Source organism: Apodemus sylvaticus, chromosome 7 (genome assembly GCF_947179515.1).
Source record: "Apodemus sylvaticus chromosome 7, mApoSyl1.1, whole genome shotgun sequence".
Taxonomy (NCBI): Eukaryota; Metazoa; Chordata; class Mammalia; order Rodentia; family Muridae; genus Apodemus; species Apodemus sylvaticus.
Genome location: NC_067478.1, coordinates 94,845,194 through 94,908,060, shown reverse-complemented (window position 1 = coordinate 94,908,060; position 62,867 = coordinate 94,845,194). Strand labels below are relative to the sequence as shown.

Sequence of the window (62,867 nt, the reverse complement as noted above, 5' to 3'; positions counted from 1 at the left end):
ATTCTGGACACCGTAGAATGTCTAAAGCAACATGAAATGAAGTCTGAATCTCTGGCTTCTGTATAAAGATCACAGTACCATAACCTGTCTCACCAAGGCTGATTTGGAGGTTAGGTTCACAGCAATGGTGCCAAGTGGAGTGGGCAAAAGCCCTCTGTGATGACCCCGTGCTTTTCCATTTGGGGCTGTTTTGTTTCCTCTACCACTTGGGGGGTGGTGGTGTTGGCTGATGGGGTCTTTGTCTAAAGCAACATGAAATGAAGTCTGAATCTCTGGCTTCTGTATAAAGATCACAGTACCATAACCTGTCTCACCAAGGCTGATTTGGAGGTTAGGTTCACAGCAATGGTGCCAAGTGGAGTGGGCAAAAGCCCTCTGTGATGACCCCGTGCTTTTCCATTTGGGGCTGTTTTGTTTCCTCTACCACTTGGGGGGTGGTGGTGTTGGCTGATGGGGTCTTTGGCCTCTTTCCCTCCCAGTCCCATTAGTCTCCAGGTCGTCCTTTCGGCCTGTGCCCGTCAAAATACAGTTTGCATCACAATCACTTGGAGGTCTGAACACCCACAGTTTCTGATTCTTTTCATCTGGGAAAGGGTCAGGCGATTTGCATTTCTAAGAGCTGCCCAGTTGTTGACTACTATGGTAATTCTGTTGAAATAGCACCCTCCATGTAAGAGCTTAGTCTAGCTGGAAAGGAAGAATCTGGGCTGCTGAAATGGGTGGAAGCGGAAGTACTCAGTCCTGAGGAGCTGGGGCATCTTCACTCTCAGGGAGAGGTCTACAATCGAATGCCTGGAAGATCTGCAGGGTGCCCACGCGCATCTGTCTGTCTGTCTGTCTGTCTTCCTGTCTGTGTTTGGAGATTTAGCACACTTCTTTTTTTGTTTGTTTTTATTTTTGTTTTGTTTTGTTTTGTTTTTCAAGACAAGGTTTCTCTGTGTAGCCCTGGCTGTCCTGGAACTCACTCTGTAGACCAGGCTGGCCTCGAACTCAGAAATCCGCCTGCCTCTGCCTCCCAAGTGCTTTCTTAATGGACTCATAATTCCCTCTTGTCCATAGCCTTTCAAAGCAGGCCGTGGTGGTGCATGCCTTTAACATTCAGGAGGCAGCCACAGGAGGATCTCTGTAAATTTGAGGGTCAGCTTGGTCCAGGACAGCAGGATATCCTGTGTCTCAAAGCATAAACAAAAAACATATCCCAAAATAACAAACAATAAAACCCCACAGTCTTTCAAAGGGACGAAGGGAGCAAGAGCGCCCTGATTTATTTTTCTGACTTGTCCATCAGTCACCGAAGCAATGCGGGTGTGCTGTACACATTTTTTTGCCTGTAAAGTAACTCACATAGGTCACAGCACATAAGAGCAGCTCAGTGTTTGTGTCTGAATGTCCCCCACCTGCTGCTTCTGACTATTTCGAAACACTCTTAAGGTGAGATTGAGTTTCAGCCATCTGCTGACAATTATTCCCTAAAGTGTCAAATTATTATCATCGGTAAGGGGTCTTTGGTTTATCACAAGGAATGCTGGAACTAACAAAAAGTAAATAAAAAGTACATTAAAAAATTATTTGAAAGAAGTATTAGATGAGAAAGGAAGTGGCTTTTGATTTCTTGCCACCAGATGGCAGACCTTGCCTCATTAATGAGAATCCTCCGCAGAGCTAAAGCCTTGGGAAGATTCTCCAGGCAGAGCCAGGGCAAAAGGGACTGATTCTGTACTTAGGAGGGAGAGTGGGTAACTGAACATGCCGCTGTATCTGCTACCAGCATACCTAAGGCATCCCGTGATTCCTCATCTGTGAGAGTGGGGCGGCTCATACATGCTACGTTTTCCTTCTGGAAAGGGACATAGTCTCTTGTAAATGCCAGAAAATGGGCTTCTAGAGGTTTCTGAAGCCATAAAACCATGGCATCTCTGCACAACCCAGCAAGCACGCAGCTGGGTTTCTCTTGCTTCCAGCCCATGTCTGTGGGTCACTCTCTTATATCCTGCGTGTTCTGAGGCGGGCTTTAGGAAAGGATAGCTGGGGCTGGAGAGATGGTGATTGAGAGAGAGCATTGGTTGTTCTTCCGGAGGACCCAGATTTCTATTCCCAACATCCGCATGGTAGGTAACACCTGTCTGTATCTCCTGTCTCAGGGGATTGGACACCTTCACATAGACATACATGTAGGCAAAACACTGATACACATAAAATAACAATTACTATAAAAAGATAGTAGAATATACCTAAGGCAAAGGTGGGTGTATATATATACCTGTATGTATGTATACATATATACCTGTGTGTGTATATATATATACACACACATATATACCTGTGTATATATGTGTGTGTATATATATATATATATGTGGCTGTGTATGTATGTATACATATATATGTGTATATATATGTATACATACAGGTATATAATATGTATGTATATATATATATACATACATACATACACACACACACACATACACGCACACCAGGGCCAGCTCTATTACTGCTGTCCAGGTGTAGTGCAAGGCCTGCTCTCCTGAGTGCTGCAGCCAGTAAGAGGGACAGGGCCAGCTAACTACCAAGGTCCAACTATCTAAGTATTGAAGTCCAGCAATCAAAACCCCCCTTTGGGTCACCTAATTAACATGCCCAATTAAAATTAAACACCTCATCCCAACACAGAGTTTCCCCTTGTACCTTCTTTATAAACTACCACTTTCCTATGTGCCATGTCTGTCTCCTCTCTATCCAGAGGTAGTCCTTTGTCCCTCCAGGATAAATATCCCTCCTCCTTCTCTCTTGTTCCCTTACCCTTCTCCCTTGTCCTCTATCTCCTGTCTTTGTCTCTTATTCCCTGTCCTCTGTGCCTCTGGGGCAAATAAATCTTCTTTGTGCTCAGAAACCGGCTATGGTGATCTGGAGCCAATATTTAACAATCTTGACTCTCAAATGATACTAAGTGTATAACAAAACCTAAATAACTGTAGGGAAATTGACATATAGCAAGAATATGGAGGATTTTATTGTGAGCTGGGTTCATCACTTAGTGGGAAAATTATATGCCTTGCATGTGAGAAATCCTGGGCCTTATCCCTAGTATTATGTATACATATGCATACACAAATAGTATTTTTCTCTTGTAGGACTATTTTGCTTGCCTACCTCATCTTAGCTGTCTTTATAATAAATCCTAATAATATAGCAGCATCCATCACAAAGTCAAGATGAATACCAGTCTATACCTTGCACAGAAATTAAGATTGTCAAACCAGGGATGTAGCTCAATGGAAAAATATTTGCCTAGCCTGCAGGGGCCTAGTGCTCAATCCCAATACCAGATGAATAATATAAAAATATAATATCTATTGTGATCATAAAAAAGAGAAATCAGTGTAAGACTATGTTCTATGGCAGTGTGGGGGAAGGGGGTGCCTCAGCGGGTCCATGAGAAGGAATCCCTTCCCCCTGAGGGACCAGGCACAAGACCTTAGAGTGTAGAATAGAGTTTATTTAGGACATGGGGAGGGGAGTTAAGGGGGTAGTAGAGGCAGAAAAAGGCAGAGAGAAGGAGAGCATAGAGAAGTAGAGAAGAAGGAGAGCATAGCCATGACCATGTGGAGAGAGGAGAGAAGGGAATGGGGAGAGAGGGGGAGCAAGAGGGTAAGAGGCAAGAGAGAACGACAAGAGAGTAAGAGAGAGAGGAGGGGGCAAGCATCCCCTTTTATAGTAGGCCAGGTCTACCTGCTAACTGTGGGGTGGAGTTTAGACAGAATCCTAACAATATCAAGTAAGTAAATAAAATTGTTTATATCAGCACAAGTGAGGCATTGTCCTTTTAGCCCAAATGGCTATTCTTTTTCTGGGGATTTATTCCCCTATTTAGAGTAAGCTGATCTCAATACATACTAACCCCTCCTTTGTTATTGATTTATTTATTTGGCTTCTCTGCAGTACTAATGAACCTTGGTGTCCTGTGTGCTAGACAAGTGATCTAGCATTGAGTTATATTTGCAGACCTCTTTCGTCGTCGTCGTTGCTGTTACATTTTCTTTTAAGGCAGGCTCTCACGGAGCTGCTCTGGCTGGTTTTGAACTTGCTCCATAGCTCTCTTTCTCTATAAAGCAGCATGTGGCTCTCGGCCCAAAAGTGATCTCCAGTCCAACCTGTTTCTGTGCTCCCGATAGTTCACATGCATTGTAGCGGCTCCCCTGTGAATCATACGTGTCTAAAGACGTGCTCACACAGAAGAAACACTATTAGAAGGTTGAAGTTGCACATATTTGGGTCTTTTTCTGTGTGGGCTGTTGAGAGAGTCAGTCTAAATATATTTATGGAATGCCTGCAGGCTACATAACTTAGCACTTCACCCTTCATTGAAAATCCATTAAAACAATTGCCAGGTCATGCTTGGAAACTTTTTTTTTTTTTTACAAAGGAATTTTGTTAGCTGCTAGATTGGCAGGAACTAATTTGAGATACAAAACTAACAGTCCCATTTGAACTAAGCAGCCCTTATGTAAACTATCGCACTCTGCCGATAATATATGCGAATTTGTTCCTGTGTCTAGACATGTGAGCTTAAAGGCTGAAGCCCCGATGGCCCTAACATGTACATATAAGGGAACAAGGGTTTGAAACTAGTGAATCATCATATGCTAATGCTCCAAAGTTAAATGTTTACCTAGAAGGTTAGAGGCTATTAATGACCCCAGTAAATAAAACTGTTCACATCTATAACAGTCATGGAATGTCATACTCTCTTGCCTTTGTGCCAGAAAACAAGGCTTGAAGAAAGACTGCTTTTCTTGACCAATGTAAGAACAGACTCATTCAGTCCAACGTATGACCTTTAAATTTGATTTATAAATGTAAGGAGTTGTCATAAGTTTATTTTTTATTTATTTAATTTATTTTTCAACTTTTATTAGCATATGCACGTATTCAGTTAGTTGCATCTTCTTTCATTTATTCCTTTAATTTTTTTTTGTCTGTGATTGTTATGTCTGTGTGTCACATGCATGCCTGGTGCCAGAGGAGGTCAGAAGGATCCCCTGGCAATGGATCCCCTGGAACTGAAGTTATGGACAGCTGTGAGCCACCATGTGGCTGCTGGGAATTTGAAGTCTGGTCCTCAGCAAGAGCGAGTGTTTTCGACTGCTGAGCCATCTGTCTAGACCTGTTATTCCAATTAGTTAATGAGACATTTATGTTGACTACTTTGGGCTCTGGAATAGACAGTTTCCCCATTTCTTACATAGCATTTATGTTATGAGGTCTGACTAAGAGTTTTCATGTGTAGTGGAATGTACCATTTCTATCTCTGTCCCGTGCTCCTACTCCAGAATTTTTTATGACAATCCAAACCCTCTCTTACGTTTTCTTAGGGCAGCAAGAGAAAGATCACAGTTGGACAAGAGAATCTTTCCTTTCTTTTACTTCCCTTTCCATTCTCTCCACCCCCCCCCCCCTATGCGTTTCCTTTTTTTGCTCCAGTTGTGTCCTGGAACTCTCTATGTAGACCAGTCTGGCCTCAAACTCACAGAGCTCCACCTGTCTCTGCCTCCTGAGAGTTGGGATTAAAGGTATGTGCCACTAGGCCAGGTAACAAATGCCATTTTGAAAGAACACAGTATGGGGTTGGGGAGATGGCTCATCCATTAAGAGCACATGTCGCTCTTTTAAAGGATTTGAGATCAAATTCCAGCACCCATGTCAGGAGCTCATAACTGTCTACAACTACAGCTTTGGGAGATCCAATGCCCTTTTCTGGCCCTTGCTAACAGCAGCAGAAAATACACACACACACACACACACACACACACACACACACACACACACACACACAGAGAGAGAGAGAGAGAGAGAGAGAGAGAGAGAGAGAGATACAAGTAACATTTTGTTTTTGTTTTGATGTTTTAAGGATAGTATAATGGTTGAACATGGTGATATGCACTTGGCTGAGTCCTGGGGCTATAAGAAAACAGGCTGAGCAAGACAGCAGGTAACATTCCCCCATGGACTCTGATTCAGTTTCTGCCTTGAGTTCCTGCCCTGACTTTTCTGGCTGATGGACTATAAGATATAAGATGAAATAAACCCTTTCCTCCCCAAGTTGCTTTTGGTCATGGTGTTTTATCACAGCAGTAGAAACCCTTAGACAACATCAATTCAACAAACAAACAAGCAAATATACTTCCTTCTGTTATCAGTAGGGAAACTGTGGTGACTAACTTTAGGATAACTAAATGTAGAACAGAAACTGGGATCAGGTAATTCTGAGACCAGAGCTCAGCTCAAGCACTTTCAGTAGTATAGCGTCTTAGTTAGGATTTCCACTGCTGTGAACAGACACCATGACCAAGACAACTCTTTTAAAGAACAACATTTACTTGGGGTGGTTTAAAGATTCTGAGGTTCAGTCCATTATCATTATGGTGGGAAGCATGACAGCATCCGGGCACACATGGCGCTGGAGGAGCTGAGAGTTCTACATCTTGTTCCGAAGGCAAATGGAAGACTGTTTTCAGGCAGCTAAGAGGAGTGTCTCAAAGCCCAACCAATCCTACAAATGACACGCCTCCTCCAACAAGGCACACCTCCTAATAGTGCCAGTCCCTGAGCTAAGCATATTGGAACAGCCACATATGGTATCATGAGTGTAGTATTTAAGATCCCAGACAAGTACGGTTGTATCTTTCCAGCAACTTACTGGGTAGTCCCAGTGTCCAGGATAGTCAACCAAGGCACACATTACTAACACTTCAAATGATACATTGTGAATCACATATTACATCTCTTTCTCTCTCTTTCATCTCATCCCCTACCTCTGTATTACAGCAACTGCTAAGGGCTAAAACGACCTTTAGAGTTCAAAGAGCTACAAAGAGGCCTCAGAGGCAGAGACTGGGAAGCCAATACTTAGAGTCTCTGTGGTAGAAGTCAGTGAATCGGTTGGTCCAAGAGCTGCTTCTGCTTCGGAGTCAGACCACAGGCTCAGAACTAAGCTGAAGAAGTAGGAGAGTTTGCAGAGATGGAGGGCAAGACAGGGTCCCAGTGAACAAAAGGAGGGATGGGCGGATGGCAGATCCAGAGGGATGAACAAACAGGCAGACTGACGGACAGCACGTCCAATAGGACCAGTCATCAGCAGGAAACACGCTGAGCTAAAGCCCCTGGCGCTGCCCAGGGTTCTCTGCCTGTCAGGTCCCTGGTCACACTGTTATCACAGGACAAGTTGACATCAGTGTTCCTCTTCACGGAGCCAGGAGAGGAGTTGCTCCCTTTCCTCAGCCTCGTGTGTCTGGTAAGTTCTCGGCTCTCCAAATGATTTTAATGTCTCCCTGTGCTCCTGTAGTCCCGCTTTACTTTGAAAAAAATGTATAAAGTGGCACCTTGGTTTTTTTGTTTTTTGGTTTTTTTTACTTTTAAGAATAAGTTATTTATCACTCTGTGCCTGTGGGTGGTGCTGAACAGCTGGTGTTGTTTACTGGTCTGCCAAGGTGCAGAGTCATTTCGTCTCTGTGTTTGCACTCAGAATGGAGTAAAAAGCTGTTTGTAAAATGGAGTCTCTCTGGGCAAGGCACAGCCTGTAGAAGCATCATTTTTGTGTAAAATAGAGTAACATAGGCCATGGCATAGCCTGATCCCAGCATATGGTAGTACCTGCTCTTGTAAAGTAAGTGAAATTACAGTGCTTATGGAACGCTTGCTGTGATACAAAGCATTAGTGAGTGGAGGCTCTTGAGTCCACCAAACCCACACTTTCTGTGTGAACAGAAGCTGACCTGCACTCTGTGAATTCCAACTGCCTTACCTCTGTTGTTGTGAATCATCATCATCATCATCATCATCATCATCATCATCATCATCATCCTCTTTTGATAAAAAGCTCCTAATATCCTAATGCCAGATCTCTGGGAATGATACAAATCCTTATCATGTTAATGAAGTGTCTTGGGCATCATCCTGAAGCTGTCTACCAAAGATAAAGTTTGGGAGTTTCAGCCCAAGGAAGATGAGAGGAATCTATGGGTGTCTGAGCAGATTCCTAGAGACCAATGATGTAATCAATTATGCCTACTCAGTGCAGGGTCTAGAGTCCACTTTGGCACAGCTGAACAGGTGAGGTTTCCAGACTGGTTCTCTGCAGTCTAGATGATCCTTCCGTGGTGACCCGTGAGGTTACGTGGCAGTTTTCCCCACAGCTCTGGCAGGACCCAGCTTTTTCCCCACTCCCCACCTCTCCCCGCATGCCACGCGTGCTAGTAGAGTTGCTGCCCGCCCTTTCCCTGCATCCCCGTGCCCTACAACCCGGGGCAGCACCCTACCATCTTAATATTAAATCAGTAGATGGCAAGTAAAAGGTTTCCCTAAGTTCTGTTAGCCATTCTGGTGAGCTAAATCCAGGAAGGTGTTTATGAGAATTTCCAATTTACAGCAGGTCATTCAGAGGTTTCTAGGTGACACACTATGTGTAGACTGCATCTGGAGTGAAGGGCACTGTTATCCGGCTGAGCCTCAGCCTGTGTACCAGGCAGCCCAAGGTCAGAGACAGCTCCAGGCACCTTCCAACAAACCAAATGGAGATGAGAGGGGATGATTAAAGAGGTTTGTTATTGTTGTTGTTTTTTTTTTCCAAGACAGGGTTTCTCTTAGTAGCCCTGGCTGTCCTGGAACTTGCTCTGTAGACCAGGCTGGCCTCAAACTCAAGAGATCCACCTGCCTCTGCCTCCCAAGTGCTGGAATTAAAGGCATACACACTGCCGCCACCTCTTGACTAAGGAGACTTTCAATGAAACCAGATAGCTCTGTGAAAACCTTTCACTTTGTGACCAGTTTAGGACCCCAAGCTGTTCTTTTGCTCATTTTAAACTAGAAAATGGCAAACATTTTGAGGACTGTTTGCTGACAATGTTAACCGTTGAAAGTTTTAAAGGGGCTACTCTGAGGATCTTTTTCCTCCCAATTAATTCCCTAAACTTTTGCTTTTAGTCTTAGTTGCTTCTTCTGTAATAAAATACTCCGACAAAAGCTACTTAGACACGTTTATTTCAGCTCACAGTTTGAGGGTATGAGTCATCCTGGGATGGTGGCAGAGTTCCAGAGGTGGGCCACCCTGCTTTCTCACAGGAACACCAGTGCTCATGTGAGCTCTTTCTGATTCGGTCCAGGATTTCAGCATATGGAATGTTGCTGTGCATATTTAAGGTAGGTCCTCTTACCTCAATTAACCCAATCCACCCAATGCCTCACAAACATACCCAGGGCCAACCTAATACCGATGACTCCCACAGGCATGCCCAGAGACTTGTCTCCTTCGTGAGTCTAGAACCTAAAGTTTGACGATCAATATCTACCATAATTCATCTTCGCAAATGACTCTGACTTGCGTTTAAGTTAAAAAAAAAAATCAGCCTGCACAAACAGTGTCTGTACTGCTAAGCTATCTCTCCAGACCCATTTTTTTTCCTACCACCTTTAGAAGCATCCATTAGAACAGGCAAATAGAACAAAAATCACACTGAACTCCCAGTCACAAATCCCTTGCTTCAAAGGGATTTCTATGTTCCCGGAGAAGGCTCTGTTTTGAGAAGTTTTCAAAGATGAACAAAGTATCTTATCTTCTAATTTCTGGTGGGTCAGGTCTTTCGGAGGTAACACTGAGACAAAGTTTTGAGCACAGAAGTTTATGGGGGAAATGAGCTGGCAGTGAGGAAACAGATGTACGAGAAAAGGGGAGGGAGCCAGTCGAGGCAACGAGGCACCGAGCTGGAGCTTAATCTTTTGAGAGGGTGTAAAGCTCTTCTCAGACTTACTCTGCCAGAGGAGCAAAGTTGGGACATCCAGCTACAAACTCCCCATCTGCCGCATCTCCATCTCTCTTAACTGAGAGCGAGGTGTGGAATGGCCTCACAGAACCCTAGATAGTATAACGCCATAACTTTTTAAAGTGCATTATGAGTGCTCTGCCTGCATGTGTAAGTGTGCCAGGAAATGCAGTGCTTGAGGAAGCCCAAAGAGGACAGTGGATTCTTTTAACTAGAGTTACAGATACTTGCGAGCCTCACTGTGGCTGCTGGGAGCTCAACTCAGGTTCTCTTTCAGAGCAGCAAGTGCCCTCAAGGACTGACCTGGCTCTTTAGCTCTTTATGACAATTTTCATAATGGAGTTTGTGAGAGCCTCCATGTGGTGTGGTCACCTATGTGAAGTTCCTGTAGTAACATGGAGTTACTGTCACGTGGTCCAAGCAGCGAGGTCACTCTAACTGTGGCTGGTCACTGCCACAGAGCCTTTTCTTGCTCTGAGTTCCCTTCAAACATTCCGAGCCATCTTATATATGGATGGGAAGGGTTGTGTTGTTTTTGTTTGTTTGCTTGTTTGTTGGTTATTTTGGTTGAGTCTTTTGTTTGGTTTGCTTGATTTATTTTCAGTGCTAGAAACGGAACCCGTGGTGCTGAGAAAATGTTAACCACCGGGAAAAGGAATGAGCCGCCTATGGCAAGGGTCCATGCTGCTCTGAAGAATGACACCCTGGATGGAATCAAATAATACGTAAATGCAAAGACTGTTTTATTCTGCAGAAGTCCAGCGCTCTGGGGTCTCTAAGACAGAGAGACCCCAGAGTGAGCTTGCACCTTAGTGGCTTTGTCTTAAGCTATCTCTAAGGACATTCCATTACCTGGGCATGGGGCTGGCTAGAAAATGCTGATCCATTGTCCTTGCTTCAGGCCAGGTGGTGGGGCAGTTTCTGATTAGCTGCCTGAAGCCTGGTCTTTTAGGCCTGATCTCCTGAACTGACATTTTGAAGTCTGTCATGGAATCAACCTTGCCTTCCAAACCTTGATCGATCGAACCCTTGGGGGAAAAATGTCTCCCAGTCTCCAGATGATGGTGCTACCTACCTGTAATCACAGTAATCTGGAGGCAGAGGCAGGTGGATCCCTGAATTTGAGACCAACCTGGCCTAAAGAACTACTTCCAGGATGGACAGAAGAACACAGAGAAACCCGGTCTCAAAAAAAGAAAAAAAGAAAAATTCTGCCTGTAAAAGGAATAATTTCTTCTTTTGCTCATCTGTTAGAGTGATGTTTTTGTATACTGTGTGAAGATGTGTCTCTGTTCTTTCTTGCCTGCCTAAGGCACTTTCTGATTGGCTAAAATAAAAAAAACCTATGGCCTATAACAAGAGGCAGGATAGGAAGGTGGGACGTTCCGCAGAGATTAGGAACTCTGGGAAGGAGTCAGGCATAGGAAATTCACCACCAAGATGCTGGAAAGTAGGATGTATGAAACGAGGAGAGGTAAACAGCCACGTGGCAGAACACAGAGGGCTGATAGAAGTTAAGATCTATTTGGGGCAAGCCTGGACTAGGACTGAAAGCACTGTAAATATGGAGTTAGGAGATCCCAAATGCAAGTTTCACATTCTACCCTGCCATCTCCTTACTTAAAATCCTGAAACAGCTGATGAGAGAGCTCTGAAGTCAAATAGCCCTCTTACCTGAATATGTATGCTCTGGTATCTCTCTCTGTCTCTGTCTCTGTCTCTGTCTGTCTGTCTGTCTGTCTCTCTCTCTCTCTCTCACACACACATATCCATATACCCACAACCACATAGCACACACACAAACCTACACACACATATACACACATACACACATATACACTACACATACCCTACAACCACATAGCACACACACACACACATACACACACATACACATACCCAACAATCACATAGCATAATACACACACACATATACACACACATATCCACATACCCCACAACCACATAGCATACACACATACACACATACCCACATATCCCACAACCCCAAAGCACATACACATACCATACATACCCATACCTACACATATACATCCCACACTCATACCCACACACACACACACACACACATTCTACATCCACATACCATCCACCCCACACGTGCACACACATCCCCATACTACACACACATACAGTAAACAAGTCTAAATGCTACTTGAAACATTATTAAATCTCTCTCTCTCTCTCTCTCTCTCTCTCTCTCTCTCTCTCTCTCTCTCTGTCTCTCTCACATTGCCAAAGGCCAGCCACATGAGGACTACATAACACAAGTTGCCGTTTCTCCAGCCGTAGCAAGTGCTTTCTCGCTTCTTTCCCAGCACTAGCAGCTGTTGCTCCACCATCCTTCCAGCCTTCCCTCACAGCCTCCTTGGTGGTTTTCCAGTTCTTAGGGCCTGTTGGTCCAAAGGCAGGACTTCAACACGGCAGCAGAAGACACAAACCTGCAGAGGTTAGGCTCCAGCACAACATGACGACATGGTTGCTTCCACATTTTATGGATACAGCGAAATCGCAGAGCTATCTCAGATCCAGGGTGTAGGGAAAGTGACTCAAATGTTAATGGAGGAGTTATTAAGTCTTGGGACAGTGTTTTCCAAATTGTAGCAAATAGGTCTTTGCCAACATGTGAACCCACCTGTGGTAAGTTCCTAAAGGTGAACTTGACGATACAAACATATTAGCAGTTTTCTGAGACATTCCTTCGTTGTCCTTCACAGAAGTTTCACTCATTCTGAATCCCACCTGTGATGTGTGAGGCTGGCTACCAGACCAGGTTTCCCTAGGCCTCACAATGTGGTATAATAGTTAACAATTCTCCTTTGCCAATCTGATGGTTTAAAACAGTATCTTCCTGTAGTTTTGGCTCACATATCTTATACTTGGAGAAGGATTTGATATATTTCACTTCGTTTTTTATTATTTTTTTAAAATTGGTCACTCATAGCCGGGCGGTGTTGGCACACGCCTGTAATTCCAGCACTCTGGGAGGGGGAGGCAGGCGGATTTCTGAGTTCAAGGCCAGCCTGGTCTACAGAGTGAGTTCCAGGACAACCAGGGCTACACAGAGAAACCAAATCCAAAAAAACAAAAAAACAAAAACAAAACAACAAAAAAAAAATTGGTCACTCATCAATGTCCTCTTGTCCCTTTGGTTTGTTGGCTTGTTACCTTAGGGTCTACAAAAGAACTTGCACATGTTAGTGTAGATGTGCCTGATATCAATTCTGGGACCGTTTACAGTCTTTGCTCTGAACTAGAAGTTTCCTTAGATGCCCCAGTTTTGCTCCTAGTGAGGTCTGCAAAGTCTCCCCTCCCCTGAGAAAGTCTGATAGTGTGAGAGATCACAATGCCCCTTAAATTAGTAGATGTGTCAAATGAATTCATTATGTGCAGATTCATTCGTGTTTAACGAGCCAGTTATAAATCAGGGATCCCCGTGATTACTTGAAAGTCGACAGATGGAGCTCAACGCCAATGAAATGAGCGAGTGAAGCACCAGCCAGTGCATTAGGTACAGGGGCTACATGTCTGCCCCGGCACTGGGAATGCTGAAGTGGGTTGTGAGTTCAAGGTTAGCCTGGGCTACACAGCCAAACCCAGTCTCAAGAAACCAAAGCAAACAACCAGCCAAAAGTAGAAACACCTTCAACAGAGGTCCCAAGTTTTATGTCCGGGGGAGGGGGGTCTGTATCATCCTCCCAACTTTGATGTGTGGTGATGACGACTGTAGTTCTACAGTATTGAACTCAGGTTGTATTCATTTGGAGAAGTGTGCTTGACTCGAGTGTCAGCCTCACGGGTGAACTCGGTTTCCAGTCACATTCCCGCTATTGTCAGGCAGGTTTCACTCCTGCCACCTTTCAGGGAATTTCAAAAGGTCAAGCTCTGAGGAATGTGTACAGAAGTCAGACCTTTCCTCAGGTAAAGGCAAATCTCCACAGCACATGTTTCTATGTTGTTCTTCTTTGAGGCCTTTTTGTTTTTTGTTTTTTTTTAATCTTTTAATTTTTTCATGGTGCTCTACTTTGATATTGAAACAGGGTTTTACTTTTTAGCCTAAGCTGGCCTAAGACTAACTTACTGTGAATGCTGGCTTCAAACTCATGGATATTCTCCTGTCTCAGCTATACAAATTGTCAGTGTTGCTTCATGTATTTTTCTCTCCAAATTCTCAAAGTATTTTTAATTACACAGCAGCAGAATAATTAAAACCGACACTTATACTTCATGGTTTGTGTGGCCAGTGTCCCAGGATTCTGATGTATTTTAATCAACTTCTTGGAATATCATTTCTTGTGAAGGTATTTGTGGCATTTGGTTTCTGTGTTCTCTTCATTCTCAGCTTAAAAAACAAAACAGTAGCAAAACAACTGCACTATTATTACTTATAGGTGTGTGTGTGTGTGAGAGAGAGTGTATGGATGTGTGGGGTTAGAGGGCAAGTTTTCAGAGCTGGTTCTTGGCTCCCACTGTGGATCTCTTCAGGCCTGCTTGGACAGGCACTTTTATCTGTTGAACCATAACATCAGCCTCACCTCTTACATTTTTTTTTTGGAAGGAACTCACTATGTAGCTCTGGCTGGCCCAGAACTGACTATGTAGACCACCAGGCTAGCCTAAAACTCACATTAGTTGCTTCTGCCTCTTTCTGCTTCTGCTGTGTGCCACCACACCCAGCTCACCAGCCTGCCTGCCCCACCCCCAACCCCTCGGAGACAAGGTTTCTCTATTGAGTATCTCTAACTGCCCTCCTCTTTATATAGACCAAGCTGGCCTCAAATTCACAGATAGATCCACCCTGCCTCTGCTACTGAGTGCTGGGATTAAAGTCCTGCACCACCACACTCAGGTCAAACAACTCTTTTCTAAAAACTATTTTAATGTTATGTGTGTATGCATAGTACACGTGTGAGTGTGGAGCATGTGCCAGTGGGGATCAGAGGATAACTTTTAGGAGTTGGCTCTCTCCTTCCACTGTGGGTTCTGGAGCTCAGACCCAGATAATCAGGCTTGCATGTAAATACCTATACCCCTGATTCATCTCAGTGGCTCTCCTTTCATCCTCCTAGTAATGTGGCAACACAGTGCTTTGGGACAGACAGAATGTGAATTTCATGTCTCTCACTCCCTTCTTTCAGATGATCTCTCTCTCTCTCTCTCTCTCTCTCTCTCTCTCTCTCTCTCTCTCACGTCTTTCTATGTGTTAAATAACAAAAACTTTTCCTTGGGAGACCCAACACACACATCTATTCACCCCAGGTAGGGACCCCATGACAGAACAAAATATAACTTGGTGAGCCAATGGATTTTGTTGGGGTTACTTACAGGAATATGGGTGAGGGGTTACTTGCAGGAGCAAAAATGATTCAAAGACAGCTGCAGCACCAAAGCCCACCCCAGCCTGAGTAGCAGCACACAAAAGTTGGGCACGTGCACACAGGCTGTCGGCAGCTCAGTCACTTTTCTGGTCCCTGGTCGCTCTAAACCCCTTGTAGGCAGCTCCACTGGTTTCTGCTTCTTCCAGGCAGCAGGTTTGCTGTCAGAGGCTTCTTAGCCAGTTTTGTTGGCTTCTGCCTCCCCGATTCTGGGATTAAAGGCATGTGCCACTATGCCTGGACAGATATCTATCTATCTATCTATCTATCTATCTATCTATCTATCTATCTATCGGGATTTTCTGTGTAGCCCAGCTGTCCAGAAATTTGCTCTGTAGACCAGCTGTGTAGCCTTGAATTTAGAGATTCACCTGCCTCTGCTTCCAGAGTGTTGGGATAAAAGGTGTGTGCTACCACAGCTCAGCAGATTAATTTTTTTTAAGGAAATGTTTAGCTAGGCATGGTGGCGCTTGCCTTTAATCTCAGGACTCCTGATGCAGAGACCAGAGCATCTCTGTGAGTTCAAATCTAGCCACTTCTACTTAGAGGCTGGAGAGATGGCTAAGAGCCTATACTGCTCTTCCAGAGGACTCAGGCTCTGTTATTAGCACCCATGTCAGACAGCTCATAGCTACCTGTAACTCCAGCTCCAGGGAGTCCCTGGGATCTACATAGTGGAAAGAGAGAACAAGTTGCCCTCTGACCTCTACACAGCACTGTAAGCTCGTGCTCAAAAATGTACTTACATACACATATATGCATATATATATATATATATATATATATATATATATATATCCTATGTGTTGATGGAATGTCTAGTGAAATAGTATGTTGGTATAACTGCTCAATAATTTGATTTATTAGTGTCATGCTGTGCTTTAGTATTTATCACCTACCCATTGGGTTCGTGTCATTTAAGTGGCACAAAGATAATATTTTCTCTGACAAAATGTTTATCTTCGTTAGCAATTGAGGAAATACAAATGAAATAATGAAATACTATTTTTAACCTTTCAATTTGCAAATAATTTAAAATGATAGCATAAGTGTGAATTCTCTTTATATTCAGCAAATAAAAGGAAGAGATTTCAATTTCTAAAGCATTTCATAATACCGACTTGACAATGCTACTCAGAAATAAAAGGAAATGAACTCCCTGGAGGTGGTGCCAAGAGACTGACAAGGGGTTGTGGGATAGGTGTATTACCCCACAATGTAAACTGGAAGAAATTTTCTGTAGAAAAATTTTGACAAATATCAAAATCTTCGAAAACATAAGAACCTGACATTCCTTTTCTAAAGATGTACATCAGGAAAAGATCACACCGGAAGATTTAGTTATGATATGTCTAATCCTACATGAACAAGGTTTCATTCTGCATAATTATTACCATATCACATTCTGGAAAAGGCAAACGATGATGAGAGTAAAGGCTGGTGAGGTTGTAAAGGTGCTGCCAGACCTGAGGACCTCAGTTCCATCCCGGGTACCTCTGTGGATGTTTGAGGACAACTTCAGTTGAGGCAAAGACAGTTCTCTCTTTGCACTGTATGGATCCCCAGGATTGAACTCAAATCATTAGGCTAGGCAGCGAGTGCTTTAACTCCCCGGACCAACTTGCTGGCCCCAGAACGACTTTTTTTTCTTTCTTTCTCTCTCTCTTTCTTTCTCTCTCTCTTTCTTTCTTTCTTTCTTTCTTTCTTTCTTTCTTTCTTTCTTTCTTTCTTTCTTTCTTTCTTTCTTTCTTTCATTATTTTTTTTTTTTTTTGGATTTGGTTTTTTCGAGACAGGGTTTCTCTGTATAGCCCTGGCTGTCCTGGAACTCACTCTGTAGACCAGGCTGACCTCAAACTCAGAAATCCGCCTGCCTCTGCCTCCCAGAGTGCTGGGATTACAGGCGTGCACCACCACTGCCCGGCTCCCAGAATGACTTAAAAACAGTAGTTCTATTGAGATAGAACTAACATACAAGGAGCTGAAGCTATTTAAAGTTTGTAATTTAATCTTTTCTTTAAATGTGTGTCCATGAGTACAGTTGTGCTCACCCCTCTGTGTGTGCCCCACAAGTGCTACCATGCTTGTCTTTTGAGTGGGTTAAAGATTTCCAGCAGCCTGTAAAGCTTGTTCTAGCACAAGGAAAGCTAGTCATCAGGGAGAGCGTCCAGCCTAGTTCCAGCTCGAATTCCCAATATCCTGAAAATGAAACCCGTGTTGTCGCAAGCAGTAGGGTCTTAATGTCCAGTTCTGGCAGACAACCAGAAGCAGTGGCAATGGTCTGAACTATTTTGAAGGTTTCTGGGACCTCCTGCCCAACAACTTATAGGGAAGTAGACCAATCTTGGCACTGAGATTTCATTCAGTAACCTAAGGCTTCTGTTGGGGTGAGGGGTGGAAAGGTGGGGTAGGGGTAAATGGATAGGGCATAGGGGATAGGGGATGGGCTGGGACAATGTGACACTGGATGGACAGACACTTTGTTAACCCAGACAGGTTGAAAACGCATTATGTAACTAAGGCTGACCTTACATTGAGCTCTTGATCCTCCTGCCTCCGCCTCCTACATGCTGGGCTTAAAGGCATTTCCTACCATATCACACAGCACATTACTGAGAGACCAAATCTTTTAAGTTCAAACTCTGTTTTAGAGATTCCTGACTTAAGTTTGAACTCAGGCAAACTAATAGGCTGGTACCTAGCATTAGTTTCCAAGTTACTCCACAACAAAACCAGAGCATAGGTCCAGTCTCTAGCCTAACCCCCCAGCAAGACCTTTGTCTCCAGGTTACACCCCCAACAAGACCAGAGTCTCCAGGTTATTCTCCCAACAAATTTGCACCCTATGTTACAAGCCTTCCCCTTGCCTAACAACCACCAATGCAGAGGGAAGGAGAGGTTAAGTTTATGATATGACTCATAGCACCAGCCAGTTATGTTAAAGGCCATGATAGCTCTCCATGCTAGATGTTTAGACACATACCCCCACCCCTGCTTGTAGCTTTCTATAAAGCTTTGCCTCGGTAGATATTTGGGGCTCCCATCACCAAAACTGTCCTGCATGATGGCAGTACGCTGAGAGGCCCAAGCTAGCTTGAATAAAATAAAAGAGGCCCTATTGCGATTGTATCAGATTGGCTCCTGTCTGTTTTTTGAGGATCACTAATATTTCCCTGGCACAACACCATCACATTGTATATGAAAGACCTGAGTGTACTGTGGAGGTCCTAGATTCAATGCCCCATGGATATTCAGGAAGATTGTTATAAGAAGAGGTAGGTTGTATGAGTGGGTATTAGATGAAGGACTTCTGTGCGACTTTTGCTTCAGGAAAGTCTTTGTTGTTTATTTTACATTTAAGAAAAATGTGTGCATATGCTCCTGTATGAACAACCTGGTGTCTCGGTGTCTATGTGGAGGTCAGAGAACAACCCGGCGGAGTTGATTATCTCCTCCTACTTGTTGGTCTGGGAGATCAGCCTCATGTGGTCAGCCGAGGCAGCAGGTTTCTCCCCAACCTGAGGAAGTCTTTAGGAAAGACCGGAAAAGGCTGGAGAGACCATGAAACAGCTAAGAGCATTTGCTGCTCTTGCAGAAGACCTGAGATCAGTTGCCAACACACATATGGAAACTTTCAACCTCTAGAATTCCAGTTCAAGAGTTCAAGGCTCTCTTCTGGGCTCCTTGGGCACCAGGCACATGCAGGGCACACATCCATGAAATATTTTTCACTTTAATTTATTGGATATTTATACCAATAAAGACGTGGGAGGTGGGAACTGAGATAAAAGCCTGCTCATAATAAAGTGAGGTAACTTTATTTTCCTAACTATATACAAATTATCTATTAACAATCCTGATTCTACTAAACCACCAGCTCTTTAGAAATCTCTATCAGTGTCTTTGTACTGAGCTAGTCCACACTTCTCTTGAGCTCCTCCCAAGCCAAGAGGGTTCCTCAGCTCTCTTTCCTAGAATATGCGTCTACTTGTGTCCTGCCAGATGCCTCTCTGTTGTTACTGCGAGTCCAAAGAGGAAAATCCCTATCTCTTACACGGGGCTCCTTCCATAAAGCTCTTCCAAACCAAAAGACAGCTCTCAAAGGTCCAATTGCCATAAAAGAAGTCTCTTGCCCTTCACAGCTAGTCAGGCTGAACTGTATCACTGTGAGGGTGGGGGACTCCAAGCTAAGTCAGTAGGGGCAGAACCATTTCACCTTTAAGGTGGGGCAGCTCAAGGCTATCCAGCTGGCTTTGCCTCAGGTCATAGGGCAAAGACCCCCAAGACCTGCCCTAAACAATTTGCCTTAAAATAGGCAGGAACTTTACATTCTTTAGCTTTAACTAAGGAAGATTTTAGTGTGCATCTTTCTAAACTTGTCTATTTTGCTATTAGGTTTCCTATGTACAACCATCATACATATATGCAGGCACTCATACAAATACACAAAATAAAAGCAAATTAATATTTAAATCCAGGAAAACAACTCACACAAATTCTGAAGGAAGTGACTGAAAGAATAAAGGGGTAATCTAAGTTAAAGAAAGAAGTCAGATAGTGTATATTGTTTTATACTCTTTTTATTCCATATTCTGCCTTACAAGTAGATGTTAATTTACTTACAACTATCATTTGGATTCACGGTTTTACTTTTTAGGATGCAACTGGATTTTTTTTTTTTTAATCTTGCTATAGCCTTTTCTTATTTGGTAGACTTAAAGGTATGGGAAGAAGAGGAATAAAACAAAAATAAATAGTAACTGAAGTCTGTGAGAGGGAGCCCTCTCTGACAGCTTTACCTAGAAAGGCTTCCTAAGTGAGACTTGATTTGAGAATCATCTAGAATTAGGTAATAGGAGAAGAGAGGACTGCTGGCAGGCTTACACTGAGAGAGAGATAAATCAGTAATTTAAAAGCTCTTTGGAATTTATCATTTTGTACACAATTTAAGAATTATTTTCCCTTTCATGTAAGCTCAGTACTTTATATTAAAAACAAAAACCTGGGCTTCATGCAATGTTTAGTGTAAACTATCCACTATTTTCAGGTTTTTCCTATATTTACCCATTTAATTCTTAAATAATGCTGTGAATCTTTCTCACTTCTTAGATGGAGAAATTGTTGCAGGTCAAAGAAGTCCAACTTGAAGCCAGGCATTCAGACTTCAGAATTCTTAGCCTTATCCAAGATGTCTTGCTTTTAGATAAAAGGGAACCAACCACTAGTACATGAAAGATGGAGCCAGGCAGATCAGGAGTTCAAGGTCATCTTTGGCTATAGTAGACCTTGTCCAAATAAATACATTCTGTAAAGCTTCATGGATCTCTTTATACAGTAAGCTCTGGCCTGGAATTCATGTTAAGACCAGGCAGGCTTTGAACTCACAGAACTCCATCTGCCCCCTGAGTACGGGGACTAAAGCCTGCTATTGAGGGACCCGAAGGGCTTTTTCCAGTTCCATACTCTCCTTACAGCTTCCCCCTCCCACCTGGGATCAAGGCCAGTCCAAGTTCCTTTCTCCACCCACAGGAACATTCTTGAGTAAAATAATCTCAGAATGTACTGATAGTCACCTGACCTTCTAGAAAGCCCCAGGTAGAGTTCAAATGTGTGCCATGCTAGCCAATAAATTTAAAGATCAATATGCTTAGCCAATGAATTTGAACTGTAACCTTGCTGATGTAACCAGTGCCCTTAAAAAGTATAAAAACTGCTTGTAATAGTCTTTCAGGGTCACCTTCTCTTCTCATCCCTTGCCACCAGGGGCTGACTGAAAGTTGACCCAACATGCTGGAAAATAAGCCTCTTGCATTTGCATCGATCTGTGTCTTGGTGTCTCACTTGGGGGCATCTTAAAGTAAGTACCACTGAGGGTCGGGTGGGGTGGGGTGGGGAAATTTACATTTGGGGGCTTGTCCGGGATTTGAGGACACCTCCCCCCCCCCCCAAGCAACCACAGACTGATCGAAGGGAAAAAGACTGAGTTCAGCAAGGTACCTACTTGTAAGTGTTTGCTTGTGTTTGTGTTTCTCTCTCTGGCGTTTGCTTTCCCTTTTGGCTCATGAGCACAGTGGCAGCTGGAAAGCCTCTGGTCTGATGCGGACAACTGTGGCAGGCAGACGTGCCTTAACACCGTGACTAGTCTGGAGGATTCTTCAGGTCCCTGGAGGGAGTTGGGAGGACTCTGTTCCTTTTGGAAATTGCAAAACACTGTATCGGCAGGAGCCAAACGAGTCTTGCAATAACCTGGTTTCTGTACTCATGGCAGGGGCAAACTGTGTGTTGACTGTCTTTCACTGTGTTCTTGGACTTGGACTGTTGTTATTTTTGGCTATAGAACAGACTGAATCTACCCCATTAAACATCCTCATTAACCACTAGTGGGAAGTTAGGGGAAGAAGAGAAAACTTGTCAGTAGTAGTGAAGAAGGGCAAGTTAGTTACTCTCTACTTGTTCGCTTCTCCGAATGGCCCACCTTCAGAGTACGGTGGTCACCCATAGGGATCTTTGACTTGCAGGTGATCAAAGCAATAGAGGAAAGATTCTTTAGCTTAGGATCCCTCAGACACCCAGACAACCCCCATGTCAGGGATAAAAGCCTTTCTTTCCCTAAGACCCATTTCACAGGTCCTGGAAGTCAGGATAAAGGAAACACGGCAGGAAGGATCTGGACCTGAGAAGGAGTCTATCCTCCGAGACCCTTCAACAGTGGACCTGTTGCTCCAAGACCCTCCTCCTCCATATCCCCCTACCCTTGTCCCTGTGGCCCAGCCAGCACCAGCCCCAGCCCCCGGATCTTCAGCCCATATGGGGTTGAAGCTTTTCTGGTCCCTTTACCAGAGGAAGGAGCAGGAGGAGACCCCCAACTTTCCAGTCTCACCATGGGGACCCAAAGTATGAGATCCACCTCCCCTGATACTACAGTAGCTCTCCAGCTGAGGGCATATGGGCCTGTAGATGAGGGCAATCAGGCTATGCAATATTGGTCCTTCTCTTCATCTGACTTGTAAAACTGGAAGGCCCAACACGCCCCCCCCTTTTAAATAATCTCAGGGGGCTGATTAATCTCTTTGAGACTGTTTTATTTACTCATCAGCCCACCTGGGATGATATCCAACAACTCATGAGGGTGTTCTTCACTGAACTGAAGAGTGAGAGAGGATAATGCAGCAAGCCAGAAAGAATGTCCTCTCTGGCGCGGGGGCACCATTGATTGACCAGGCTGTTGTCGACAGCAGATTTTCCCTGATCCATCCTTATTGGGATTTTTTTCAGCCAAAGGTAAGGAGCACCTTAAGGTCTACCACCAGGTTCTGCTGGCAGGTCTCAAGGCAGCCCACAAATGTGACCAAGGTACATGAGGTTAATCAGGGACCAGACGTGTCACCTGTAGCCTTTCTAGAGTGACTCATGGAGGCATTCAGTCAGTATACACCCTATGATCCCAGCACCAAGGATCACAAAGAAAGCTACTGTGACTATGGCTTTTAGAGACCAGGCTAGTAGAGAAATCAGGAAGAAGCTTCAGAGGCTAGAGGGACTACCAGAGAAGTCGTTGAAAGATTTAGTATAGGTTGCTGAGAAAGCCTACCATAACAGGGAGACAGAGGAGAAGGAGCAGAGAGAGGAAAAGAAAGGAAGAAGATGAAAGGGAGATGAAAAAAGAAAAGCGACAAGAAAGGAATTTACAAAGAATCTTGGCTACAGTAGTTAGGGGAAGCAGAGAAGAGAGACTCCAACCAAAGAGATACAGAAAACCCCTTGAAAAGAACCAGTGTGCATATTTCAAGGAGAGAGGGGGGCCAGAGAGTGCCCCAACCAATAGAAGCCTAGGGCAGGAAATCCCAGGTCTTGGGAAAAGTACCTCCAAACAGGGAAGGTGTTAGCCCTGGGTGAAGACAGTGATTAGGGTAGACAGGGTTCGGACCCCCTCCCCAATCCCAGGGTAACTCAGAGTGAAGGGGAAACCCACTCAATTCTTGGTGGACACAGGCTCAACACTTGGTCCTCTTCTAAGCCAGTGGCCCCATTTCCAAGAAAAAAAATATTGGGTCTAAGGAGACACTGGCACTAAAATGTATTCATGGTCTACCCAAAGAACAGTGGACCTAGGGATAGGTCGGGTAGTCCATTCCTTTATAGTCATCCCAGACTATCCCTGCCCTCCATTGGGGTGAGACTTACTCTCCAAGATGGGGGCCCAGATACAGTTCCTGCTTGACAGGCGCAACTAACTGGCCCCAAAGGAGAGCCTGTACTCATTCTGACTACCAGACTAGATGATGAGTATAAATTATTTGAAACCACCTTTAGTCAGAACCAGGACTTGACTTGGTGGTTGGAAACATTCCCATCAGCCTGAGTGGAATTGGAGGGGATGGGCAAAGCAAAATGTCATCTCCTGTGGTGGTAGAACTCAAGGTGCAGGTTACCCCAGTGTCTCTTAGATGATAACTTATGTCTCGAGAGGCACGAGAAGGAATTAAGCCACACATCTCCAGGCTCTTACAGCTTGGGGTGTTGCATGAGTGCTATTTGGCCTGGAACACACTGTTCCTGCCCGTTAAGAAGCCACGCACTAATGATTACTGCCCAGTCCAGGACTTAGAAGAGACTTGAAAGATGCTTTCTTCTGCCTGCCTTTGGCACCCCAAAGTCAAGAATATTTCACCTTTGAATAGAAAGACCTCTCTGACTGACCCCTGCCGGGAGCAGAGGCTACCTGGTTTACAGACAGGAGCAGTTTTCTCTGTGAAAGTCAGAGCAGGTGCTGCCCTGGTGGATGGCACAAATGTCACTTAGGCTGAACCTCTACCCCCCCCCCCCCAGCATGTTGGTGCAGAAAGCAGATCTAATTGCCCTCACCAAAGCCTTAGAACTCGGGGCTGGAAAGAAAATTAACATCTACACGGATAGTAGGTATGCCTTTGCCACAGCCCACATCCATGGGACTATATACCACGAGAGAGGACTGCTCACATCAGAGAGAAAAGAAGTAAAAAGCAAGCAGGAAATTTTGGATCTCTTGGATGCACCGATGAAGCCAGCAACTGTATTATTCATTGCCCAGGACATCAGAAGGGAAGAGACTCGGTGGACTGGGACAATAACCAGGCAAATCAAGTGGTTTGAGAAGTGGCTATGCAGGAGCCTATCCCGGTTATGAGCCTGCGAGAGACACCCGCTGGGGAATGGGACTGCACTAAGAGATGGCCTTACTTAAAACATATGGAAGAAGAAAGGACTCAGATTACTAGTCACCCTACCAAATATTACCTAGAGAAGGAAGGGCAATGGCCCACAGGAAAGAAGGAAAAACTATACTCTCCAGAAAGCAAGCAAAAGACTAGGCCAAATGCATAGACGGACTCATTTAGAGGATAAAAAGCTTGTCTAAAATATATAAATATATATAATGAACCTCAGGCTTTGGGCCAGAGAGATAGTAGAACAGTGTAAGGTATGCCAGCAAGTCAATGCTTATGCAACCAAGAGTAAACAGGACAAAAGACCTAGGGGAGAAAGGCCTGGAGTATATTGGGAGGTCAATTTTACAGAAGTTAAGCCAAGAAAATATGGTTACAAATACCTTCTAGTATTTGTGGATACTTTCTCTGGATGGGTTGAGACTTTCCCCACCAAGCAGGAAACAGCTACTGTGGTAGCCATGGAGGTATTAGAGGAAATTTTCCCAAGGTTCGGTGGCCCAAGGTAATTGGATCTGACAATGGTTCTGCTTTTGCCACTATGGTAAGTCAGGGATTGGCAGAGATAATGGACTAATTGGAAGCTCCATTGTGCATACCATCCCCAGAGCTCAGGGCAGGTAGAGAGAATAAACAGAACCCCAAGAGACTTTAACTTAATAGTCCTTGGAGACTGGTGCTGACAGGGTGGTGCTCATTGTGCTGGCCCTGTTCTGAGCCTGGAACACCTGGAGCCCTACCATTTTAACCTGACCCCTTTTGAGATCCTGTATGGGACCCACACTCCCTTGACCCTGGCTTCTGATGTGTACCCTCCCCTCTAGAGTGACTTTTCAGGCTGACAACGATCTTACGGCTCAATTACAGGCTTTCAAGATCAGCCTCCATAAAAGAGAAAATAAGAACAGTACAGTTGATGGTCCTGCGCCAATATGAGACCCTGAGCACAGGACCTGAAGAATATGAGTTAGTTTCCCAAGACCCCTGAGCATAGTTCCAGGATTGGAGCTTATTTAAGAAAAAGGGTAATGAGAGACCCTAAGGGCCTTTCTGGTCCCACACCCTCCTCACAGCTTCCCCCTCCAGCCTAGGGTCAAGGCTAGGCCAAGTTCCATTCTCCATCCACTGGAACATTCTTGAGTAAAATATTCTCAGAATGTACTAATAGTCACCTGACCCTCTAGAAAGCCCCAGGTAGAGTTCAAATACATCTCATGCTTGATAGCCAATAGATTTAAAGGTCAATATGCTTAGCCAATAAGTTTGAATTGTAACCTTGCTGATGTAACCTGTTTCCCCAAAAGTATAAAAAGTGCTTGTAATAGCCATTTGGGGTTGCCTTCTAGACACTTGCCTTGAGGGACTAATTGAGGGTTGACCCCAACAGGCTGAAAAATAAACCTCTTGCTTTTGCATTGATCTGCGTCTTGTTGTCTCACTTGGGGGCATCTCAAAGTAAGGACCATTGACCAAGGGTCGGGGTCTTACACTATGATGGCGTTTTACTTTTTTTTAAAAAAAGATTTATTTATTATATGTAAGTACACTGTAGCTGTCTTCAGACACCCCAGAAGAGGTCAGATCTTGTTACCAATGGTTGCAAGCCACCATGTGCTTGATGGGATTTGAACTCAGGACCCTCAGAAAAACAGTCAGTGCTCTTAACCGCTGAGCCATCTCTCCAGCCCTTGATGGCATTTTTACTATGATAGATAAAGACAGTTATCTCAGATTTTATTACTTAAAGCATAATCCTTTGCCTTTTCAACTACTACCACAGCCATTCTGTAACTGGCTGACTTCAGCTCTTTTCATTTTCCTTTCAAAACCATAACATACATGTGTTAGTTAAAAACACAGAGTGATTGAGAGACTGCATAATTTATTCATAATATCATCGGTCAGCTGCCTCAGTTACAAGTCTGCTTAAAAAAAACAAAACCCCTTAAAGGTTTTGTTTTTTTATTATTATCTTGTGTAGGGGCTGGAGAGATCGCTCAGTAGTTTTTCTTACAGGGGACTCAGAACTGCAGATGGCTTGCAAGTCTTGTAATTCCAGTTCCAAGTAATCTATCTGATGCCTTTTGCCGACCTTTACGAGCACCAGGCTCCTACACAGACACAAATACACATACATGCAGGCAAACATTTATACACATAAAACTAAACAAACACATTTTAAAATGAAGTTTAATTTGTGTTTAAGTGTGGGGATATGGGTGGCATGTCACATGAGTGAGGGTCAAAGAACAAGTAATGGGTGTTGGCTGTCTTCCGGTCATCAGGCTTGGCAGCAAACGCCCGTTCCTGTAGAGCCATCTCACTGGCCACTACTGAGGTTTTAAGGCTAATGATAAAAGATAAACAGTTAAGATTTCCACCTTTAAAGAACACGGAATATGGAAATTGACTAGGTGGTGATAGCAGTACAGGCATTTAATCCCAACATTCCAGAGGCAGAGGTAGGAGGAGTTTGAGGCCAGCCTGGTCTACAGATCTGGTTCCAGGACAGGCAGGCTTACACAGAAAAACCTTGTGTCAAAAAACAAAATAAGCCGGGCAGTAGTGTCACATGCCTTTAATCCCAGCACTTGGGAGGCAGAGGCAGGTGGATTTCTGAGTTCAAGGACAGCCTGTTCTACAGAGTGAGTTCCAGGACAGCCAAGGCTAACCTGTCTCAAGAAAACAAAACACCCCCCCCCCACACACAAATATGGATCTATCTTATAGCTATATGCTACTTCAATGTTCGAGACTTTATGGAAATAGTCAGGAGTGACTGATGAGTATTACAAGGTCACAAGAATGGTTTCATTTCCTTGAACTTGACTGGGAAATTTGAAACCACTTCCAAGTCGCAGTGGATTAAGACACTGGAGTAGTTATTCTGCTGGGTTCTGGAGTTCTTTCATGCCCCCTTAATACATATACTGTATAAAAGCAGGAAAGACATTTACTTTGTCATTGGTTACACCTACTCAGAGTCACAAGAAAACAAACCATGTGAGGAACCAAGGGCTTTTGGGTGTGGCTCAGTGACAGGGTGTTTGCCTAGCAGAACACAGGAGTGCAATCAAAGTTGCTATAATGGATGAGTTTCTAGAAAAGCGAGAGCGTGCAAACTCTAGTTCTTATTTGTTCTTTAAAGTCTTGTTCAGAATTAATGTCAGCAGCCTTCGCGCCTTGCCTTCCCCCACATAGACTTTGCAGGGTTTTCTAGTCTCCAACCTGGACATTGGTCTCCGTACTCAAAGGCTGGCTTGGAGGGAGGACAGGCTCAGGGGAGGAGACAGGAAAACTGAAATAGTCAATTCGGTCCTTAATTCGAGCCCCTCGCGGGCCTTAGCCCCGCTGAGATTGGAGAGGAAGTGGGACGGCTCCAATCAGTCCTTCACTCCCGGGCCCTCACGCCCCCACCCTTCTCGGCTCAGAGCTCGGTGCGCCGGGTCCCAGTTTCTCGCCTCCGGAGGGGAGCGGCCGGCGCGAACGGATCGGAGGGGAAAGGCGAAGATTTGCGGGCTGCTAGAACCAGCCGGATACATCCTCTGCGCCCTCCGACCGGACAGCCGCGAGTCACTCCGCCCCGAGCCAGGCCCCAGGGCAGCCCCGGAGACCTTGGTGGCCGGATGCGGGGGTGCGTCACTTCCGGGCGGTGGAGCGGCGGCGGCTTGGAAGATGGCTGCGCCCTGTGGCTCGGAGCTGCCCGCCAACTCGCCGCTAAAAATTCCGAAGATGGAGGTGCTCTCCCCGGCTTCTCCTGGCGACCTGAGCGACGGGAACCCATCGCTGTCCGACCCTTCCACGCCTCGGGGAGCCTCCCCTCTCGGGCCGGGCAGCGCGGCGGGCTCGGGGGCCGCGGCGTCCGGGGGTCTCGGGCTGGGGCTGGGGGGCCGCAGCGCTGCCTCGTCCTCGGTCTCCTTCTCGCCCGGCGGCGGCAGTGGCGGGGCTGCGGCGGCCGCTGCCGCCGCCTGCCGGGGCATGTCGTGGACGCCGGCAGAGACGAACGCGCTCATCGCTGTGTGGGGCAACGAGCGGCTGGTGGAGGCGCGGTACCAGCAGCTGGAGGGAGCCGGCACGGTATTCGGCAGCAAGGCCCCTGGGCCGGCCATGTACGAGCGCGTGTCCCGGGCCCTGGCCGAGCTAGGCTACGAGCGGACCCCGTCCCAGTGCCGGGAGCGCATCAAGGTAACCGGCCGCTCTGCCCGGGGCAGCGAACCAGAGGCAGAGAAGGCGGGGAAGCGGGCCTGGGGGCGGGGGCCGGGCCGAGCACGGGGCTCCCCTCCCGGGCCCCGGGTACCCCTTGTGTCTGCTCCGCCTCTTTTTTCTCTCCCTGGGAAGGGGCGCTTCTTTCCAGATGGCCGCCAGCCCGTAGGTTTCCTGAGTTTGAAGTTGGGCGTGTCTGCCGCCGCCCCTCTTTCTTGCCAATTGAGGATGTTCCTGCGCTCTGAAGTTGGTAGTTTCTCTTATTGTGCGCGGAGCCGCACTGTCGCGGGTACTGTCGCCCGCACTGCTTTGTTCCCAGATAGAGGGGCTCCCAGGCTGAAGCTTTCCAGCTGGGATGGACTTGAGGAAGGGCAGTAGAGGGCCTGATGAGCGCCCAGTGTAAGATTTTTTTCCTTTTAAGTGCTGGAGTTTTAAGAGAAGAGCATTGGGACGACAGGCCTTTTGTGTCAGTCGCATTGCTTGTCAGTTGAGGTGATAAAAGGACTAGCAAGAGTTGAGGTGCTTTTGGAGAGTTGGAAAGGCTTAATGAAAGAAAGGCCATGTATTGTTATCGTGGAGGTAAAGGACAGCAGAGGACACCTTGAACGTTAGTCTGCTTGAGGGTTCTTTTGGAATTTGGACTGGCGATCTTTTCAGAGTCAGGTTACCTTGAGAGTCAGGAGGCTTCTGATTCTGAGGAAGCCCTTTCTTGACACCCATTTTTTTTCTGCTTTAGTTAGGGTGCCTGGATGCGGACAAGTAAAAACGAGTATGCATCTGGCCATCCTTATGCATCTGCATGTTTAAATGAGGAAGCTTAATGTGGGCTAATTTTACCATCAGCCTGCACATCAGTTTACTGCTTCTAATGATTTGTCTAGGCGTTCGGATCTGCCTTTGCAGACAAGGAGCTGTACTTTAGTTAAGTTCTTACCTCTTTCTAGTGTCTGCTCAAAGTTTCTCCCAGTTTTCATTGGAAACATTACATTGTGTTTACATAGCATAGCATTCATTTCTGATAGTGAAGACTACTTTTTCAGGGGAGTGAAAAACTGCTAAGAACAGTCATAACCGAGAATATCACATTAGCAAACAACTATAGAACTCAGTAAGAACAGTTGTTTAAGTAAGGGTGATCACATTGGATTGGGGGAGATTGTGCCAGAGTTCATGAAGCCTTGGCTCCAAAGATGTTCATTTGGAGACGTTGTTACTTAGAAAATTTGGTCCAGAAACAGCTGTTTCATTATTACCAACATTTCAGTTCATTTGATACCCGTTGGAAAGCTAAGTTAGATTATTCGATTATGCACATTGAGGATTCTTATTGAACCCCTTTGTTAAACAAGAATGTCATTGAATTAATATGTACTAGTGAAAAACTGCCGTTCTTTGAATTTCATTCATTTCTCTATTAAGGGTCATTCATGTTAAATTTGGGGCAGTTTCTTTGAGCTGTCCTGGATAGCATCTGCCCACAAATTTTTCTGGAGTTCTGAGAGTGTCTTAGGCATTTGTAAATTGTGCCTGTTTTCTTGATTTTTTTATTCATAGGATTTTCAAAGTGTACTATCAAAGCCTTGCTGAATGTAAATCTCTCCATAAAATTGTTTCTCAAACAACCAGGGGATATCTAGTTGGAATGCTTCATTGTCCAGTTATGAGAAGGAAATCTAAAGCAAAGAAAGGAGATTGAGCCTCTGAAGAATTTAGAGGATCAGTTTACCTGTTTTCAGACAGGTAAGACCAAGTTGACCTCAAACTTTGTCTTTTGAGCTTATGAGATGATGGCGGGTTCTCTGATGCTCCGTAGCAGTTAACAGAGGGCTGACGGATGTTTGCTCTTGTAAAGTGCTTGGCTCAAAATGGCTTGGATCAAGAAATTTAGACACTTGTTATTGTTGATAGTTCCTGCTGGAATTAAAGATTAAGGACAAGTTTTGGTCTGTCTTGTCCCTCGACAAAACAGCATACAGTATGTAAATTTAGAAAGAATTTTGGAAGGTTTTTTTTGTTTGTTTGTTTTTAAGTTTTTGTTGCTGTGATAAAACACTGACCAAAACCAGTGTGGGGAGGAAAGGGTTTGTTTGGCTAACATATATGGCCTATTATTTAGGGAAGACAGGTATCTTAGTTTACTATTGCTGTGAAGAGACACCGTGACCAAGGCACTGTATTAAAGACAGCATTTAATTGCAGGCTCGTTTACAGTTTAGGGGTGAGTCTTGATCCGAGACCATTATGGTGGTTCAAGCCTGTCAGCAGGCCTGGCGCTGGAACAGTAGCAAAGCGCTTACACCCGGTTCTCAAGCAGGATGCAGAGAGGAAGAGATTGAGCTTTTGAAACCTCAAAGTTCACATCTCATTCTTCAAGGCCATACTTCCTAATCCTTCCCAAAGCAGTACCACCAACTAGGGACTGAGCATTTAAATGTATGAGTCTGTGGAGGCCATTTTAACTCAGACCACTTCACTAGGGCAGGAGCTCAGGGAAGGAGTCTGTACCTAGCGACTGAAGCAGAGGCCACCTGGCTTGCTACCCTCACTGATCTGCTACCTTTCTGTAATAGTCAGGCATACCTTCCCAGGGATGGCACCACCTACAGCAGGCTGGGCCCGCCTAGATCAATTGCAATTAAGAGAATGCCTTACAGATAGGCTACAACTAGTCTGATAGGGGCATTTCCTCAGCTGAGTTTCCTTCTCAGGTTTGTGTCAAGTTGATACAAACTGTGACTGAATGTATAAAAGTTTATAGAAATGTTATTAAAAATTAAAAATATGGACTTTGGAGCCCAATTATATAAATACTGTATTAAAGCTAAGCTTTGCCGGGCGGTGGTGGCGCATGCCTGTAATCCCAGCACTCTGGGAGGCAGAGGCAGGCAGATTTCTGAGTTCGAGGCCAGCCTGGTCTACAGAGTGAGTTCCAGGACAGCCAGGGCTACACAGAGAAACCCTGTCTCGAAAAAGCCAAATCCAAAAAAACCAAAAAAAAAAAAAAAAAAAAAAAAAAAAAAAAAAAGCTAAGCTTCAAAAGGCTGAGGAGTTAGCTCTGTGGTAGAGTGCTTGCCTGTTTTCTATAAGGCCATGGAGTCAATCCCCAGCCCTGGGGACAAATACAAATAAATAAATAAATAAATAAAACCTGTCAATGAAATATAAATAAATAAATAAAACCTGTCAATGAAATTTCCCCCAGCTCTGTCCTTTTAGAAAACTGTGTAAATATCTTTAGCACAGAAGCAAATAACAGAGTCATGAGGTAGCTGCCCAGGGAATAAAGATTATACTTAGGAATAGTACAACATTAAGTTCTTACAACCTTTGACCTAAAGACAGATCTTTAGGTTTCAGTTTTTAGAAGTGGCAGTTAGAACAGTAATTTGGAATCGTCCTGTTCCTAGTGATGAGAAATGCAAAAGAGAAATGCAGGGACTGGAGAGCCAGCTCAGAGGGCAGTTTATAGCCACCTGTCACTCCACCTCCAGGGAATCTAATGCCCTTCTCTGACTTCTAGGTACCTCTAGAAACATGGAAGACTGGTGTACACATGCACACAATAGACATGCACTCATGCACATAAATAAAACAAGTCTGAAAAAAAGAATCCAGTCAATAATACCCTTTTCTTTAGTTGTACAAAATAAATGAAGACCAGAAAGTTTTTTTTTTTCTTTTCTTTTTTTTTTTTTTTTTTTTTTTTTTTTAAAGATTCTGTCCTGGAACCTCCTCTGTAGATCATGCTAGCTTTGAACGCAGAGATCTGCCTGCCTCTGCCTCCAGGATGCTGGGATTAAAGGCTGGGATTATAGCCGCTACCGCCTGGCTATTGGCTGTTTATTTTATCTTGAGTGAGTGTTTTGCCTGCAGGTGTGTGAGTACCCCAAGTGAGTGTCTGGTGCTTGCACAGGTCAGATGAAAACACTTGATCCCCTGGACCTGGAGTTATGAATGATTGTGAGCTACCAAGTGGGTGGGTGCTGGGAACGGAACCCTGGGTCCTCAGCAAGAGCAGCAAATGCTTGTTACTAAGGAGTCAATCTCCAGCCCCCAACCAGGAAGTTCTTGTGTAGAGTAATGTAGCTTATTTAAATGTATGCTTGGGGTAGGATGTCAGTGTTAGCGTGTGGTTAGTATGTGGTATTGCCCTGGGTTCAATTCATAGCATTGCAGAGCCATCAGAACACCTTAACAGTGTGTAGGCAGTACTGCATATACTGCCTAATCCATCGCTTCCTTGCAGTACTCTCTAAGCTGTTCTTACAAAAAACAATTAACAGAAGCCTTAATTTAATAACAGAGGCTCACAGAGAGAAAGAACACCACACGAGTGAGTTATATTTCTTTTGAGGTATATTTGAAATTCTTATAAACACTTATATAAAGCCAGTAAAAGGGGTAGAAAGCTGGTCTGGCGGTGACGAGCACTGTTCTTCCACAGGGCCTGCACTGAGGTGTTCTTTCAGAGCATTCACACAGGTGGGCTCACAAACATCCCCTTCCAGGGACTCTGATGTCCTCTTCTGGTTTCCAGGGGCACCTGCTACGCAGTGATAACACGTACATATATACATGCAGGCAAAATACATGTGCATGTTAAACAGTGGGTGTGGGGTGTAGATAGAGATACATACCAGTAAATGTTTTCTTTTCTCATATTTTTGAGATAGGGTTTCATGTAGCATAGGGTAGCTTTGAACTTGATATGTAGTTGAGGCTGTTCATAACCTCTGATCCTCTTGCTTCTACTTTGTGAGTATTGGCTAATGCTCACCTATAATTAGGAAGGTGCCACCATGCCCATCTCTAATAAGTAATTTCATCTTGATTTGAAGAGATGAGTGGTAATCAGTTTTCCACTTAGATGACTTCTAACATAACGTGGCCTTCCTCCTAAAGCGGCACTGGAAAGCTGACTCCTTCCTAGCTTCTCACCCAACTGCCTTTTTAAAAGTACATTACTTTTCTGGACTGTACTTGTTACTTATACAACAAAAATATTAAAATTATAAATATTAATAATGCTTGGATTTTGTTACCCAATTTCAGCTTTTATTATTGTTTGTAATTGTATTTCTGAGCTATAGTATTTTAACTGAAAATGAGATACAAACATTGTTTAGAGTTTCATTTGATGTCTGCCATGATGCTGGCATTTGTTCTGGCTTTTGGGTAAATAGATGTGTTTAAAACTGCTTCACTACACAGATTGTTTATTCTGAAATGTTCTTGTGTTTTGTTTGCCAGAAGAAACTGTGTTTGCTGGCAATTCCAGCCCAGTTTTGGAGTCAGATAAACAAAGATGGAGGCTTTCTTTTCTGTTTCTTTCTTTGTTTCTTTCTTTTTTGTGTGTCATTTTGTGTACACTGTTTGGTTCTTTTTCTTAAAAAACTTTTCTTCACATGTCCACTCACCAAATGAACCTTGAGTGCTTGTTATTTGTCGGGCTGTCTGCTAGACAGATGACGATAGGATGCAGGAACCCCTGTTAAGTACAAACGTGGTTCCTGTGATCTGAGCACTTTACTCCAGCTGCAGCTTGTGCACACACAGAAGAGTTGAGATGCATGAAACAACTCAAGTGTTGGTATGCAGTGCAGTACTTGATTAAGTGACCTAGAGCTAAAGCAGACTGTAAGTGTGATAACTTCAAAGGGAGCCATCTTCCCCGTCATCCTCAGTAGCTGAGAGATCTGTCTTGACTTAAGATCCATGAAAGCATTCCCTTCTGAGCCAGATGCCACATTCACACTTCAGTCAGTTAATCTGATGCACTCATTCTCAAGTCACATATTTTTGGGTGTTTGCCAAAAATTTGCCTCTTGAAAGTTGGCTTTATGTCTCTGAACAGATGTATATGTCTAGCTTTGCCTGAAGTTGAAAGGCAAGGTGTTATGTGTGACCTAACAAACTTGCCTTTGCTGTATCTGCCACACTAGGTAACCATCAAAGTCTCCTGCCCAGCACACAGAACAGTGGCTTTTCATGGGACATTGCTTACATGTGTTCATCAGTTGCCATTACAGTGCAATACATTCTGTCACTTAGCACCCAGATTACAGTACAATGTCTTTGGCCTTTTATTTTAACGATGTTTTGTTTGTGAGAACCAATAGGTTTCAGATAATTTAGAGCTAAAAGACACCTTTCTCCTTCCTTGTACAAGCCTTTTAATGGATTGCCTACCCCTGAGGACTTTTCTTTGGTGTTCGAAGGGGAGACTTTCCTTCTTTGTGCTGAAAGATCTCCAAAAAATGTTGTAAGCCACATGAGTAGATCGTTTGTCACATATTCTGATTCTGTTGTCTCCATCTTACTATCACTTGAAAGTTTACGTTTTTTGGGGCTAGAAGTGTGGCTCTGTGGTGGAACATTTATTTGTCTAGCATTTTAAGGCCTTGGGTTCTATCCACAGTACTGTTAGACACAAACGAATAAAATCTGTTTCTTTGAGTAGAGTATGGTGGCAAAAGCCTATAATCCCACATTAGGGAGACTGAGAAAAAGGTTAAGGCCAGCCTGGCTCTATAGAGAGGTCAAGGTTATCCTGGTTATCAGAGCTATCTCATGGATCTTACACTTGGGCTTTTAGCTCAGAGATACAACAAGCTCCTGCTAGAACTGGGAGTGGATGGGATTCTCAAGTATTTCTTGGCCTTTTTTTTTTATTATTATTATTATTTTAATGAAGAATGTGTCTGGGCCTGGTGGCTTACATTTGTAATTCTAGCACTCGGGGAGGCAGAGGCTAGAGGATTGCAAACTCAAGACTGACATGTGCTGTGTGACCAGTGTCAAGCCAGTCTGGGGTACACAGAGAGACTCTTACCCATGCTGTAACAAAATGTTCTACAGAGGCAGCTCGTGGAAGGGAGGGCGTACATTGGTCACAGTTTGCAGATGTAGTCCATTGTGGCAGGGAAGTCATGGCAGCAGGAGTTTCAGGTGGTTGAGAATGTACTTTCTTCACAGTAGGGAGCAGATGGCTTTTACTCAGCCTGAGACCTCATCCCTTTGGAGAACAGCATTCAGTTGGTTTCCTTCCTTAGACCTTTTTGGAAACACTTTTGCAGATACATCTATAGTCGTGTTTCCATAAGTGAGTCTTGGTCCCATAATTTGGTCTTAACCATCACAAAATACAAACAAGAAAAGTAAAAGAAAAACATAAATAAAGTGTAAAGATATAGCTGGTCATATAGTTGTGAGAGAAATGCTTGCCCATCATGGGTAAGCCTTGGGTTCCTCCAGGACAGCACAGAGGGCAAAGAGGGCAGAGAGATAGAACAGTAGAATCTTAACAATTAGGAGTTGGGGGCAGGAAGATCAGGAGCTCCAGGTCATTCATTCTTGGCCATATAGAGAAGTTAGCTTGGATTACATCAGAGCCTGTCTGAAAACCAAAAAAGGAAAAATACAAAACAAGCCATGTAGTATAAACATTGCCATCTAATAAAATTTTCTGTGGTAATGGGAATGCTTGTAACTGTTAGCTCAGTGTGATTGCTATCAGGTACATGTGACTGACTACTGGCCCTCAGATGTGACTTGTGTGCCCAAGTAACTGGGCTTTAAATTATGTTTAGTTTCAATTAAGTTACTTCAAACTTTTAAATAGCCACTTTAATGGCTACTATGTTGAATGTTGTTGGAGTATTAAAGCACTCTAAAAGGATTCTTTTGGCCACATACACAAGACCTCTAAGGGAGATCAGAATTTTTTTCATCTGTCATCCCATTCTATTTCTCTGCAGGGACAACGTTGAATTGGTTCCTTGTTCGAAGTGGTGGAGATTTTAGGCCAAGAACTAAAAGTATTCTAAACTTAAGTTGACTGGGACAAGTATTAAGTTTTTGTTTTTTTAGCACACAAAGTCCAGGAGGCCTTTTTGTGGTATGATAGAAAGGCTTTACATCTGCAAAACCACAGGTACTGTGAATAACTGAAATGGTCCGAAAGTGACTACAGCAGATTTTTGTTTCAGTTTAACATAAGTGTGAATAGCTGCATGTTGCAGTGCTGGTGTATTGATTGGCCAGGGCAACTCTGGAATTATGGTAGTCAAGCTTTTCTACTGCATAGTCTGCAAAGACTTTGGAATTCATGTACCCTCTAAAACATTTTTAGGTAAATAGTAAAAATGTAGATTAGGGGCTAGAGAAATGGCTCAGCAGTTAGGAGCATTTGTTGTGCTTACAAAGGACCTTGGTTTAGTTTCCAGCAACCACATAGTGGCTCACAGCTATTCCATAGCTCCAATTCCAGGGAATTTGATACCTTCTCTGATCTCTATGGGTCCTGGGTAAGAATGTGGTGCACATACATGCATTTGGGCAGTACTCATATATGTAAAAAGATAAAATCTAAAAACATTTAAGGTTTTATAGAAATTACTAGGATATATAAAATACCCTGGTTTGGGATGCATAAGACAAAAATGGGTGTAAAATGTATGAATAATGTACTCTGAATCTGAGACCTCCTTGTAGTATCCTTTTTGTTAAGTGTTAGCAGACTTATGGAGTAGGAGATAATTTTCATTATGTTTGAAGGAAGCAATGTTTCAAACCCATTGTCATTCTAAATTCAGAGGTCAAACTTTATTCCTAAAAATATAGTGGGATGACCCCAGTTTTCAAAGTTTTTAGGTCCCTGATTAGTCAGCAGAGGAAATATGTAGCCCTGGGTATCTTTTGGATATCTCGCATTGAGCACATACCACAGACTGTTTTATGTGCTTTACACAGTAACTTGCTGACACTGTGCACTTTACTCCAGTAGGTTCTGCCCTGTGTGAAAACGGGCAGCCAGCTTTGGGCCTCTTTAAAGCTATGGATGTGGAAACACCTAACACAGGCTGTGCTGGGCCCTCTTCGTTGGCCCTGGCATCACACCCGTTTTCCTTCTTCCCAGTCTTTGCCAGTGTTGCTTCCCGGTAACCCACCCAAGGCACCACTAATGCTTCCTATCCGGAGCACAGTCTCAGTGGTCTCCAGACATTTTGCACCTAAAACTGGTATGAGGAAAATGAGAGGAAGGAAGATACTTACAGCTGAGGGTCACATTGTCCCCACATCGGGAGATGGCAAAATAAAAGAGCTTGAGGAACAAGGGAAGGGAAGACAGCTTAAAACTCACCAAAGGAACCCTTCCTCCATGGTCCACTTCCCAGGCTTTCCATTTGGGAGAGATGTTGCCTGACTTCCCTGTCTCTGTGAGTGCTTCTCACTAAGAGTTTGTGGCTGTGGGTCTTTGGTAGAGCAGCAGTAGGTGATAGTCTTTATGTTGGAGAGTCGTAGTAGCCGGGAGCCATTCCCAAGGTCCTGAAGCAGCCCAGAGATGCTTGAGGCCCCCTATAAGGTTTACTATAGGATAGACTGTAGGGTCAGGTACCACCTGTTTCTCAGTGCCCATAGGCTCAGCCAAGCCCTTCTGAGACTTGGCCTTCTCCATATGTCCCTCCCACGGCATTCCTCCTTCTGACCTAAGCTAGCCCCTGTTCAACCATCTTACTAGACATCCTCTTGCAGCACTAGGACCCCTCCCCATGGTCCTCTTCTGCTCTCTCTCCTTGTAGTTCTGGTCTCTCAGGCAGGGAGGCAAGATACTGCTTTGTAGCTTAGACTGGCCTAGAACTAACTGTGTGGCTCAGGTTGGTCCTGAACTCATGATCCTCCTGCCTCAGCTTCCTGTAATGCTGAGACAACAGCCCGGTACCAGTGCCGTCTTTACTAGAGCAGTTTTTGTTTTCCAGTGTGCATTGTCTCTTTAGTTCCTATGTGGGCAGTTGTCACAGGCACTAAAATTGACTTCTGAACCAATCCTTAGATACAAGATGACTGAGCTGAGCTATAATCCCAACACTTGGGAATAGAGGCAGGAAGATGACCCTGGGCTACATGACATGAGACCCTATCTCAACCCCCCTTCCCTCCCCAAAGAAAAAGAAGACCCAGAAGATACAGAGGTGAGATCAGCATTTTTCATTCTGCTCTTTTCGAAATTTTTTTCAATTTACTTAGTGTGTGTATGGTGTGTATATGTATGTTTTCTTGGGCATTCAAGTGCAAGTCAGCACGGTGGCTTTTGGGAGCTGTTTTTCTCTTTTACTGATGTGGATCTCAGAGACTGACCTCAGGTCAGTCAGGCTCGGCGGCAGATCCCCTATACTCAGACAGCCTTGTGCTGTGTTCAAGGTTTTATTTTAGATTTAACATTGTATATTTTCTATGCATGGGAATCTTGCCCGCGTATATATGTCTGTGTATCACATGTGTGCCTGGTGGCTGTAGAGTCCAGAAGATGGTGTGTTTCAGGGATCAAACTTAGGTCAGCTGACCCGGGAAACATGAGCCACCGCCTGCCTGCTCTATGCTCCGGTAGAGCTCTTCCAACATGGCCTGCCGTCCTGGATTCTCCAGTGGAGTACTTGGTTTAGTGAAGGGTCAAGGAAGTAGGTAGTAAGAAGAAAGGAAAGGAGTGACAATCTGGAGGTCAGGTGATGTGTCAGGGGAATGGGGCTTCATCCTTACCTAGCAAAGCATTTTAAACCACCTAGTGGCATGGCAGTCCCTGGCAGTAATGTGAAAGGGTAAGAGTGGAGGCACGGAGGTCATTTTGAAATCATTCTTGCAGTGAGTTAGGCAGCCGGTGAGAGCGGCGGCGGCAGTGGCAGCTTGGGAGAGAAGAAGAGTTCCTACATACCTGGCACAGGTCTTAAGGGATTTACTTGTTTGATCTGAACTTGTTCTGGAACTGCCTATTTACTTTGCCAGTTCTTTGCTGTGGGACAGATGACCTTAATGGGACTTCATTGCTAAGTTTTAGGCTTTATTATTCACAACCCAGTGAGATAGAAATAGAATGTTAGGACAGCCCTGCCCTATGGATACATTCAACCAGAAGATACATTCTCTTAGCCTCTAGTCTGTCCAGTTTGGACAGATGTGGACAGAAGTGGTTATCCTACCTTCTTTTCTAGCTTTTGCTTTGCTAGAGGATAAGAACTAAATTCAGATCTAAGATTTCAGTTTTAAAAAATTTAAAATATTTTGAGATAAGATAGTCCTAGCAAGCCTAGCCCCTCAGTAGGTAGACTAGATTAGCTGTGAAGTTGGAGCAGTTCTCCTGTCTCCACCTATGGAATGCTCAGATTATAAGAGTATGCTGCCATGATGGGCCAGATTTCATATGTTATCATACAAGTATGCTTTTACTACTAGGCTAAGATACATTAAATGCACAGTGGTTCTCAACCCATGGGTCAGGACCCCTTTAGGGGTTGAATGATCATTTCTCAGGGCTCACATATCAAATATATAACAACTAACTATTAATGCTGTTCATTCATCCATTCATTTATGAATGATTCTGAGGCAGTGTTTCACTGTGTAGATCTGACTGTCCTGGAACTCACTTTGTAGACCAGGTTGGCCTCAAACTTAAAGAGATCCACCTGGCTCTGCTTCCTAAAGACATGCACCAAAATGTCTAAACTAAACCAGTGCTTTAGATTGTAAGCAATTTTTATGGTCCTGGGGATAAGAACACAATTTTCTCATTGTAGTGGGACTGTGTGTATCATGCTCTTACTCTGCCTACTTTTGGCATTGTGGAAACTTCTGTATGTATTTAAAAAGGATGCTTAATGAACCAGCATATGCCTCTTAAACATATGCCACAGTTATCTGGAGTTTGTGATGTATGTTGAGCCTCTCCACTGTTCTGAGTATTAGATGAACGATGTTTGCATTCGGAAAAAGACACGTTTTTAAATCTCTAATTGTCACATGTTTATAGTTAAGAGTCCTTGGAGCCTGCAGAAATACTTTTGTTTTTCTTGGCACTAATCAAGTGTTATCCTTTCACTTAGGATGTGCCATTAAACCTTAGGGACATAATAACCTGTGTCCGTTCTCCGGGTTCTAGGAATAGCAGTCATCACTTCGGCTTTCTCTGTGTGTTCTCAGCGGTGTTAATGAAAACTTATTTGAGTTAGCAAATATTATTGAGTGTAACTGATAGAGTAGATAGGAAGTTGTTTACTTCTGTGTTGCTAGTTGCAGTTCCTCTGTAAGACTGCTTCATTGTGATAGCTCACACTTTTAAAACTCACAGTATCTTTTCTCTTTAGATTACTTCATTTATTTGAATAAGCCAATTATGTTTGTAAGTGATACTAATTAAAGATAAAAGTTCATATCAATCAAAAACTGCTTTTATTATGTATTTAATTTATAAATATTTTTCTCTACATGGAAAGATTGGGTTGTAATTTATAAAGAAGAATGTGTTAGGAGAGCAAGCCAACTTTGTATGTGGCATCTGAACTGCCTAGACATAATCTAAAGGAATTCTTACTCGCTCAGCCATCAAAAGTTTGTGGAGCCATTTTCATATGCTTGGTATTGAAGGCACTGGGAGATATATCGATGAAAAGAAACTTTCCTTTTTTTAAGACAGCATCTCTAGCTCAGGCTCACCTCAGTGTGTAGCTCACTGTGTAACGATGGCTGTGAACTTCTAATCGGCCCACCTTTGTTTCTCAGATTCTAGGATTACAGGTCTGCATCACCACACCTGCGTACAAAACTGATTTAAAAAACAAAATAAAACTGTAGATCCAAAATTCTAATAGGAAATGATATTTATGTTGGTATAGTGCTGGGGATTGAGCCTAGAGGCTTGTGTGTGCTAGGCAGTCACCCACCTTGCCATGTTCCCACATATCCCAGTCCTGAGAAAATAGCTATATTAAATAGCTAATTTAAACCAAGTGTTTACTCTTGTAATTCCAGCACCTGACAATAGGAGGCAGAAGAGTTTGAGCCCAGCTTGGCTACATAGTGGGATCTTGCTTCAAAATAAATAAGAACAATTAGCTCAGGACAAAAGCACTTCAGATGTGATATATATATCTGAGGTGCTCTGAGAGCCTTATTGCCCTCAGTTTGAAAACCATACTCTGCAGTTTTACATAAGGAATAAGGTGATTGGCTTTTTTTTGTTGTTGTTGAGAATGTTTTTCTACGTGCACATCCAGGTGATGCTGAGATTTGCCTTCCTGAGCAGCTAAGTGCTGTTTTTCTGTCAGTGCTTAGCTCAGAGCATTACTCCGTTTTTTTTTTTTTTCCAAGACAGGGTTTCTCTGTGTAGCCCTGGCTGTCCTGGAACTCACTCTGTAGACCAGGCTGTCCTGGAACTCAGAAATCCACCTGCCTCTGCCTCCCAACTGCTGGGACTAAAGGCATGTACCACCACCGCCTGGCCAGAGCATTCCTCTTTGCTGCAGGGTATGCAGCATCCTGTTGTGAGCCAAAGAACATAATTTTCTTCTCTTGCTGAAATTAGGAAACAGCGCTTGGGCTCACTGAGGTCACTGTTGTGCCTATTTCATTTTTCCTTGACTTAAATAATGTATCCATATTACTACACCCAGAAAATGGAAAAGTTTTACGTTCTTTACTCTAGCATGACCACACATCCCCAAAAATGTTTATATTTCAACAAGATTGGTCAGCCTGTTTGTAATTTCAGTATATTTCCATGTGACAAAAACAGGAACGACTAGATGGTTTTATTTTAGCAAACTCCAAGAGAGTATATCAGCCATTCATGCACCTTATTTCACTATTCATGTCGTGTTCCCTTGCGCTTGCTTCTTCAGACTAGGTTGCCAGTGAGCAAGGGTTAATTCTTCCAGTAGTGAGACTGCTTTTCCTTCTTTGTTTATATGTCAGTATGCTAATTACATGTTATAGTCATGCTAAGTCTAAAAACAGTTAGAATTGATTAGTTGACAAAGCTAGATGTTTTTGAAATTTAATTCTGGGTAAAAGATAATAGCAATGTCACAAACCTCCTTCTAGGTGTGAAGTCCTATTGTGTTACCAAACATGATAGGGAGAAAGTCAAGGTAGCATTTCTGTAACATGTTGATTGGTGTGGGTTAGCTGAAATTCTTGATTGATTTTTCCCTACATAACTCCTTTGTTTTTGGTTTTTGGGTTTTTTTTGGGGGGGGGGATTGTTTTGTTGTTGTTAGGGTTTTGCTGTTGTTTCTTGAGGTGGGATTTCTTTATGTAGTCCTGGATGTCCTGGAATTTATTCTGTAGTCCAGGCTAGCCTCAGACTCATCTGCCTCCCTCTGCCTCCCTGCCTCTTAGTGCTAGAATTAAAGGCGTGCACTACCACTGCCCAGTGACTCTTAATGCTGATTGCTGCAGTAAGGTTCTTTTTATAGAGATGAAAGTGTGTTGAAATTGAGTCTTTTTATGTAATCGTGACAGCGGGGTTCATTTGAAGGTGTCATTCGTACTTTATGCTTACTGTGTGCTTTTGATATAACATTTTAATTTCCTGCTCTGCTCTACTTGAGTTTACCTTTATTCATAAGCCCTTTAGCATACACACACTGTGGTTGCATCATTTTGTAATAATTCTAATAGCTAACATTAGAGCAGTTAGGTCTATCACTTTAAAAGCTCTGCTTCTCATTTAATGCTCACAACAGATCTTGATGGGAGCACTGTCCTCAACTCAGCTTCGCAGATGGGAACTTAAGGCACAGGGAGATTAATTTGGATAATGTCACAAAGCTAGCAGGTGGTGACAATAGGAAAGCAGTCTTGTTCCAGATCCTGTGTTTATAACAACTTGGTTCATTTCTTCCTACAGATCAGCAGCCCACTTTCTTTACATTTTGACAACTGCAATAATGTTTTTGGATCATAAAGCATAAATGTAATACCAAAACCATATAGTAGGATCCAGATGGACCCACCACTATACTTACTTATTTTATTCTTCTGTCTCCTCTTTCTGTCCATCCCTTCACCCCTCTACATAGGGGCTCATGTAGCACAGGCTAGCTTCACATTCACTGTGTGGCTGAGGAGGGTGACTTTGAACTCCTGATCATCTGTCTCTTTAGTGTTGGGATGATAGGCATTTGTCACCACAGCTCATTTAAGCAGTGCTGGGAATCAAACCCAAGACTACATGCATGCTAGTCAAGCGCTCCACCAACTGACCTACATGTTCAGCCCTCTTAGCATTCATTCATTCAGTTTGTCTCTCTGTCTCTGTCTCTGTCTCTGTCTCTCTCTCTCTCTCTCTCTCTCTCTCTCTGTGTGTGTGTGTGTATGTGTGTGTGTGTGTCTGTGTCTGTGTGTGTCTGTGTGTGTGTGATTATGTGATTAAGCTCCAGTCCTTTTATATACTGGACAAACGTATATTTTTCTCAGAGCTAATTTTCATCATTCAGATTTATGGGATCTAACAGCCTGCTGTATTCTTATATTATGATGCCAAATCATCTATCTCAGTTGAAATCATCTGTTGATTGCAAATGTTGAGTGCTTGAACAGAGAAATACAGTTATGGTTACTGCTCTAGACTCATTTGGTTTGGAGCCCCTCAAAAACTCTTGTAAAATGAAACCACATCGCTAGTGATTGCTTGAATTTAAGATTGTTTTTTGGAAAGCTGTCACGATTGGACATTAAAGTCACAAAACTTTTATAATGAAACTCTAAAGATTTAATGTGACAATACACAGCCTACTGTATTGAACTTCTATCTACAGAGAGACATATCAACTGCAGATGTGTCAAGCCAGGCATGTCCAAGCCGTAACCAAAGGGCACACTTCATCTGTCACATGAAAAGTGGAATGCCGGCCCATCACATCTGAGTTCCCCGTCACCCATGCTTTAGATCACCAACTTAAAAAACATTTTATTTGATGTTTATGACCATCATATGTATGCAGTGCTAGAGGAGACCAGAAGGTGGCATCAGATCCCCTGGAACTTAACGACTGTTGGGAGTTGCCATGTAGCTGCTGGGAATTGAACCTGGATCCTGTGAAAGAGGAGCCAGTGCTCTTACTGCTAAGCCATCTTCCCAGGCCTCCATAAACTTTTTATTTTTAGATCCATCCTTATTATCAGTATCATATTCATTTTCTTATATGTATCAAAACTCATGGTGAACATTGAGTTTTGGGTTATAAAAGAGGACTTAACAAAAAAAACACCACTTCTGCTTTGTAAAGTTTTAAGTGAGAGTTTAAACCAGGTATGAAAATAAGATTAAAGTCTTTAGAGTAGAAGATTCATTGTCATTCATTCATATCTTCAGTGGATGATGGTGGTTCTTAGGCTGTCAACTCCTCTTAAAGAGGGTGAGCTTGAATTAAAGCAAAAGAAACATCGGCAAGATACGATTACTTTTTGACAGTAAAAACAAGTAAGTATGGGGCTTACTTGCCAAAAGATGCTGTAGATTACGGTCACCCCCTCATGCCTTCTATTACTTACTGCATGAGTAACTGGTTGGGGACTCGCCTCCTTAGAGATAATGAGCTGTAATGAATATAAGTTGTGTTCCACACAATGAAATTTTTGTGAATGATGGACATGTACAAAGGCAGTCCTGTAATTCCCATTATAATGGAGCCAAAAATTTCTTGTCATCTAATTAAGTTATTGTAGCAATCTTACGTCCTATGGCAAAGCATTACTCAACATGTTGTGATGCTGTTGCCAATCTGTAAAACTATGGTGCAGCCAAGCATGAAGGCTGCTTGTGTAATCTGAGCACTTTGGAGCTATTCTTGTTTGCCAGCTCTCTTTCTTTGGTAAATATGGCTAAAAGCAGTTCGAGGAGGAAAGGATTTACTTCATTTTTACAGCTTACAGTCTATCGTGAACAGAAGTCTGGACTCATTTAGGAACCTGAAGTCCAGGCCTGGACAGAGGCCATGGAGAGGAACACTGCTTACTGGCTCGCTCCCCCTGGCTGGCTCAGCTTGCTTTACTATACCACCCAGGGCCACCTGTCCAGTTGCGGTGCTGACAGAGTGGGCTGGGACCTCCCACATCAGTATTAATCAAGAAAATACCCCATAGACATGCCCACAGACCATTTGATACAGACTTTTTTTCCCAGTTTAGGTTGGCTCCCTCTTGCCAAATTACTCTAGCTTGTGGCAGGTTGACAAAAAGTAACAAGTAGGGAAGGCTGATACAGGAGGATTTCCATGAGTCCCAGGGTAACCTGAGTTATAGAGTGACTCAGTGTACTGTCTTACAAAACATAAAGCAGCAATAAAAACAAGTCACACAGTGGCACATCTCAGTGTGGACAGTGCATACATAGCACTTGAAGATGACAATGAGTGGTTTAGGTGCTTACCCGACATCATTAGTGCAAGGCGTATTAACTTAAGTCATACCGTAAGCAGAATGTCTTGTTACACTGGCTGCCCCCCTTCACTGGGTAAGAGGCCATGCATGTGTAGTGATATACTCATGCCAACTAGGTTTGGGCTAAGTACAGTATAATTTCTGCTCCTGAAAAAACTCTTAATAACACATTTTTCCCCTAAGATGGGATCTAATGTACCTCAGGCTGCCGCGAAACTGACTGTGTAACTGAAGATGATCATGAGTGAATGATAGTCCTGCCTCTACCTTCCAGTGCTAGGAGTATAGGAAAATAGCCATTTTATCCTATACTGATTATCTACATTTCCTTCCAACTTCCTAAACAAGCTTAGATTTCTTTAAGGCAGAAACTTAGAGTAAACTTAAACTTGCTTATTGCTTCATTTTTCATAAAAATGGTAAGAGATCTTATGCAGTTTTGGCTTATACTTTATACTATGTAAATGCAAAAAAACCCTTTACATTTTTATAACTGGTTAAATCTTGATTTAATGTTTAGACCTAGAAATCTTTTCTTTTTTTTTTAAATTGAGTATGAATGTTTTGCCTGCATGTATGTCTGCACCATGTATGTGTTGGATGCCTTCAGAGGACAGAAGAAGACATCAGATCTTATGGGACTAGAATTATAGACAGTGGTAAACTGCCATGTGGGTGCTGGGAATTGAACTAGGGTCCTGTACAAGATTATCCAGTGCTCTTCACAGCCACGCCATCTCTCCAGCCATAGGCCAGATGTCTTGATGGAGGATTTCTTTTTTTACCCCTTTTTAAAATATTTATTCAATGTATGTGATGAGTACATTGTCGCTGTCTTCAGACACACCAGAAGAAGGCATCGGATCCCATTACAGATGGTTGTGAGCCACCACATGGTTGTGGGAATTGAACTCAGGACCTCTGATAGAGCAGTCAGTGCTCTTAACCACCGAGCCATCTCTCCAGCACTATGGAGGATTTCTAATAGCTTTAGTTTTTAGATGAGCTATTAAGGATGTCAGGATTGATTTCATAAATGCATAAACTTATTAATGGAAACACTAAGTGTGCTAGATGGTAGTTTACAGTAAGAAAATGAGTACAAACTAAGATAATCACATGGCCAGCATATGAAAGCATGGAAAAAAGTGGCCTGCTGTGTAGGTTCATGTTTACAAATTATTCTTCGAGATGTGCCCCACAGTGTGCATGTGGATGCCAGAGACAACTTTGTGCAGTTGGTTCTACCTTTGTAAGGGGTCTGGGGATTGAACTCAGGAAGTCAGACCAATTCAGCAAGCCCCTTTACATACTGAGCCTTCTCTTTAACTCACTCATTTCACTTTCAAACTTTGAATGAATGGAAGCCACTTCTGTATTTCAGCAGCAGGGTAATGTTATTACTAGAAAAGCCTGTCTGGGTTGTTGTTGTTGCTTGGGTCTTGAGGGGAGTGGACTTGATTTTGGGGCATGATTGATTGTGGAATAATTAGTTCATAGTTTGTATGGGGACATATTTTTTTTAAATACTTGTTATTATTTACTTACATGTGTATGTGTGTTTAGGTCTGTCTGTCTGTCTGATGAATTCAGATGGGTGTCTGATCCATTGGAGCTGGAAGAGTTACAGCTTTCTGATGTGGGTGCTGAGAATTGAACTCAGGTCCTCTTCAAAAACAACCAGCACATGTTCTTAACCATGGAGCCATCTCTTTAGTCCCGTATGGGAACTGTTAAAAGGGGGGAAAGGCTCCCTCTGCCATGTCAGACGGGTGTCTGTGACTGTGCTTCTCCCCTTATTATCACCTGTTGATCCATTAATGACAGTGTTAGTGTTATGTGAATGGAGTCAGAGCCCCAAAGAGTGGAATACTGAGAAAACCAAAAAAAAAAAAAAAAAAGACAACCCTGTCCCCTGTAAAAAGATGCTGACATAGCAACTTTAAAGGAGTGCTTCTCTGCAGTACTTCCTGTGTGGATATCACACCCTGTTTAATGTTCCCACCCTTCCCCAGCACTCCTAAGGGTCCATTTGCAGTCTAGCATATGCATCACTTGCAAAACATTTCCACAGTACCTGCCACTTTGGTTGGAGTTGTTCTGTTTTGAGACAGGGTCTCAGATAGCCCAGAATGAAGTTTTAAATATTGCTGTTGTCACTTAGAAAAAAACAATTGTTTTTTACCACATAGAAAAAAGTACTTTAAGTGTGGTAGTGCACACCTTTAATCCCAGCACTGAGGAGATAGAGGCAGGTAGATCTCTGAGTTTGAGGCCAGCCTGGTCTACAGGGTGAGTTCTGAGACAGCCAGGGTTATACAGAGAAACTCTGTCCATAACAAAATAAATAAACAAGATTATTTGCTTATTTATTGTGAACTTTACTGACATTTTATTGGAAAAAATGGGAAAAAACCCAAGACTTCCATCTTATGAGAGTTGGAGGTGGAGGAAGTTTTGGGTTTAGCCTGGGCCACATAGGTAGACTTTGTAAGAGGATTGTACTCAGGCCAACTGTATGGCCACGGTGCCTTTACCTGCTAAACCATCTTGCTGGCCCTCATTGCACCAGACTTTAGAACCTGAAGTCTGTCATACAAATTGTTTTCTTATCCTAGATTTCCCAGTACATCTTTCATTCCTGCCTGGGAGGAAAGCCTCCGTGCCATAGATCAAGTTTTAAAGCAGACGGAGAGACTGAGGAATTGGTGGTGTGTGCATGTTTTTCAGGAGGGGATCGTGGTCCTCACAGGTTTAGAATCTCCTGCAAAAGAAAAGGAAAAGCCAAATGTTTAGAACTGGGAAGATCTTGCTCTTCTCTAACCTGTAGAACCAGGGAGCAAGAAATAAGTTCCTCCGTTTTTCTCTTTGTATTTCTTTTCTTTCTTTTCTTCCTTTTAGTTGGTTTTAAAGGATTTAGTCCATTTGCAAGAAAACCCAATATGATAATACTAAAAGTTTTGCCCAATTAGTTTTGTTTTAGGTACTTTCTACTCCAAAGTTGCAGTTATATGTCAAAAGATGTGAGTGTAAATTTAGGCTGTTTTGTTTTGTTTATTTTTCTTTTTGAGTCAGACCTCTGTTATTTAGCTGTGTCTGTCTTGCAACTCTGGAAGATCAGGCTGGTTTGGAGCTCACAAAGATCCTCCTACTTCTGCCCCCCAGTGTTGGGCTTACAGGCATGCGCCACCTACTGTTAATATGTTAGGAAAGCACGCTACCAACTGAGCTGTATGTGTGTGTGTCCTCAGGCTGTGTGTGTGTGTGTGTGTGTGTGTGTGTGTGTGTCCCCATCTATCCATGTGATGTGTTGCTTAAGATTGAACCCAGGGCCTGATACATACTAGGCAAGCATTCCACAGGGGTGTGTCCTCAGACCTATTCAGTTTTTATTTAAACTTATTTTGTTGCCTCAGTTAAGAGCCACTAGTAATAACTGTATCAGGAGTTTAAAGGAAAAGGGTCTATTTTACAGAGACTACTCATTTGTCTTAGTCAGAGGTATTTGTTTGGTGGGATTTTTTGTTGTTATTGTTGTTTTCTAGAGACAAGGTCTCACTGTACACCAGGCTGGCCTTAAACTTGCAGCAATCTTTCTGTGTTGGGTGCCAGTATTATAGAAGCGAACTGCCGTGTCCAGCTAGAAGTGGTATTTTGACACTTCTAAAAGAATAATAGTTACTGGAGATTTAACATCCTGGCTAATTTCCCCATTTTTTTGGTAGAGTATATGATTTTTAAAGACTTGTCTTACTTAATCATTAGAGTGGGAGGAATTTTGGGTTTGTCACGTTCAGTTGGCTACTGGGTAAACATGCAGGGCATGTTTAGTGTGGCCAGTTCGACAACTCCATTAGAAAAGCTGTGTTACTGTTTTTTTCTTATAACATTGTTTCCTACTATTATAGCTAAGCCGTCCTCCCCTCAGGGTCACTTTACTTCTCATCTCTCATCGTAGACCAGTGAAGCCAGTGTTTCCAAACAGCATGTTTATATGGCTGTTGTAACTTATCTCTGCTCCTCCTCATTGTATGCTCTGTCCCACTTGCTGCCAATTCTGTTAAAGCAGTGGTTTTGTCACGGTGACTATTGTATTATATGAAGTGGGTAAGTTCATAACAATTTTCTTGGCCTATGCCTATATGAGCTATTTAGTTTGCCTCCTCTATTCCCAAACCAGGGAAGAACTAACTAGCTCTTCCCACTTCCTAAATGCAAGAGCAGGGATTAGAGGACACTGGAGTGAAAAGCCTGAATTTCACCCTTAGAGTAACTTAACAATATCAGGAAGGGCTTTGAGACCACTAGCCCTGCTTATAGATCTTATTTTCCAAGCCTTTCATTATTTAATTTGCCCTTTTCTGAACTCTACAATTTCCCTCTCTTGTAGCTGGTTCGATGCCCAGACCTGAATGCTGTGCTCCAGCTGTGGCCTCACCGGTGCTGAATAGAGAGGAAGAGCCACCTTCATAGCTTACATGTGATTCCTCTGCTTATACAACCCAATACTGGATTTACTTACTTTGGCAAGATAGCTGCATTGTGCACTGTATTTAATGTTCCGTGTACTGTAACCCTGGGTCTTTCTCTGCATTGCTGCCGTCACCCTCAGTCCTGCCAATCTAAACCTCCTGCCTCTGTTTACCTGCCCTTCTTCCTTAGACTCCCATGCATTCATGCACAATGAATGTCATCTTTTTATTCTCTAATTCCCTTTTCCTTTAATCTCAAATTCTGGCAAGACTTTCACTCTGTCCTATAAATTTTCAGCGGTCAGCCAACCCCACCCCCCCCCACCCCCGCCCCGCTCCCGCTTTGGTAATGGGACGTCCCTCAAGCCTTCTCTCGGGTTCTTCTCCGTTTGTGGCCCTGAGACCTAAGCATTTGGTGTGGTGGATTGAATAAGCGTTCACCTGGCGTTTCTGAAGCTCAGCGACTCTGGTTTGACCCCTTGAAGTTGTTCCCTTGCTTAGTTCTGTCTAGATTTCCTTGATTCTTGGTCTTGGTGGATAGTATAGTCTTACAGCCCCTCCTCCAGGGAGATGAAAACCGTACTATCAACATCAACGAAGCAGAGAGATTTCTCACAGTAAGGAAGTTAACTGTTGTCTTTTAATAGACTAGCCTTTAGCAGTCTTAGAGTTGGTTCTCCAGTTGGAGGTGAATTTGATGCTGTACATTTCTGAGATGAGTGAGGTGAGTGAAGCACTGACTGAAGCCAGGGCTGTCCATCAGGGTCAGGTGGACTGCGCCAGCCAGCCAGCCAGCCAGCCAGCCAGCCGGTGGATCGTGGTGGAGTTGGTAGCTGATTCAAGTGGGAGCTGCAGCCTCTTTGTTCCTGGGCTCTGGAGCATCCTGATCTGACTTAGAGAAGGGTTTTAGTTGCTTTGTTTAGGATTGTTGATACAGCCGCCCAGTCTTTTAATGATATGCTTTGATTAAGCATTTAGAGGCTAATGTATTGTATAATCTTTACTGTGGGTGGTAAGAATTCGAAGGTCTCCAGACATCCTTTTTATCTATGTGTAAGCTCTCAAGTGGATCCTAGTGGGTCAGCAGTTAAGCCGATGTTGATGTTTGAGTCCCCCCATGCCCCATCTTAGTGGATATGCCCTGTTTAAACAGACTGCCCTTGAATTTGTGATATTTATTAGACCTACAAGTACTGCTTACATGCATTTATATTTGGAAGGAGAGAAAGTTGGTTTGGAAATCTTTTTAATGCAATTTCAGTATATCAAGTTAGACATTACCAAACACCTGGTAGATGTCAGCACATTGTACTAATTTTAAACATGTGTTACAGGTGTATACTACAAGTAAAAGGTGTTTATAGCTGTCAGAGATTGCTGGTTTCAGTATTCACAGTTACATAACCAAAAAAATTGTAAGCTCAATTTGGTGGCTTTGAAAAAAATGTCTTTTCTCTGATTTCTCCCCATGTATATTATAAAAACTTGGTGACTCTATTTTTGATGAGAACAAATGGTTTTAAATATAGGAGGAAAATGGTAGAGTTGCTGTGCCTTTGTCACTTCCTTGTAAGTATGGCACCCTTCTTGGAAGGTAATGTTAGTTTGGTCCCTCGGCTTCTAGAGTAGCCCTCAGTGACCAAACTGAGTGGACTTTGCTGTTGTAGGAGCCAGTGAGTGGTGAAGGGTAATTGTTTCCATCTCCATTTATGGTCTTAGGAGGGGAAATGCACAGGGTTGGGACTCTCTATTTACAGTCTTTGGAGGAGTCAAGAGAGGTTGGGATGTTCTTGCAGGCAGAAACTAGATATTGTAAGATAAAAATAAATTGTCAGAGGCTGTTTGCAATTCAAATTCCGATCTCTGAGGAGGTGAAGGGTGCTGGGAAAGGGGAGTATGTTCGAAGTTAAATGATATTTGCAGCGCTTGTCTCTTTCCATTGGGAGATTTGACCATGACACACATTTTCCAAGTTTTTGATACTAGATTGTTTAAGAAAGTTTTGTCCTATGGGGTCAAAATTCTTTGTTACAAAAAGAAAGCCTAGATGGATTTTTAAAGAGTTTACATGAGAAGCCTCAGTTTTCTGTAAGGATCGTTTGAGGTGGTGGGAGTGATTCTTTGAAAGGGATAGTGGGTAGATGCTCATTCGGGGGTCCAAGCTGCCCTGGTGCTGTGTCTGAGGGAGATCTCACTGCTCATGCTTTTATTATTCTTTTTGCCTATTTTGATTTCTGGCCTCAGAGCAGATTTTTAAAAAGTCTTTGAGGAAGTGTCTTGTAGATTGTCAGCTGTGATTTAAAGATCCTGCACTTCATGGAGATCTGTACAGCTCCAGACTTGTTATAGTTTGGTGAGAATGGGTCATATATTGGCTGATGGAAGGTAATCTTCTTTAGGAGAGTCTTACAATCTTGACAATGCTTTTACATTAGGTTAGAGATAAACTAGTTTTAGCAGTTAAGTTAGAAAGTATTTAGGAGCCACTAGGGAAAGGGGCTTTTGCCTCAAGCAAATTCTGACTAAAACCCCATGACAGAGAAGAAGGAAAGCAAGGCAGGCAGAGACACACAGCGCACAGCCTGAATGTGGCTGTGTGTTTGAGACTAAGTCCTTGGTGTACTTCTGATGTGTCTGGAAGATAGCATGAGGTATACTATTAATTTCAGGAACTGGGCCAGTCTGAAATACATAGTAGAAATAAAGACAATAAAAAAAGGAAAGAGTTGAACAAGACAGAAGGTTATTCAGGTTTTGTTTAGGAGCTTGCACAGTGTATTTACTTGCTGTGCCAAGTGACAGAGAACGACATGAGATGACTCCCTTCCTCACCCTCCCTGAGAAGGACTGTCAGCCTTGTTTGTTGGTTTGTTGGTTTGTTTAATTGGCAGTGTGAATTGGTAGATTAGTAAAATGTAGGTATTAATGTACTATTTCTTGGTCATTGTGTCTGAGACTAGGAACTTATGATTGATTTGATTGCTGCTTCAGTTACAGACATTTTTATGATGACAATGAGTTAGGAAGGAACAGACTGTACGTGATCTATTTTGTTAGCTACTTTGTCTAGACAGCTGTTTTCCCCTGTTCTTAACTAAGAGTAAGGAAGATGTTTTCCTCTTGGGGAGATTCTTCTTTCTGTCCTCTTTCCCTCACGTTTTTCCAAAATCTGGGCACCATAGCAGCTCTCTCTCCTGTGGCAGGTGTGCATCCTATTGGCTGGCTGGTATTTCTTTTTTTCCTCCCCCTTATCCTTTTTAAATGCGGGAGGGGGTTTAAAATATGTGTATTGGGTATATGCAATAATGTTGTAATGTTTCTTGTTGTTTTAATTGATAATTGCAAAATAACTGTTTGAATTATAACATGTTTGAGTAAATGCTAAATTAGTATTTTTCTAGTATAATAATGAATTTGAAATAGCATTCCTGTAACAATGTGTTTGTGTTTGTCTGTCTGTGTCTGTCTGATAGTAATTAATATCTGTGGTCCGTATCTGGAGGCGGAAGTACAGCTTTAAAGGAATAACAAAAGACTTTGTGTCTTAGACCCTTCGCAGGTGTTACAGTCGGGTGAAAGAACATGGTGTTGGGAAAAGAAAGAGCAGTTACACATTTGAACAGTTGGAACAGGTGTTTGGTCAGGGAGGATGGGATGCTCAGCCCTGCCAGCCTGTACTTATTAACAGTAGTGGCTTGTACCAGGAGCTGGAGTCAGATGGCAGCACTATGGAGGACTATTCACAGGAAGACTGGGGAAACCACAGTCAGGATCTCCATGGCTATCCAACAGATCAGGAATTGGGTAAGAAAACTGTGTGTGTGTGTGTGTGTGTGTGTGTTTCTGTGTTTCTGTGTATGTATGTATGTGTATGTATCTGTCTGTCTGTCTACCTGGTAGTGAAGTGGTATTTACCACCTGCAATGGCTTCTAGTGCTGTCAGCACAGGCATTTTGCCAAACTGTTTGAGTCAGTATGGGCATCCTTGGATTAGCATCAAATTGCCAAGTCATGCTTGCTATTTGCTATTAGCTACTTGGTGACTTGGATACTGTTCAGTTCCCTGAAGATAGAAGACTTCCTAACCCGGGTCTTACAAGGAGGTTCACTGACAGAACCTTATGCAATTCAAAATACCCCTGCTCTTTGTAGCACTAAGACTTCCTGCTAAGACTAAGCACTGACTCTTGGCCCAGCTACTTTAAACCTACATTTGAGTGGTCTGATTGAGAGGCTACGTGTAGTTTTTGTTTGCTTGTATGGCTGTATGTCAAGTGCTCCAATTTTGGCCTTCATATTTGGGATGTACTGATGAGGTCTTTGCGATAGCCTGTGTATATCAGCAGCAAGTTGTGCAATGAGGAGATGCCCTTCTGCCTAGTGAAGTGCTTAGGTAAAACTCTGAGAAAGTGCAGGCAGGGTGGCAGGATAAATTTGTTTCCCTTGCTTAAGGAAAAACAAAACAAAACAGAAATCCTACCAATGACAACAGAACAATAAAGAAAAAGAGTGAACTGTTGTATTTTATATTAATGCTGTTTTAATTTATCCCAAGTGTTAGAAGGGAAAAGGAAAGAGGTTATGTTACGATTATTAGCTATATGTAAAAGAATATGAAGATTTGAAGAATAAGAATAGATGCTAAATGATCTTGTCTTTTAATCTCACAAGAATAATAAGGCCGGAGTGAAGGCTGTACATCATAACCCTGTTGGCTGGGAAGACTTAGGTCACCAGGCCTTGAGAACGGCAGAATGCGCTGATCCTCGTATTTGGGGGATAATTACTGACCCTGTAAAACCTACACAGAAAGCCTAAATAGAGCACAATCATTTCCATTCTTGTTCCTTTAAAAATCATGTTTGCAGTGAAATTAAGCTTTAAGCTCCTCACTTGAAATCCACTGGTGACCTTGAAGAGTTTTATGCTTGTGGAACCTGGTTTCTGATCTTGCATATAAATGTTCGCATCTCATTATATAAAGTTACATTTTTAAATCTGGTATGGGACAGTGTTAGACACCAGGATAAAGAAAGTACAAAACAAACAGTAAATAGAGCTACTTATTCACATAAATGTATACCACCACTTAGGAAAATATAATTTTTTAAAAAATTCTTTGTTTTTCAGATGAAATGCCAGTTTCAAAGAGAACATTAAAAATAAAACAAGAGTCTTCTGAAGAGACACAGTAAGTAGATACTTCCGTTTTTTACCAATGTGTCTTAGGTTTAGTGACCTGGGAGGATCATGGGTACCTAGGCAGTGATATAGACAGACCATGAAAGCATTTCTGCTCATTCTGGGGACCTGAACTGCCGAATTTCCTATTCAGGAAGAAGAAACAATTGTTACACAAAAATGCGTGTTTCCTTTCTTAGTTTGCATTCCTACATACTTACTAAGAGAAGCTGAGCCACATGCACTTGACTTTGAATGGGGCTGGGTGAGATGGCAGGAGGGCCAAGGGGGGGGGTTCTATTCTTTTATTACAGTTTGAAAATCAGAAAGAAAGCTCTTAGGTGACCTACTTATGCATGTGGGAAACAGCCCCTGGAGGACAGACTGAGAAGGGTCAGGATAGAGCCTGTCATTGGCCCAACTGTTCTCCGTGTAAGAGTTAACACCATCTGTTAGATCCACAGTTCTTTTTAGTAGCTTTAAATGAGTTCCTTATCAACACCATTAAAAAGACTTAAAGATAACGTTTTGGACTGAATGAAGAGCACCACTCGTTATTCCCGGTAAGGGTTCCTAGCACCAAGCCTTGTGGTACATTCCACATCTATAATCTTGGAATCTGATAGACAGAGGGAAAGACAAGCTGTACAGAGCTAACAACTGCACAGAAAGGCAAGTCAGCAGTTCAGCAAGCTCTGGAAAAAAAAATCTCTTTTTGCAGTATGTCTTTAGAATGAAAGAATCCCAGTGATGTCTGATTAATCCTGTATCTGGGGAAAGGGTGAGTGAGCATTCAGGAATATGAAAGTTCCCCCGATCCTCTTCAGCAGCAGAATGTGATACAAATCAGTAACCCCAAAGCTAATCTCTTACTGAGCAGTAGTTACCTTTGTGACATTGTGACATCAAAGTAGAAAGGAAGGAAAGCTGGAAGCTTAACACCTGGTACAGTGCATTTATGGGGTCGAAGAGTCTCTAACCTTTACACGGGGCCCAGGGTTGAACTCAAGTCATCTGGCTCACAGAGCAAGGGCTCTATCGCAGAACCACTTCACCAGCCCTGGCAAATGATTTTTAAAGTGAGTTATTATAAATCCATACTTTTAAATCCCTCACTCTCTAGAGTGCTTCTGCTTTGTAACTAAAGTTTCCAATGTCTCCCAGATAGCCCCCTGGAGCCTTCAGGGGGTGGTCCTTACACGTAACCAGGCATAGACCCGTCAGAGTTGCCACTAGCCTTAAGCCCGGGAACTTGTTTGGCATTGGCTCTTCTGAACCCAGGAAATGGGCAGTTCTCAGGAACGACTCAAATACGTGTGGGGCCAATTGCTCCAAGTTTCCAAAACCCTGTCATGCTGAGTCCAGCAGGACTCTGGTGTGCTCTCTCTAGTGCCAGCTCACTAAGGAGTGAGGATCTGAAGAGCTTCCAGTCGGCCATTTGCTCCTCAGTCTGGCACTTCTGAGATTCTCTGCAGTATCTGACTTGCTTAGAACATGAAGTATTGAATAAAATACAGTTATCTCTATCTGGGTAGTGGGTGAGGTTTTGTTTGTTTTTCTTCCTCCTCTCCCTCTTAGCGTCCGTGTGGTTAATTTACTGACTAATCCATGCTTCACGAAGAGTGTTCCCTAATCTTGTGTGGTTAATTTTTGATTTTTAAGTGTCTGCTGTGTGCAAGGCATTGACATATATCAGTGAGCAAGATGAGCGTAGCTCTGGCTCTCCTCCTTCTCCTCCTCCTCCTCCTCCTCCTCCTCCTCCTCCTCCTCCTCCTCCTCCTCCTCCTCCTCCTCCTCCTCCTCCTCCTCCTCCTCAGTGTACTCCGCCCTGAGATTAATAAAGCATGGCCTAGTGGTTATGAGCACCTCCTGGAAAAACATGCTGATGGGAATTCAGACCCAGTGCCTCTGCCACAGCTGGCCATGGTCCGTTCATGCCTGCTGGCGCGGGTGGAGGTGGAACCACGGGGTCTGTGGGTTAGTGGCTGCCTACCCATTCAAGACATGAAAGCTCCGGGTTGAGTGAGAGACACTGCCTCAGAAGAACACAAGTGAGCATGGTGGAGGAGGAGGGTATTCATCCCTCTTCTGACTGGTGTACCTGTGTACACAGGTGTACATGCGTACACACGGTGTACATGTACCAAACACATACACACAACATTAAGAGAAGGAAGTTTAAAAAAACAATTTGATGGTTATAAAAGACAGTATTCCTTTGAACTCTTGTCCCACTCAGGATTATATCTGCCTCTCAAAACATCACAGTCAAATATTGTGATTGAGTGAGTACCTTCTTAGTTCCTTAGCAGAGAAATGGGTCCCAGGAAGCTAGTGCATTCCTTTAGGTGCTTACTTGAGAAGATTGTAAGTCAGACTCATGGGTGAAGGTTTAACTAGGGCACTCTTAGGGTTCTGAGAAGCAGCTGGTAACACAGGCCTCTGCGTCTTGCACAGATAGACCAGGGTAATAAGAGGAAAGGCAGTGGCTTTGTGAGGCCTCCCTGATTGTTTGAAAGCTCTTCTCCAGAAGATAGGAGATTTAAAGTGAAGGTCTGAAGACCATGTCCTCTTTAGAAGATGCTCTTAGCAGAGGGCTGCAGACAAAGCCCAGCGGCTACTCAGTGCCTCAAGTTGAGGTCCTAGCATGTGTCCAGACACTCAGATCCTGGACCTCCGGCAGCACTGCACAGGTCACCCTGCTCATACACAGTAACTAAAACAAGACACACTAAACCCCGAACTCCTAGCAGATCTGCTTTCCTCGATTGTGGGTAAGCAAGTAAGCACTTTTGTAGTTAAACTTAGTTATTTTTTAAAAAATGTAACAACTTGATTTCCAGGTTAATATCTAATAAAGCCAGTCTTACCATATCAAAGTTTGGCCATATTTGAAGAACGATTTTTCTCCCTTCCCTTTCCCTACCTCCCCTCCCCTCCCTTTTTTCATTCTTTCTGGCCCCGCCCCCTCTCTGCCTAGCCCTGGTTGTCCTGGAACTCACCATGTAGACCAGGCTGGCCTTGAATGCAGAGATATACTTGTCTCAACCTTGTTAGTTCTGGGATTAAAGGTGCACACCATCATTTCCAGCAAGAAACAACTTATAATTGTGTTTATGTAAATTACATGAAATATCAGTCAATACATTATTAAAGTAGCTTGTGGAACAGGAATTCCATAGCATGTTCTATCTCAATCTGCAAATTATGCAAGTCAGAATTGAAGCATTTCTGGATGATCACCTTAATGTCTGTTGGGGTGGTCTATTGTTCTTGTATTAGGTCCTTAGTCATAACCATGTACTTATTTTCCTCCAAAAGATATGTAGAAAATTGCTGGCTCTCATAAATCCTGTGTTAAAATTAAGTTATTGTTTGAGGCAGCACTGGTGTTTTGTGTTAAAGTGTTCTTTGCCTTTGGAACTTTGTTCTGAAGACCACTATAAAGGGCTATGATAATGCACACCTTCATACTAGCTCTGGAGAGGCAAAGGCAGGTGGAGCTCTGAGTTCAAGGCTGGCCTGGTCTACAGATCAAGTTCCAGGACAGCCAGGGTTACACACCACACCACACACACACACACACACACACACACACAAAACACAAACACACACACACACATACACACAAAACAGAGACAGAGTATCTTGAAAAACAAACAGGTTATGATCCTGGTGTGGGTCAGTGACAAGGTTTAGTAGGTAAAGTGCTTGTTCAAGCCTGAAAGTCTGAGTTCAACCCCCAGAATGCCTGGGAAAATGGAGGAAAATAAATTCCAAAGTTGTCCTCTGACCTCCACAAATGACACGGCATATACATAATAATAATTTCCCAAAAATTCACGTTCCATGAAATCCTAAGAGCATAAGTGCTTATATTAAAATTGATCTGCAACCATGAAAAGTTGTTTGTAATTCTAGGAACTTTTGGAGGTATTCCTGACATTTAATGCAGTGACCTTCTAGCAAGGAAGCCTTTCTGAGGTGTGGGTGTTTAAATGTAACATTTTATTCCTGTTGACTGTATTTAAGTTGTAGTGGCCCCTATAGTGGGCAGTCTAGGTACTGAACATTTCCACCGCATAGAAAATTCTGTTAGATGTTGCTGCTCTAGACACTTGAAGAATTTAACTGTTAACTTCTCTCTCTAGGAAGCGAGACACCATGCAGAATATTGTACAGATTTTGGAGTCGGTGCAGTTGAAATGGGAACTGTTTCAGAGCTGGACAGACTTTTCAAGGCTCCATCTTTCCAATAAATTGGCCATTTTTGGAATTGGCTACAACACCCGCTGGAAAGAGGATATCCGTTACCATTATGCTGAGATCAGCTCCCAGGTGCCCCTTGGCAAGCGTCTTCGGGAGTACTTCAACTCTGAAAAGCCTGAAGGACGGATCATTATGACCCGGGTGCAAAAAATGAACTGGAAAAATGTTTACTACAAGTTTTTAGAAATCACCATCAGTGAAGCGAGGTGCCTAGAGCTACACATGGAGGTGGACTGGATACCCATTGCCCACTCGAAGCCAACCGGAGGCAATGTTGTGCAGTATTTATTGCCAGGAGGGATTCCTAAGAGCCCAGGCCTTTATGCCATTGGTTATGAAGAATGTATTGAGAGGCCTCTCTCACCAGATGTGGAACGCCATGCTCTGGACCCAGGGAAAGAGGGCCGAGTTGACCTGGAGACCCTCTCAGCACCAGCCCCAGTACAGGTGGAAGTGGAGCCCTCCCGGATCATCTACTGCTACCTCGGTATTGCTGAAGTCAGGACTCTGCAGCAGTGCCTCTTTTTACACTTCCAAGCAAATACCAAAACCTTCAGTAAAGATTGGGTTGGTATTAATGGGTTTTTATCTCAGAACTGTATTGTGGATCCTGGAGTTTCCCCCAAATCCATCTATATCAAATTTGTAGAAGTAGAGAGGGATTTTCTTTCCGCCGGCTCATTAGTTGAGTGTCTGGAAAAAGCCATCGGATATCCCTTAAAATTTAACAACTGAGTGTCATCCTTCATAAGGATTTGGGCTTGTGCATTCTTGTCCCTTCTTCCCATTTCCCAGACTACCCCACATCCAGATGCTGCGCCGGACTCTTCATGGAAGCTCTTTCCACGATGAGACCAATACAACCTCTAAGAAATCAGTAAACTCTGGGCAGAAAAAGCAGACCTCACCTGAAATGCTCATTTTGAGTAAGCAGGTCTTGCATGGTGGGTCAGTTCTTTTTTACAAAAAGAAAACATCGATTTTAAAACCGATTTTAGAACCTTGATATAGACAAATGTAGGTACATTCCATATTGGACAAAACTTATACTTTGAGTTTCATATGAAATTGAAAATTGTATTTTTTTCACTGTTTCATTTTTACACATCTCTATAAGTATTATTTACAACCTTGAATAAATAAGCAATAGATAATGGCAAGTAAATCGAGTCACAGTAAATAAATAAAACTGTTTTTGAATATTACCTTTAGCTACTATTGTATATAATTTAGAGTTCATTTTTTCACCAACCAAGTGTTTTACTATTTCCAATCAGTGTTGCTTGCAAAGACTTTTGTTTATGTGATGTACCAACTTTTATGGTTGTGTTGCCATTTAAACTAAAAAAAAAAAAAGATTAAAGGAATTCCTAACTTCTTGGGTGTCCTAGTGAGCCTTTTGTAGCAGAGTGTGGCTGCATGTTTGTGGGATATGTCTGGCTTTGCTGCAGGAATGGACAGACAGGAGACTACATGTGGCCGGTAGTAGGTGCTTGTCTAGTTGTACAAGGCCCAGGGTTCCATCCCCAAAACTGGACAAAGAAAAGGAAGCACCAGACCTCCCAGCCCCGCAAATGCACTGTTTTCTCTATATATTAACAATGAAGATAGTAATTTGTCTATCCAGAGGTTATTAGAAGTCACATTGTACTTCTGTTTCTTCTAACTTTAGCAGTATAAATTTACTGTAAGAAACTTTGATTCCTCATCTTTTTCACTTGCTAATTGGGGTAAGTCTCCTAAGTAGTAAAAGGGCAAACTTGATATCTCACTGTGCCTAAAGAAAAGAAAATGAGGATCCAATAGAAATATGATATTAATGCCTTTGAAGTGTGAGCCTTGAGAAAAGAAATTGGGAGGTGCTGCTAGTCCATTAGGCAGTGACTCATGCATAGTCCTCTTCTGCGACTCCAGTGGGTCAGGTGCCACTCCACTTGGAGGTTAGTACCCTTGGCTAACAATAGTCCCTGAGAGTCAAGGATTGCAGGAACTTGGGGTATTTATCTTCAATGGTTCCTCAACATTGCTCAAGTGTTCTGCTTTATATGGGCATCAGGTCCAGAGGAGAACCTGTAAGTCCTGATTTTCTGTACCACTGAAAATAAAATCACAAGCCAGAAGGTAGTGGTGATCCTTTAGTCCCAGCGTTTGGGAGACAGAGGCTGATGGATCTCTTTGAGTTTGAGTATAGAATGGTCTACAGAGCAAGTTCCAGGATAGCCAGGGCTACACAGACCTTGTTTCAAAAAACTGAAAATAAAATTGCATATTTAAAAATACACTTTCCTACAACCCCGAAAATGATGCCAAATCTATGATTCCCCTCCCCCTTCTTAATTTGACACCATTTAGCTAACTGATGCTTACATGTTTTTCTAGTGATTTTTTAACCACCGGGATGGCCTGTGTTATTTGAATCTGGGCTTAAGGAGTTACCGCTTTTTCTAATGTAAGCTGCTAAAAATAGGTGTCACTTCGGGGAGAGTATAAATACCCTGGGACTGTCGGCACAGCACCTGCTGGCAGTGTGTGCAGCATTTGTATGTAGGGCCCTTGGGGGACTCGTGGGTTTACACTCTGGTTCTCAGTGGAGGATGCACTGATGGCCATACAGCAGTGATTTCAGAGTCACCAGTGCCAAACTGGTGGAACAAACATTACCAGGAACACCGATGACCCGTCCAGCGTGACCCCTGACTACTCCAGAGCTATCATTAGTAGTTGTTGAACTTCCCTACCTCTCGCCCTCTCCTTGGCTAGTAGTTAATGGACGGGCAGACTATTTTAGGAACGGTTGGTGAGGACTTTCTATACCTACATAACTGGGAGTGTGGTCTTGTTAGACTCCTGTGACCAAGATGGAGGGCAAAGATAAGATCAAGCCTGAATTTCCGTGTGGCTTGAAATGGGTTAAAGGTCAGGGAAGGGGCAAAAACTGAGCTTTGGGAAATGGAGGCTTGTGAGGACAGTGGCTTGCTGATAGAGTATTCTATCTGACCTGGGAGACTCCAGAAAAGAAGGCAGTAGGCTGTCAGGTAACTGCGCATTGTTATGGACAAGGGGACTAATTACGCCCTTAAGGGAGCCTTGTATCAGATTCAGAAGGGAGA

The 62,867-nt window shown here is 43.3% G+C and overlaps 1 protein-coding gene across 11 annotated transcripts; it reads left to right on the top strand.

Annotated features, from left to right (window-relative positions):
* Window positions 1-28,012: 28,012 nt before the first annotated feature.
* Msantd2 (Myb/SANT DNA binding domain containing 2) lies at window positions 28,013-61,116 on the top strand. Of its 11 annotated transcripts, XM_052188674.1 has the most exons (5): window positions 37,004-38,592; window positions 50,226-50,315; window positions 54,012-54,111; window positions 55,438-55,498; window positions 59,640-61,116. In XM_052188674.1, exons 3-5 carry the CDS (start codon window positions 54,036-54,038, stop codon window positions 60,490-60,492), a joined length of 990 nt encoding a protein of 329 aa, XP_052044634.1. In that variant the 5' UTR covers window positions 37,004-38,592; window positions 50,226-50,315; window positions 54,012-54,035; the 3' UTR covers window positions 60,493-61,116. The 11 variants fall into 11 exon arrangements, 9 of the variants coding, with proteins under 9 accessions (XP_052044637.1, XP_052044638.1, XP_052044636.1 ...); XR_007978867.1 differs by lacking the exons at window positions 54,012-54,111; window positions 55,438-55,498; window positions 59,640-61,116 and adding exons at window positions 28,013-28,603; window positions 30,248-30,361 and having other exon boundaries at window positions 38,454-38,592; window positions 50,226-50,300; XM_052188673.1 differs by lacking the exons at window positions 37,004-38,592; window positions 50,226-50,315 and adding an exon at window positions 28,036-28,603.
* Window positions 61,117-62,867: the final 1,751 nt, after the last annotated feature.

Bases quoted from the DNA above. Each gene is read 5' to 3' on its own strand.
- Msantd2 (XM_052188672.1), top strand. From the start codon at position 28,094: ATGGCTGCGCCCTGTGGCTCGGAGCTGCCCGCCAACTCGCCGCTAAAA. The intron at 54,112-55,437 runs GTAAGAAAACTG...TTTGTTTTTCAG, and splicing joins TCCAACAGATCAGGAATTGG to ATGAAATGCCAGTTTCAAAG. The intron at 55,499-59,639 runs GTAAGTAGATAC...TTCTCTCTCTAG, and splicing joins GAGTCTTCTGAAGAGACACA to GAAGCGAGACACCATGCAGA.